The sequence below is a fragment of the Eptatretus burgeri genome, chromosome 1 (genome assembly GCF_056783735.1).
Source record: "Eptatretus burgeri isolate ZD-2024b chromosome 1, Ebu_testis_v1, whole genome shotgun sequence".
In the NCBI taxonomy this organism is placed as follows: Eukaryota; Metazoa; Chordata; class Myxini; order Myxiniformes; family Myxinidae; genus Eptatretus; species Eptatretus burgeri.
The window spans coordinates 98,746,035-98,818,123 of record NC_140961.1 but is presented as its reverse complement, the minus strand read 5'-3'; the positions used below and the strand labels follow the sequence as shown (position 1 = coordinate 98,818,123).

General features: G+C 43.3%; 1 protein-coding gene across 1 annotated transcript; it reads left to right on the top strand.

Annotated features, from left to right (window-relative positions):
- The first annotated feature begins 42,101 nt into the window (after positions 1 to 42,101).
- On the top strand, positions 42,102 to 68,509 carry LOC147035038 (uncharacterized). The gene is made up of 5 exons (XM_085861864.1): positions 42,102 to 42,358; positions 56,907 to 57,283; positions 62,159 to 62,436; positions 62,606 to 62,672; positions 67,582 to 68,509. Exons 1-5 carry the CDS (start codon positions 42,102 to 42,104, stop codon positions 67,695 to 67,697), a joined length of 1,095 nt encoding a protein of 364 aa, XP_085717990.1. The 3' UTR covers positions 67,698 to 68,509.
- The last annotated feature ends 3,580 nt before the right edge of the window (positions 68,510 to 72,089 follow it).

The window sequence follows — 72,089 nt, the reverse complement described above, 5'->3', positions numbered from 1 at the left end:
CTGGGCACGGATTCGGCAGGATCAGTCAAAAATGACACTCAAAGCATCCTATCATACCATAGTTCAGTTTTGTTTTTTATTTTATTGTTGATAGACTATATTTATCACCAATTATGTGAGTACGCGATTGTTGAGAAGATTTTGAAAGTTTTCCAGTTTTCAACTTCTCACACTTCAACATGAAAGATGGACGCACTTCAACACCAAAACAATTTGGAATATCGCCGGACGAACAAGTCAACTTTTAAAAAAGTCTCAAAGGACTTTTACAGGGTGAGATCCTGTACGACTGCGACATCATTTCAATCATGGTGCTGTCATTGAGTAAAACTCTTGGAAATCCCTTCCATGAAAAATTGGCAGAGCGGTTCCTTGACCTAGCGTGGCCCCTGTGTCTCCTAATTACGACCCCCAGGCAATGCTGCAAGCCACACGTGGAAACCATTTCTACACGCTTTTTTTTTTCCCTCGGCTACTCACTCTCTCGTTCATTCATTCATCGAGCTTTTCTCTGCCATTCGAACGCCGAACGCAATCCTCACCCATTCCCAGGTGGGGCGCCTTTTGATGCCCCCATTCCTCTTGTTCCCTGATACCCCGAACCACGTGAGCTCCTTCTCCCAAGACAACAAGGCGGGTGGCACAGACTATTAGGGGGTTCCACCTAGTATTGCCTTTGATTTCGTCGTGGATTTTGGGTGAGAGCCATGTTTTAACTCTGCAAAGGTCGGTCTCATGGGAAAGTTTCTTTTTTCATGCTCTTCGGTTGTTTTTATTCAAACTTGTGCCTTTTTATAAGATACATTCTGCTTTCGTGGAAAATAAATTCTGAACTCGGTTTTATCTCACCACATATCTATTTGTGGTGATGTGCAATCTCTTCTAGTATTACCACTTTTCCAAACAACACTTTAAACGCTGACACCCCATCCGAGTCCAACCGCAATTCAATTTGGGTTTTGACCCTGTCACACGAACGTCGTCATTCTTGTGGAAAGGCTACAGGGAGGGAACAAATTAAAAAAAAAAATCTATGGCTAAAGGATTGGGTGGGAAGAAATAATTTCTTCACTCTCTGTTTTTTGGGGGTTTTTTGAGTGGTGAGAAGTGCGGACGCAGGCCGATACTTTATGAGTTAATGGGACTTCTCATTGGTAGTCCCCATTACTGAGTTGTCGAACCTTGACTACTGTTCTGTGAAGACCCAACCATATCTGACTGTAAACTGCTGTTGTGGTGAGGCACGACCATTGCATTAAAATAAATTGTTTGGACTTCACATACTGTGGTGTTGTGATTTTTATTCTTCTGATTAATTATTATAAGATCGAATATTCCAAAATTTTGCTAAGATCAATATTCTGAAACTCTTCAACTATTTTCTTTATGATTAATTTGTTTGTTTGTTTTTTGCAAATTAAAGTGTGAATGAAAACTTGCTTGAACCTTGCATATTTTCCAAACATAACTAGCATTAAAAAGCAACTTTCAATCCTCATCATAAGCCCAATGACAACAGAGGTGTATTCCATAAGCAAGCGGCTTGCTATCGCTTACCAAGCAGCTTGCTTGATTCAAAGCCTCTTCAACTATTTTCTTTCTGATTAATTTGTTTGTTTGTATTTTGCAAATTAAAGTATGAATGAAAACTTACTTGAACCTTGCATCTTCTCCAAACATAACTAGCATTAAAAAGCAACTTTCAATCCTCATAAGCCCAATGACAGCAGAGGTGTGTTCCGTTAGCAAGCGGCTTGCTATCGCTTACCAAGCAGCTTGCTTGATTCAAAGCGCTCAAGCAAGTGCTCCAACGGAATGGAGTGCTCGGCACCGCTTCACAACGTTCCGGTCTCCTTGACAACTTTTCCATCGTGGTACTCGAACAAATGCTGTCCTGACCGTCGTTTTCAGGCTGACTCGATCATCTTGTGCCAACAACTTTCCCAAACGAATTGATTGTGTTTTCAGTGGCGAAAGAGAGTATTAGCCATTAGGAAGAGCAAAATAAAGAGAAACAAGAGCAAGAATTGATTATCTAAACTTAATTTAAAACTTAAACATCAACCAAGTCTAAGTTTATCTTTAAATTTGAGTTTTATATTTTACTCCTTACAATACATGTTCCATAATGAGAAATCCAAAACTTATAAATGATTACAGGAGTTACATGTAAAAACAAAAACAAAAACAAAAAAAACAACTTGCATTCATTAGGAAAACATGATTATTCTGCTTTAACTTTGCAAAAAAGAATGTGTTAGAATAAACAAATTTAAGGTTAAAATTACAAAACTTTCCTCCCATGGGAGAGGACATCGTCCTCCCAAACCCTCCCCCCCCCCCTTCAGTTGCTTTGCTCACTCGCACCACGGATCCTTTCCATCGAACCGCTTTTTCTTCTATCTCAATATTAGCAACTATATAATTGTGATAAGATGCTTCTCCTGAAACTTGCTCAGCTTCAAGACGCTGAAAAATCCCAGGCCTTATTAGTACCCTACCGGTTTCACCGGTGGAGACTATCGGTTTTCTCTCCATGTCTCTGTCTGTCTGTCTGTCTGTCTGTCTGTCCCACCTGTGGTTTCTTCCAGACTTTTTCCCGTACCCTCTAACATATTCAACTGAAACTTGGTACATGGCTTTATTTTGATAAGTTACAGAAGTAGTTCAAGTTTCATGGCATTTTGTCAATTTTTTATTTTTACAGAGTTATGGCCTTTTTGGACTTACAAAATACCACATCCATGGAAGATTTCTATTGGAAAGCAGTTCCCGCTCATGTTTTTTCCCTTAATCTCAATGTACACCCACATTTCCCGGGAAACTACACCCCTTGGCCATACTCAGAGTTGTGGGGATGGTGAGGAGGGTGGAGATCTCATTTAGCATGTTTGTATCCTGCCTTTAATATCTTAAGCAAAACACAATTAAAGAACAAATTAAAACAACAGCTCTTCGAGACTTGTTTTATAAACTTTTGCAAACCCACTTCAACACTGCACATAAATTCTCCTTTGGACATGGAGATTATTCTCATGCAGTCAACTTAACCTCTGTTCACAACATCCTCATAATTACAGGTTAACATGTCAGAGCCCGATTGTCCAAATTTTTAGACAAACTCTAATGTGATTGTTTTTTTCTCCTCAATCACTGATGACTAGAAATGTGTGCTGAAATGAAGTTGTAATGAAATCTGTGTGCGTATAAAATAACTCGTGAATCCTCATCGGGTAGGTAAGATCGCAATGTGGGAGACAGTGCTCTGAGCAAGTTTCCATCACACAACTTTCATCATTAGACAAAGGTGGGGTGACATGCCTCTGTCGGAGAAAGTGGAGCAAGATGTCCCCCCCCCCTTTCCTTCTCGGTTATATCTTCAGTATCCTGAATGACCGCACAAGAAAATTATCTGGCTGATGGTATAGCAGGAAATTTCAAGTGAAAAAAAATATTCAGTAGACGAAAACAAATGATCAAGAAGGGTGTGGGTGTGTGTGTGTGTATATATTACACTCACAAACACCTGGCTGGCACGATAGCTTCGAGATAGTGCACTCGTATCTGAGCTGTCGAGACTAAGTTTGAATCCTGATCCAGTTATAAACTGTCATCCTGGTGTTTCACAGGCAGGGTGATTCATCAGCGTGTGTGCCATCCCTTGGAGGCACGTTAAACTGGACATCCTGTCTGCCAGAATCAGTTGGTGGATGTTAAAAATCCTAGTGTCCTTTGCAAAGAGGAGATGAGCTATCGCCGGCACCATGGCCAAATTCCTACCGTGACTGCTGGGAAGGCCACCCAGCATGCCAAGAAACTGCTTGGACAGCAGCAATGCTCTGTAGAGCATGACAGATATCATCATACATACACATACACGCAAACGGGGAAATCTTACCCCCACCTTAATCGATAGTAGTTGATGTTGTGCTTCTGAAACGAGGGATTGGCTATTTGTGCATTCATCACAAAATCAGAACCACACTGATATTTATTCTCCAAAACTGACAAACTTGCTTGTGCTGATGTCCCTTCTGCTGATCGAAGGTGTAGAAATGCTTCTTTGTTGGTTGGCACCAGCCCAAACAATCACGACCTTCAAGGCAACCGGTACAGCGTGTTTCCCAACGTGGTTAAAATCATTCGGAAGAAGCCAATTTCCTCCGACAAGGATGCACGGAGCGCCACACATTTCGGAACACTCTCCAGCACCACCCGCTCATCCCAGGCAGATTGCCACAAGCTGGAATGGGTCGTCCTTTCTATCCGGGGCTCACCTGTGTCCTGTAAATCAATGGCTCGTTGCTCGAGCAGCACACTCTCAGTTGCTGTTTGCTTCACATCGGTTTAAACTATCATTGCTTTACTATTATTCCAATTGAGATGTCAAACATTCAAGCGTTCTGTGGATATAGTAGATTTATATACTTTGTTCCTCATTATCTACAGTGTTAGGGTTGTATGCTGACATAATGAAGAATAAAAAAAGTGTTGGCTTGGGGTTTATGCCTACTGTGAGTATCCCATTCATATAACGTTATGGATACTCCAGTTCAAACAACCTCTTAGCAGAACCCAATAGAATGGGTTTCAAGAACAGTAATCAAAATTATTACATTCGACACTGAAGGTGGGCAGAGGTTATGTTTTCACCACTGTTTGTTTGTGAATAGGATGTCTCAAAAAGTTATGGATCGATTCAGACGGAACTTGGTGGATTGTTCCGTGGAACTTAGTGGTGGAACTTGGGTGTGTGATGAGGACAAAATGTTTAGGTTTCGATGAAGATCCGGATCTGGGAATATTTTAAGTGATTCTTCCCCATTGAGAGATCGGGCCAAAAACGATATCACAAAATGTAAATGGATGGATTTGGATGAAATTTGGTGGATGAGTTGGTTCGGTGACAAGAACAAGCCAATTCGATTTTGGTTCAGTTCTGGATCCAGATCCACCCTATCAGCGGGATGTAAAACGTAAACTGTTCAGCCTGGCGGAGGTATGCGCTCCACCGTGTGCCGTTCTAGTAGCTGCTGTATTCTACCTGAAATGTATGTATTGGCAGCTTTGAGTCGATGTACACTCACTCTTATACATTCTGCATCACAGAAATGTGTACAAGATGATATTTCATAGCATCACATTTGACATTAATCTGTATCTCATAGTGCAGCATGTACATAAATCACATGGAGGACAAGACACGGACAAGCAATCAGTGTACTTTTACTTGAATTAAATGGGAAACAGAGACAGGAGGCAAAGAGTACATAGGAATATAAGAGATTGGGATTTCAGGTTGATACACCATTAGCCAAGGGATCAGATAGGATTATGTTAACAGGTTCACCCTCTTCAAATCCCAAAAAACACTAACAACAAAAAGAAAACTAGTGTTTTAATCCTCTTTCTCCTCCAATTGTAATGTTTATCATATTTAGTATTTGGTTCAGACAATTAGTGAAAGGTATGAAGCTTTGGTAAGCCATTAATCTACCTTTCCATCAGAGGATTGGTTTGTGTGTATGTTATCGAACAAGTTTGAGGAATCGGATCCCACTGAAATGTATCTAACAACACAGCTCTCTGCAGCCAGATGCTGCTGTCACAGCACAATAACAGAGAGTGATTATGGTGATGTTTCTGAGTGAAGGCTGCTAAATGCTCGACCAAAGAGTGTGTGTGTGTGTGTGTGTGTGTGTGTGTGTGTGTGTGTGTGTGTGTGTGTGTGTGTGTGTGTGTGTGTGTGTGTGTGTGTGTGTGTTCAAATTTATCAAAGACACAGTGGTAAAGGCTCCTTGAAAAACCACAATAAGCTTGCCTTGTCATTTGCCAAATCATCTGTTTTCTATTGCTCTCCTCAGTCAACCTGCAAGCTGATCACAAGGAACAGTCGGCTGATGAATGACCAGGCCTATGCTTTCCAGGCCTGCCAAAGTGAGAGGGTCAAGAGTGGGTCGTGCTCTCGACCGATGGTTGCGACCAAGGCATTTAAGGCACCTCCCATGCCGACTTTGGTTGTCCTGTCAGCAAACCCGATTGGGTATCCGGTCCCATCAAAGGCTGGAGTCCCGGTGCTCCGTTTGGCTTTCATTAAGACAAAACCAGGACAGAATTCGAATCCACCTTCTCTGGTTAATGTGGTTTGTAAAGCAATGAAGGATGGATTTCCCCTCCTGGTATGGATAGATCTCCTCACACCCACCAAATCAATTGGTGCTGAGCAAGAATGTATCAGAACTTCAAAGTTGTGATACTCTCATACTGAGATAACAATCAGAAATTTAGGGTTTGTAAATTTAAGACCATACATGTATGTTTATTAATTTTTTTTTTTTTTTTAACGTCCAAAAAAATTGTGGAATTCTGAATTCCCATCACCTTCCCCCATATGCCTCACACTTGTGCATCTTCCCTTCCTTACCCTCTTTATTCTCTACCTTCTCCTCCCACAATCCCTTGCTCTCCCTTCTTTTTCTTATGCAGTACTTAAACTTCCCTTCCATGTCTCAAATATTATTTTCTCAATTTCTCTCGTCCTCCCTTCTGTGAATGTCGCTTAATAAATAAATTTTGTCTGTCTGTCTGTATGTTCGTATTTTTTGCAAAGGCCGCTGGACCAACAACCACCACATTAGGCACACAGACCAAGTCCAACCCGGAGATTGTCCGAAGGGTATTTTCATCCACCACCTCAGCCTTTAGACTCCAAAGACCCTTGAAGACCCCAAATATCCCTAAGACCTGTAAGACCCCGAAAGACCCATTAAGATGTCAAAGTCCCTGTAAGATCTTGAAAGCCCTGAGGACACACAAGACCTCCGACCTTTGAGACCCCGAAGACCCTTATGACTCCATCTCTCCATGAAACCGTATGACTATATGTCCATTAATTACATACTGTTGGAACGTCAGTTGCACCCAGACTAAACGTACATCTATTAATTACATACTATTAGAATATGTACCTTTTAAACCTTTCGGCCCTAAGGACTGTTGAGACTCCTTAAACCTTTGATGGTTGAGACCATAAGACCTTTGAGACCCTTAAGACCCCTAAAGACCTAGAAGACCTCCAAACCCTAAAGACACCTAAGACCCTTTAAAACCTGAAGATCCTTAAGACCAACAAGATGCTGAAGACCATTTAGATCCTTTTGACCCTGAAGGCCCAAAACATCCCAAAGACCTTGGAGACCCTTTAAGACCTTGAATACCCTAAAGACCTGTAAGACCCTTTAAGGCCCTTCCAAATCCAGCCATATCTGATTTGAGCTGAACAGGACTCTGGCGGTGCAAGTGACTAATGCAGTTAACACTAAACAATGAACCAATTGTCCATCATATGGACGATGCAATTGTCAGGCCAGATCAGATCTGTGACTTGCTACAGATTCCATGGAAACCTGTACTAACCTGCTTCATGGTCAGGTTGTTAGCGACTAAACCCTCTCCCCCACCAGGTTTCTTGGTGAGGGGTGGATATAGACACCCATCAGGATAAAAAACAAAACCTGTCAAAGGGCGGAGGAGCTCCTTGTGAGGCAAAGGCCATCCATATCTGGTGCCCAACTGTGTCTGCAGACATTCTCCTGCAGTTGGGTACTTCTTTCTCGAAGGTTGGTGACAGCATTTTCACTCTGGCCACCATAAAACACTTCATTCCACAAAACACATAAAAAAACGCAAATACAACTGAAAACCCACTCCGTGGGAGTACCCCCTGTGCGGCTGCCCTTTGCACGGCAACTCACCAGATGACAGGATTGGGGCAAAGCCTTCGGGACCCCAATTCTTTGATGATAGGAGGAAAAGCACAGGGTAACCTTCCTGGGTCGGATTGCGGTGGTGTGTGTCAGGGTGGTGCTGAGGCATCGTCCACCAGACGGTGGTCTCCTCTGGTTAACCTGAGGTGGTCCCTTCGGGTGGGTGCCTGGAATGTCCTCACTCGAAGAGAGGATGATTACCTCTCTCTGTTATCAACTGAGCTCCAGTGCAGCATTTGAACTTCAGTATTGCAGCACTCTCTGAGGTTTGGATACTGGATTGTGGTGAGATCATGATGGGTGGTGACACCTACTACTTCCCTGGTTGCTCTGATGGTTACCATTCCCAAGGAGTTGCTGCAACTGTGTCCAATAAGATGACTCCCATGATGATTGAGATAACACTGGTCAACGAGCGTATTATGAGACTGAGGATTCATAACTCCTTGTGTGTCATTTCCCTGGTCTCTGTGTATGCGTCAACTGAGTCGAGTGATCTCGCTGTGAAGGAGGCATTCTATACCATGCTTGAGTCTGTCATTGATTCGTGCCCCAGGCAAGATACTCCTCTAATCTGGGGAATTTCACTGCATCAACTGGCACTGATAGGGTTGGTTATGAGGCATGTGTTGGTCTCCATGGGTCTGGAACAGTGAACCAGAATAGCACTAAGTTCCTTGACTTTGCAAGACGTCGTGGACTGAGGGTGGCTGGTTCATGGTTTAAGCGTCCACAGGCTCATTGCTGGACATGGTATCCTAACGCTGGTGGTGTGGCAAAGGAGATTGATGTGCTCATTGATGGTCGCTGGAGGATGCTCCAGAACTGCAGGGTCTATCGGAGTGTTCAGTTCCTCAATACCGACCACAGGCTTATTGAAGCAACTCTGAAGTTGCAGTTTAAATCCGGGAGAATGGTACCATCCCAGCCTTGCCTGGATGTTGGCAAACTCAAGGATAAGAGGGTAGCTGAGGAGTTTGGAAACAGACCGATTGTGGATTTGGGGGATCTCGGCATTTTGGCAGACCATTGTGGAGTTGTGGAGTGCCTTCAAGACTACCATTCTTGATGTTGCCAGTGGTTGTCTTGGAACCCACCATCAGGTGAAGAAGAACTTTGTTTCCCAAGGGACACCGGACACCATTGACCGGAATCGCAGGACCAGGCTTGTTGGTAGAGCTGAGCTGTTCAAGGAGCAAAGGTGTAAAACTGTACATGCGCTGAGGGCAGACAAGGAGGCCGATGTGCAAGGAATCTGTGAAGGAGTAGAGCATCACTTTTGTTCAAGTGATTCTCGTCATGCTTACAGAGGAATTCATGCATTGCCTTCCTCCAAGCCTGTCTCTCAATGTACTGCACTTAGAGCAGAGGGTGGTGGGCTCTTTATAGAGGAATCTGAACTGAAGGCCCGCTGGGCCAGTTACTGAGTGGCTGTATCAGGCTGACCCACCAGCTGTCGCGTTGGATGTCAGGGGTGTTACTATCCCCATTGCAGACCCTCCAATCAACTGTGAACCGCCTTTGTTTGTGAAAACACAGGCTGCGGAGAACCAGTTGAAAGGGGATAAAGCTCGTGGGATCTGCAGCATCCATGCTAAATTTCTCAAGGCTGGTGGAAATGCTGTACTCGTGTCATTGCATGCAATTCTGTGCTCTGTTTGAAGCATAGGCATCATCCCAACTGACTGGAAGAGAGGTCGTGTTGTCACTCTCTCGAAAGTGAAGGGTGATTGCCAGGACTGCAACAACTACCGAGGGGTGACGCTGCTCTCAGTGCCGGGCAAAGTTTTTGCTCGGATAATTCTTGATAGGGTTCGTTACAATCTGCTTGAGCACCAGCGCCCAGAGCAGTCAGGCTTTACACCAAAGAGGTCAATGATTGACGTATCCTTGCTCTTTGGGTCCTCACCACATGCAGGTGAGAGTTTCAACAGGGGCTGCTTGCAGCCTATGTTGATCTCCCCAAAACATTTGATTTGATGAATTAGAATGCTTTCTGGAGGAAAGTCAATCGGGACTTTGATTCAGTGAATCGGGATGGCAAAGCCATGCAGGAGTTCTGAATGCGAGGCAGGGCAATCATCCCAAAGAAGGATGTGAAACTCGCTTGCGTGGCAGGACTCAGTGGTCGGTAGTTCAATACCACTGCAAGACAATGGTTCTGTGGTCAGAGATTGAGAGAGGTGAAACTCAAGTTGCCTGCAGCAAATCAAAACCAAGCCTTCCCTCACGAATGCACAACCTTCTCCTCTCAGATCTCTCAACGTCTCCCTCTTTTATTGTTTTGACGCGTGCGTCCTTCTGTTTTCTTTCCCATTGATGGCAACCCAACTGATGGGTGAGGTGGCTTCACCGTACCAGGAATCATACCATGAACAACAGATCTTCCTCGTGCGTAACGGCTGGAACACGAGTGAGCCATCTGAGGTATTTCATGATGGCTCTGGTTGTTTTTCTCCCCACCAGCCTCGTGAATCAATGTTTGGTACCCGTTTTGAAAGAACATAGAGGACAAATAACAGAGGAAAGAACAGAAAACTTAATTTCACAGGGCTGAGTGGTCTAGACACAGACAATAGGAGAGAAGACGCACCATCTATCTATTACATACGCAATGCATATCCGTTGCACAAAAAGTACGTCACACGTATACTTAACAAATAACTAATGTTGTACTAATCAACTTTACCATACTCGGGCGATTTCCCCAACAATAGTTATTTATTTGAATGAACACCACTTACAAAAGCTGGACACTTTTAATACCTTGGTGTGAATTATTTTAAGCTATCGTAGAACAGCCAGCTGCAGAACCAAACCACATTAGCTTGCCCCATAATGACTTAACAGACACAATAATTAATGACTATGCATGAGTCATAGTTTCAAGAAGTAAGAATGGTTTCGCAATTTGGATACCAGAATGGTTCACAATAACGTACTCTTTTCACTCGACACGATGGGGTCTTTAATGCCCACAAGTAAACTCCAAAGGACGACATATCCTTGAATGCCACACCTTGCCTTAAAGCACCAGGATTACAATTTGTAAAACCCATCCCTCCTGGAAATCAAACACATGCTATAGACTTCCGAGGTAAGCGCCATCCTGTCAATCATGTTAAATTATTGGAGAAACATCACTCCACACTAATCGAGTCCTTTCCTCTCTTTTCCCCCTTCACTCTCACAACCCTCACCAACCCCTCCAACTCTCCTTTAAACTTTGTGACTCAGAGCATGTTTTTGGAAGACATTCTTCATGGCTCATAAGTAAGTTTTAACAATAAACAAAAGCAGTAAGAATCTCGATTTTAAAGCGCACAGTTCAATAATTGGAATTACAAACTGACAAAGTGGTTTGGACAACGTAACAGATGGGTTTGGTGCTTAGCTGCTACATAGAAAAGGATGCAGATGTTATTTATAAAATGAATACCAGCAAACAAGACTGAGATTCAACAGGGATGTGTTGTGTGTATAAGAAGGGGCAAAAGGGTGCAAAGTTGAACTGTATGTTTTCACAATAATAATAATAATAATAATAATAATAATAATAATAATAATAATAATAATAACTAGAAGGGCACTCAGAAGAGCGCATACCTCTGTCATCAAGAAAAAGATGCCTGATCCACGAGAACACATCGTGCCCCATTAATTTTTTGAAATATTATGCCATCTCTCAATGGTGAAGAATCATTTAAAAAATTCTCATATCCAGATTTAGATCTTCACCAAAATCGAATTGATTAGTCCTTGTCACACACCCAACCTGTCCACCAAGTTTCATTCAAATCCGTCCACAACTTTTTGAGATATCCTGCACACAAACAAACAAGAAAAAGATAATTATCGTGAAGAGCACGATACTTGCAAAATGCACCCCCCTCTCCAAAGGTTGCCATGGATACATCAAATTGTCCAATTCATTAAGATTAAAATTGACAATCTTCATCAAAGCTCAGGTCAATCGGATGAAAATTGATGATTTTAGAAGTTTGACCCTGAGTTGACCTTAGACCTTTTGATCTCAAAAATAGTTGGTTTCCCAATTCAGTGATGCAATATGCAAATCCTGTTCAAATTTCAAGTCAATTGGATGAAAAATGACGATTTTAGAAATCTGACCTCAAGATTACCTTTGACCATTGAACTCAAAATCAATAGGCTTCTCAGTTGAGACTGCCTCTACAACTCGGTAAAGTTTCATGGTGATCGGTTTGGAATTGTGACATGTAGGCGATAAACAGACAGACAAACAAGCATACAAACAAGCATACAAACAGGCACACAGACAGACAGAATAACAAAATCGACCAAGCAATATACTTGAACAATCTTCGATTTTGCAAGTAACAAACAAACAGACAAACAGGTGTGAAAACATAATAATCTCATTCTACCTTTGGTGGCAGAAGTAATAATAATAATAATATCGTGGATTTTGCCATGAGACACGAGGCACTGGTTCTACATATAATTATTTACAGAATATAAAGCAAATTTTCTGTAATTATATACCACATCAACAATGACACTTAATTTACATTATAATCATGCATTTATTTCCAAGTATTTAACCTCAATTATGTTCCCATAATGAATGCGACAGGCCAGAAAGGATCAAGATCAAGTGATGTTTTTCTTTCTTTACAATGAAACATGTAAGCAGATTATAACAACAGGATTGATGTCACCCCCCCCCCAAAAAAAAAAAAATACAGTGCACAGTATTCGTATAATGTAATTCCCTGCCTTCCAAATGGTAGGACTACAGATGATAGCTGCATCCAATTCCTTCAGAAAACCTCCCATTTGTCAAAACCCCCATTATGATCCCACTGAAGCCAATTGGCACGTGTGACTTGTACCTGATAACCCTTAGCTGCTTCCTGTGGCTGCAAAGACACGTAAAAATTTACATTTGTTTCTCATCAGCGACTTTGCAGAAATTTGGGCAAGGACATACTGTACAGAATTGAAATTATACAGAGGAAAAGCAGGGGAAAAAAGAAAATAAAAAAGTGTTTGAATCGCATCTCATCTGTAAAAACAAAATGCTCCCCATTATAGTCATGCGTTGAAAGAGTACACTGTGACTGGTTGTCATGCAAGCAATCAGTGCCTCAACTACAGAAGGCCTGTAGGTGCATATGCAGTAATATTATTGCAGTATGGTGAATTATACGTGTCCTGGGAAGAAAATATCAAATGAGAAGCAACATCTTGAAATCAACATCTTGGCTCATAAAGGCTACTCCATATGGCAGATTACAGCTCACCTCAATCTCTCAGGAGCTGTGTGTGGGACACTGAGGAGGGTACGCGGAACTGCAGGTACTGTTGATAACAGATGCGGCCGAGGAAGAAGGTAAAACTCTCCAAAAGTGATGAGAAGTAGCTTTGGGTATGTTCTCTATGTGATAGATGACTATTCAGTGGAGATTTTTCTGATAGTAAGGGTGTTGACGTTTCTTCAAGAACAGTGATATGTAGAGCAGTGCAAAGCGATATCAATGGATGTTTAGTTGATCAAGAACGAGTGCTTCCATACTCCACCCTGTTTATCTTCCCATTATATGGTTAATATGATCTCTAAATCAGAGCCAATAAGAAAGATGTTGATATAATAAGATCCAATGTCTGCATGTGTGTCAGTTTTATATCTCCCCCCAAATCACTGGTCCAACAAGGATGAAAATTGCACCATATTCATCACAAAGGACCTGTGCAGAGTAAAAAAAATATAAAAAAAACATTTGGACAAAAACATTTTTCACATCGATATCAACAAATACCCAGACAAAGCATGCATACACAATTGACACCTTTGCTTTTATTTCACCGATCAGACTGGTGTTAGCTTAACAGTTAAGGTGGCTGGCTTAAGATCTTAGTATCTTGAGTTTGAGCCCCTATTTTTCACCGTTAAAATAACACCAGGTGGGTTGACTCAGCCTGTCATCCTTCTGAAGCCGGCAAAATGAGAACCAGCTTACTGGTAACAAGGGTACCACATCAGTGGCACAACCTCACTTCCAGAAATGATGCAACCAGCAGACACAAACTGCATATGAAACAACAACATTTCACTGATGCAGTTAATTTTCTTTGCTAGTATAAAAGCATGTCAAAAATAATGGGTTGGAATTATTTTATTCAACATATTCAAGTAGACTGGAAGATATGTTTCGTAGCAAGTGTTATTTTTAAACACTACATGTTACGAAAATGTTACCTTATTTTCTTTATCTTCTGACACGTTTCATTTTGATGGTGCAGTACAGCCTCGTGAGCCTGCCAAAGTCTGAAGCCTCGGCCTATCGTCAGGTGTGCTTGTATCTTATTTATTAGACATCCTACGGATGTAAATGAACACTCGTTTTACTCTGCGCATGTTCCACATCATGTGCAGAGCATTCCACCTCCCTGTGCCTTGTAGTTATTTATTTATTTATTTATTTTTGAACGCTTCTGTACACCACCCTGGAGGCCCAATTTGCAAGTCACCATCTACATTTCCAACAAAAGAGACTTAATTATTCTTTCCTGAAAAATGTTTTTCGAGTTTTTGTTTTTATCCTGAAAAACAGACCACAGTGAACACAGTCGCATTAAAAGATTGGCCTTTAAAACCCTACTTGAATCGTCCTTATGGAGGGGGACAGACAAATACAGAGATACACACTATGTTTTATATAGGTGGATAATACTCATTCTTTTTCTGTGATCTGTACAACATGATTGACAACTTTCTCAATAAATTCTCTCCTCTCATTCATACTTGTGCCTATCAACTTGGAAACAATTTTCTCCAGTCTCCGTTTTCTAGCCACGCCACTTATTTGTCTCCTTGTCTTCATGAAAAACTGATTCCCAATTGGGCTTTGTCATCTCCAACAATCTGAACATTCATAATCTGAGACATTGTGTCGTTTAATAAAATTTGAATCAATGCTCACGCCCATTGATGTAGGTTACCTTGGAGTCTTATTATATTTCAATAACCATAAATTAGAAAATCCAGACAGGATCTAAAGAATTTGTGGTCTTTCCATAATCATATTTTTTTAGATCCATAAATTTATCCACGATTGTAAGTGTAAATATTATAGGGTTCTTATTTCCAATAAGGAGAACAAATTTCATTGCTTCAGACCCAATCACCAACCCAAATGTAAAACAATTGAGGACAGTACACTCGTGATTACCATACCTCTGGACTTACCACTTACAGAAAATGTCACATCGATATTGAAATGAAGATTGTTTTGTTATTGCAACTTTTGAAAGAGTCAAATAATTTTAAATCCAGGGAGATTTTGAAAAGACTGTCAGAAGTGTACTACTTTCTGAAAATGGAGAACATCATTATTCTTCACACAATGAAGACTCAAGACAATCCAAGACCCCATTGAACCATTAAACCGTGCCATTCTTCCTGGACACATCTTAAGGCAAGTATCCTGTGCTTGACCTCTTCATTTTATAAATGCAGAATTGATATTAATACTATATTTAAATCGAATATTCGTGTCAAACATCACATCTCCAAGTGGGAACATGAGACCATTACAACTCTTCATAATAACAACAATTACATAATAAAACCTGCAAGTAAAGGAAGTGCTGTCGTTGTTTGAGACAAGACTTGTAGGAACAGAAAACAATGTGTCAGCTTTCAGACAGGGTTTTATATTCCAAATGAATCTGATCCCACTCGAGAGTAGCATTATATTATCCCAACATGGTGAAAGACTTTATCCTGAATGGAAATTTGCCTTTTAATGTGAAACCTCATTCAAAATAACACCCAGTGTGCTAATTTTTATTTACTTCCCAAGATTCATAAACCTAATACCAGGTCAACCCCATGTATCCACTTGTAATTATCCTACAGAACTTGTCAGCATAAGTACTTTGATTGAATTCTGGTGTCATTTGTCACTTTGTTGGTCACTTACATGAACGATACTTCAGATGTTATTCATCTTTTCAGCAATTTCCGGTTTCAGTATGGAGAAAATAGACATCTTGTTTTCACCATAGATATTTCTTCATTACATAACAGCATTCCGACAAATGAGGGCTGGAGGCTCTTTAACATTTTTGGAGCATAATCCTTGTGACACCAGACCTAGTATCACCAGTCACCACCCTCTTAAGATTTGCTGAGTTGGTCTTCAAACTATCTTCTTTCAAGTTTGGGGACAAGTTTTACAAGCAAGAAAATGGAGTACCATGGGAACTAAAATGGGACCCTCATATGTGTCTCTTTGTCGGTTACATAGATTAAAAGATTATTGACAGCTACAACGGTTCAAAACCGATCCTGAAACGATATTTATATTATTGACGATGACACCGGGGTAACAACATCCTCCAGGAGTGAATTGGAAGATTAAAAAAACAAAACGATGTCAATAATTACCATCCATTTCTCAAGTACACTTGTGACATTTCATATAACAGTGGGAATTTCCTGAATATCTGTATCCCTTTCACAGCTGAGTGATTCAGCATGAATGTTCACCCTTTCACTGTCGATGGATTCACATTCATACTTGTCACATGATTCGACCAATCCTCCATCATGCAAAAAATTGATCCTGTAGTTTCAAGTTATTGTAACTACAACGTATGTGCAGCAATGATGATAATTTCCGTATGCAAGCTCAATAAAAAAGTGATTATTTCAGAAGAGGATATCTGATTACAATTATTAAATATATAGCATCTCAATATACAAATCTCATCAGTGTCCACTTTCTTCTAGAGGTAAACATGATGTAAACAGTTAAATATACTGTGTGTATATATATATATATATATATATATATATATATATATATATATACACACTAGTGTGTGTGTGTGTGTGTGTGTGTGTGTGTGTGTGTGTGTGTGTGTGTGTGTGTGTGTGTGTGTGTGTGTGTGTGTGTGTGTGTGTGTGTCTGTGTGCGCGCGCGTGCGCACGCGAGCCGACCTGCCTGTCTGGCCCTCGGAGCAGATAGGTGTCATTGGCCCTCGACAAATTGTGCCGTCATGGGCCTGCCCCTTCCAGGTGTGGTCCCACCCACCCCTCTTGGCCCTTCATTGCCCTAAGCTTAGGTATGCAGCTCTGATTACTTTGAAATGCTTATGTTGTGGAAGTTTATTCAGTTATGAAAAGTTTGAATAACTTTTAACCTTCCCACTGCAAAATGCAGTTGATTCATGTTTAAACCAAGACTTGAGCTTAAACCAATTTTGAGTTCGGTTGTCTGAAAACAAGAAGAAGAATTACAAATGGTTGCATGGAATTGCTAAATTTTGTAGTTCAGCGATGCTGTCCATAAGTTTCATGACTATTATTGGATGTGAAATCCTCCACAGACAACTGGTAGGTACTTTTTAGGTTTATAAGTTTATATTTTGGTTGTTTTTTTTTGGGGGGGGGGGGGCGGTGAGATTGTGTTGGAGTAAACCTACAAAGTGTCTGTGCCATCCCTCCGTCGGAAGTCTATCGATTTCCTGATATATATGAAACAAGTAAAAAAGACAAATTTCATAGTCCCTGTTGTATTGGTAATTTTGCTGTTAGGAGTTAAAGGGCTAACCCATATTTCTGTACAACTAAAACGGCCGCCAGTTTACCAGTCAGCCATCTTTGAGCAGATCACAAAATAAAGTGAGGTGCACGTGTATGCCGTCATGTACTGTACTTATACCAAGTTTGAACAAAATCGGACCATGCATGTCTGAGAAATGGTTTGGGGCACATTTAAGTAACAAAATGGATGCCAGTCGGCCATCTTGGATCTCATCTCGAAAAAAAAAAAGACTTGCATATATAAGCCATCATTCCTTATCGATGTGCAAAGTTTGAACATCGATGAATGCATTTCCGAGAAATGGTTGAGGACATGTTCAACATGTTTTTTGTTTTTTTTACAACAAAATGGCCACCAATCAGCCATATTGGATCTGATCACGAAAAATAAATGACATCCATATGTAAGCCATCATTTTTTTTATCTGTTTACCAAGTTTGAACAAGATCGGTAAATGCATGTCTGAGAAATAGTTGAGGACATGTTCGATACCAAGTTATTTGTTGTTTTTTACAACTAAAATAGCCACCAGTCGACCATCTTTTGTCAGCTCGCAAAACAAAGTGAAGTGCACATGTACGCCATCATCTACTGTGCTTTTGACAAGTTTAAACAAAATCGGACCATGTATGTCTGAGAAATGCTTGTGGACATATTTAAGTAACAAAATGACCGCCAGTCAGCCATCTTAGATCTGATCTCGAAAAAAAAAAGGAACATGCATATACAAGCTATTACTCCTGATCTGTGTGCCAAGTTTGAATAAGATCGGTAAATGCAACTCTGAGAAATGGTTGAGGACGCGTTTGACAGCGGGATTTTTTTTCAACTAAAATGGCCGCCTGTCGGCCATCTTTGATCGTATCGCGAAACAAAATGATGTGCATATGTACACCATAATGTGTTGTCTTTGTGCCAAGTACGAATAAAATCAGTCAATACATGTCCGAGATATGGTTGTGGACGTACGCACACGCACACACATGAAAATTGAGACCAAATTCATAAGCCCCCGTTTCAGACTAAGTCCAATGGGGGCCAATAAAGCCTTTTTTTTTTTTACTACCGACTGACTCACTCACACATATAAATGTTTAATCCTTTCTTAGTGAGGTAGAGAGCTGAAAATTGCATATTGATATAACTCAAAGCCAGGATTACAAGAAAAATCACAAAACTGTGAATGAAAATAGGTCAGCAAAAGTCGGCCAGTGCAGCTTTAAACCAGCTCCTGCTCATGGAGGATCACGTAACTATGACAATGGTACATCATTGTGATCTTGCACGGGCAGGATCGCTCCCTAATGGAGCTGGTGTTTCTTGGTTTTATGGCGCAATGATTAGGAGGGTGTCCAGGTTTTGTCATTTAGGTATGATGCACAGTGGTAGGAAGTCGTAAACATTTATTGTTTAAATATGATTTAGTGGTAAGTCTTACAATGCATATTGTTATGGCTGTGGAAATTCGCAGAACACCATAAAGGTCCGCAGTTCAGTTAGATCGATAAGTCTGTGTTCAGTTAGATTTCACCACCGTTGTTTAATGGGATTTATTCGTGTTCACCGGGCTGTGACCCTTTGAGGTAGGTTTTTCTTTTTCTATGGTTATTTTGAACCAACCACATCTCCACCACCATTGCAACAACCAACATCGCTCCCCTTAACCACAACACCAACCACAACCACACCTGCCTCTCAACAACCACGCCATCCTCACCACTCCGCCAGCAACCGTCAACATCTTCATGCCACAAACATCGCCTCACCTTCGTTCCCGAAACGACGCCATCTTTGCGCCAGCAGCGGCGGGATCCGATCAAATGGTATCGCTGCAGGGAGAGGCAAGGGTTCTCTCGCCGTGCAGCACAAGTCTGGTGATTTCTACCACGTCCACTTTGTGTGGAAGCTTCGCCTCGAAAAACGGATCACAGGAGAGAAAGGGGTGGGGCCTGTGGGGGTCGAAGGGTGTTGATTTCTCACCACGTCCACTTTGTGTGGAAGCTTCGTCTCGGAGATTCGGATCCAGAGGGTGGGTGATCTCTACCACGTCCGCTTTCCGCCCAGGGTCAAGGGTCAGAGAGCAAAGGCCAAATCTGGTCTCACCAACCCTATAAAAGGTCGAGCAGAACGGAGCTTCGAGGCAGTCAAGTCAGGTCTGGAGAGTGGCAGTCTGGAGGGGTCGGAGAGCCGAGTGGAGCCCAAAGTCTGGAGAGAGTCAGTCGGAGAAAGCCAAGGAGCTGCGTGGAGGCCACAGCCGGGGAGAGCTTGCCAGCACCAAGGCCGTCCGAGGTGATCGGACCTCGGCGCGGTTCGCGCATCGCTGAGGAATGGACGGGGTCTTGGAGCATTCGACTCTTATAGAGCATCAACTCTGACAGAGCACTAAAAGACCCGTTCGTTCCTCTCTACCGCGTTGCTGGCCGGGGCCCGGATCACCAAGCCTTGGCAAGGCTGCAATCAGGCACGGCTGTCCTGGTAGCCGTGGGGAGCAGATGTCGCGACCTGCACATCGTCGCACCACGAGGGTGTGGGTAAGCCGCATCGGTCTTGCGAGCCCATTCAGTCAACCAAGGCTCACGCACGAAAAGGTCCACGGATCCCGTGTGCCACTCTCGTCAATGAGAGTGGCCCTTTCCTTCCTTTTGAGTGAATCTTGTGGCGCGTGACCTGACAAGTAAAAACTGCCTAAGTGACTGTACATTCATGAATTATATTCGGTCGTAGTGCTTTTCCTTTGCATACGTCACGTGATTGCTTTTGTTTGCCTGCATGATTGACTGTATATGTGTACGTGTAAAATAAATGTGCTTTGTTTGAATGTATCCCGTTCGTAGCGTCCTCTTTCCCCTATTGAAAATGCCAGCTTGCATCGCAGAATAAATAGTGGGATTTCAAACACCCGTTAAATAGAATCGGATCCGGCAAGGTCAGCGATAATACCCGCTCGGTTATCACTGCAGAACGGAACGGACCGCTTAAGCGGTTCGAGTCCCAAGCCGACTTGCGTCGAGGTACGGCTGCTCGGTCGGCTCCCCGCGCAGGTACTTAGGTATATCAAATTTGGCGAGTGACCCTATCTTGCGTGGGTAGACAATTGGCACGGCCGTGGTGGGGTTGAAGACCCACCCATGACAGGGTTCTGGCGTTGCTCCGGAAGGTCACGACTGAATTGTCTGTCCGGTGGGTGGCGCGGTTGCTATTAGTGGAAAGTGGCCGATCGCACGCCGGCGGGCGCAAATTCGTAACAATATCTTAAGTATTGCACTTTTAAATATGATACAGTTCGACCTCTGTATCAGGCACCTTGGTTATGACAAACATTCAGAACATATTTTAGTCAAAGCATATTTCTCTGCATTCACGATGCATATTTCTTGAAAAACTGAATATAAAGATCGCATTGTTCCGGCAAGTTGAGCGCAGACACAAGGCCCTACATTAAAAACAGGACCTGTAGCTTATCTGGACCTTGGCCTAATGTTGGAACCCAAATTTGATAGCATTCTGACTGGTGGGAATGGAGATTTTTGAAGGGATTTACGTGATTTTCCCAAAAATTTACTATAGCTGTCATTTTGACACACTTCCGGTCACGTGATCGGCATGACCCCACAATTTAACATTAGGAAACTGTCCTCATGTTTTAACCCAAATGTGTTATCATTCTGACTGGTGGGTCTAGAGAAGAAGATTTTTGAAGGGATTTACGTGACCTCAGCATGTCCCATGATCAGCATGTCCTCCGCAATTTAGAGAACGACCCTGTCCTAATGTTGTAACCCAAATTTGACAGCATTCTGACTGGTGGGTCTGGAGAAGTAGATTTTTGAAAAAAAAATTACAAAGTCCACCATTTTGACCGACTTAAAGTCATGTGACCGGAACGAGCTTTGCAATCTCTGCTACCAGTCAGGAGTGGAACCTTGCTACCAAATTTCTGCTGGATCAGCCCAGCTGTTTGGCCGGAGAAGTCGAAATAGGAAATGGACGGATGGACTGAGAGACAATGCACGATGACAATCCCTTATCTGGAATTCAAATTGTAGATAAACTTGTGATCAAAATACAAAGGAGATTGCCAAAATTAATTCTCCAAAATATGAAAAGAAAAAAATAATTTTATTATTCCCTGCATTTTTGCATCGCCACTATGTACATACATGTTTAAACCAAGACTTGGTTTAAACATGTATGTACATAGTGGCCACAAAGTCCCAATGCACGCAGTTAGAATTTAGTTAGAATTTATCTGTATGCTTCCCTCCATTCTCCGCAGAAATTTAAATTTTTCTCCATGTTCTTCTGGACATCTTTTTCCATGTTGAGGGTTGGAGGTCATAAAAGCAGCCCCTGACAGCTGTTTTGAGGTCTTCAACTGTGGTTAGGCAGAGATGAGAAATTTCCTCTTTCACAATGCCTCAAAGCAAGTTGTCACATGTTGTTGAGTCTGGACTTCGAGGAGGCCGCACCATCTCAGATCCACGTCCAATCCATCATCCACTGAATTCGTCGTCGAGATATTCTCTAATGACGAGAGCATAATGGGCTGGTGCACCATCTTGTTGCAGGATAGCTGAAGATCGCAAGATAGCTGATTTTTGACAGTTGAAGACCTCAAAACAGCTGTCAGGGGCTGCTTTTATGACCGCCAACCTTCAACATGGAAGAAGATGTCCAGAAGAACATGGATAAAAATTCAAATTTGTGCGGAGAATGGAGAGAAGCACACAAATAAATTCTAATGGCGTGCATCAGAACTTTGTGGCCACTCTGGTACGCATGTATGTATGTATGTGTGTTGTCTTGGAACCTCCTTATCATTACTGATTAGTTAACATATCGAGTAGCGTTTTTACCACGTTTGGTTAACCCTCTGCGTACTGCATTGTTTACGGTCGCATGGTTCCCTGTTGCTTAATTTATTTTTGTCATAGGGCTGTGAATATCAAGTGGTATTTGCAAAAACAAAGAAACAACAAGGTGTGCGTTGCGATGTCCTTTTAGTTAGGTTATTACATCGACGGCCATCCAACAAACCATCCAACGAACCCTCCAACGATCATCCAACAGACCATCCAACAACCAACCACGGTACCTTCCAGCGCTTGCAACCCTCGCCTCGCTGGCCACAGCATACGGGGCAAAGAAAGCGTCCAGTCCGCAGTTCCTGTTCGGCTTCTCCAAGCGCTCCAATTCTTTGTCGAGTCCACACGCGTGGAATGGGCGGGCCTCGCTGGTGCCTGGCCAAGGCCCCACTCAGAAAAGGGCGGACCCATGGGAGCCCCGTCCAATCAGGGCGGACGGTGACGTCTGTTTCACCGAGCCCCCGCCCCGTTCGGGGAGGTCCATAAAAAGACGACACCATCCCCAGTGCAAGAGGAGTTCTGTGGAGAGGAGTCTCAAGAGTAAAAGTTTCTTTGGAGGAGTTGAGTTGGTTGGTGTGCGTCGTGTGGTTTTGGCTGGAGTTCTGCATTTGGCTGGCGTTCGTTGGAGTTTTCCTGGGTCCCGTCCGCGACCCTGATCTCTGCCCTGGGACTCCGACTACTCCGCTCGGGTTCCTCCACGGGCGCGAGTCCCACGCGTGTGTCTGTGGGCCGAGCCGCATGACCATTAGCAGGTTCTGCACCATGGAGCACCCCCCTCCCTTCAACGTGCAGGTACCCAAGCGAACTGTGACCCCCAGCTCGTCTCTCCCTCTCTGGCTGCGGGGGTCTTTTAATACATCGTCCGAGTGTGTGGGCCCGTCTTGTAAGTAGAAACTGTGTAAGTATTTTTGAACATTGTAAATTCTTGCTTGTATATTCTGCGATAAGTCTTGCCGTGTGTCTTCTTTATTGTAAATAAATTACTGTAGAAATGTTCCCAGTTCGTTTCCGTCCTTTCTTCCATTGGTCCAGCATGGTTCGGATCTGAGTTTAGCCGGGTTTTATACCCGATAATCTGCTCATCCTAGCCGGCACGGCTTTGGCAGTTCCGCTCGACTGCACCCGAACCGGAGTTGGTAGTCGGTAGTTGGAACTTTACCGCAGTCGGTAGAGTGACCCGGTTCGAGCAAGACGCGCCAGGGCATGGTTCCCCAATAGTCGAAATCTCGTAGTTAATTAGGTAAATTGGTTCTTGACAAAAAGACCCTACACTACGCGGTTGAGATATTGGCATCCACGGTCGATTAAGTGACCTGCCGCCTCACAGAGTTATCCGGAGCGACGGCCTACAATTCCGGGGAGTCTGGTGGGAGACGACGTAACCTCCCCCACCTCGTGGTCGTTCTCATTACCGACCCCCGGCACTCAACAATACAACAATACCCCCGGCACTCAATAATCACAAGAACAAAACCATGAAAATATAAAATGATGATATTAAATAGCTGAACTTAACCCTTGAAAATTTGAAAAATAATGCCTTTCAGTCATACTTAGAATGCAAAAATATAATTGAGAAAACTTAGACTGAAATATCCCATGTCAACTTTGTTTTCTATTTCAAATTTAGGATTACGACTGACTGATGTACCAGACTCTATGTTGGTTGGTTCCGCCAAAGCAGTTTCTCAGCAGGAGTCATGCTCATGCTAACCAGTTTGTTATCCCTCTCCCTGCAGCAGAGCAGGAATTTGGCTAAGGTGCCGGTGATAGCTCACTTACTCTTCACAAAAGACACCGTGGGATGTTTAACATCCACCAACTAATTAAATGCTGGCAGATGAGATGCTGGTTTAACGTCCGTCCGAGGGATGGTACACACATTAATGAATCACTCTGCATCTGAAACACCAGGATGACAATTTATAACTGGGTCAGGATTCAAATCCAGGCTAGACAGCCTAGAGGCAAGTATACACAGGCGAGACAGCTCAGAGGCAAGTGTGCGTACCACTTGCCCACCCTGTCCACCTTAAGTTTAAAAGTACCAATATTGGTTGACATACAAGTTGACAGTAGGAAATACTGTGGATTTTTAGTATTTTTTTTGGTGGGTATATCATGTTAGTTTTGGTGGAGAGCTCTTGTGGTGGAAAACCATCACTTTTGATATTGCAATGACACCATGGCATTTGTTTACAATCAAATGATGCCAAGTCAACCATTTCTATGGTTCTAGTTTGTAAGTAGTCAAACAAGTACATCATCTTGAAGTTTAATTTGAAACTTGTGGTTCTTTTATGGGATTGTACAACTTGTTTCATTGATTTCTGTGGATGTTGTCATAATACTTGCATCATTTCCTATTTTCCCTGGATCCTTTGGGGCAAAGTTATGTTATCAGGAAACTTCGGGGCAAACTGCCTTATGTTAACTTCGTGAACAACCCCAATGCTTATCCTGGAGCTACAGTGAGGCAAGTAGGTAGCAGGTCCTGTCCATATCCTGACTTTGTTTGGAACACTCACACAGCTGATTGCTTCATTTAAGCTTTACTGTAACCTTCGAGCAGTTCCAAAGGTGAAAAAAATATTCCCCACGAGCATGACTTCGATAGAACGCTTCCGACCATTAGCTGGAGGAAACGTCGGTGCTGGGTGGCTGCAGATGCCGTTCTGATGCTGCTCATGGGGCCCAGCCAGCCATATCTGCTCTTTGGGTGGAAACAAATTAAAAGCAGGTTACGATTTTAAGTCATGATAAAAATGCTCAACAGAGATCTGCGTTCGCAAATATTTCTTGGTGCATGCAGAGGTATCAATAATGGAAAATATTTCGCCCAAGTTGGCAGCAATACCAACCACAATGGTAAAAACAAGCAGTAGAATGCAAGACTCAAACAAGCCTTTGAGCCATTTTGAGGTTATTAACCCCTCTTGAAATGGCAACATTTTTATATTTAACTCATCCACAAGAGTTGAGTTGAAGTAGAAAAACTCCTCATGAAGACATAATATTATACTGCTGAAAATAAAGGGCTCAAGATGGCTAACCCATGGAAGGCAAGGTAGAAACAGTCCTCCGAAGAGCAAGACTGTTGGAAGTTTTCATAATTTTTTTTTTTTTTTTTTGCTGGCTCAGCCACCCTCACTCCACCGGTTGACAGTGATGAATCTTGCGTAATCCGAATCCAATTATCCAGCCCTGGTTCATTTTCATGCCATCGGCCCGGTAGCTCTTACCGTCTGCCCGCAGCCTCCATCCAGGCCAGATGAAACTTTAGCCAGGATTTGGTGGCTCTCGTAAACCTGCGTGTTGCAGCAACTTCTGGTTTTCATTTTCTCCATGTGCCCTCATTCCCAGCAGTCTCTCCGTCACGACCCTCCCTCCACCCACTGCGTTCTCGCAGAGCGATGACTTTGGCTGAAGCCGCCGTGAAGATGGAAACAGCTGGAGTTGCTTTAAAGTGGTTCTTTTTCATTTTTGCACTGCGACCTGCAGAGCTTCAAAAGTACACTCATCTTTTTATTGGTGAATTTCCTTGTAAGCCTTCCCCGAGTGATGGTAGCTCAATCTCCATCATTGCTGTAGCCTAAACCATTGTAGTTTCTCATTCACTCAGGAAAGTGAGCCGGTGTTGCGAAAGCCTCTGCCTTTCACGGTTTTTGTCTTTAAAACAATCGATAGGATTTCTTGAGCACCTTTGACTGGCTTCTGTTGCAGATATATTGGGTGCTGCATAAATATTGTACATTTAAAAAATATTCATATTTTAAAGATTTCTTGAGTTATTGTTTCATTTCATTGTGAGGGCTTTTTAATGCTCACAATTTTTGTTCATGTTGTCTAATAATTATCTCAGACATTTTCAATGATGTTCATTTCAAGAAAGATGATGGCTGATGACAAGTGGTAGGCTCATATTGAGAGGGTAGGAAGAGAAATCTTGCCAAAACTTGTCTGAACTTTCGGAATCTTCGATATATTTCTCCTGACTATGAATGCCACATTTTAAACCAAATATTCAGAGTGTTCTCTATTCCTGAACCTGCAGTGTTCCACATTGGTGATTAGATACACGAGTGTACGACAGCGGGTGTCGGTCATTTCCAAGAAATCGTTATAAGATCATCTTGTCCAATTTTCTCACCGTCCTGTATTGTTTTGATTGGGATAGAGATCACTCATGTTAAATGGATAGAAATTTCATTGCTTTACATTGAGATAATTTCTAGTTTAGCCAAAAAGCAATGAGTTTTGTGCACACTCATACCAAATGGTTTCACCTTTCTTTGTGATCAATTTCTTTGAGATTGTGTCACGATTATGCGAGTTATGGATTTGCTTTAACCAAAATGTAATTGTAACAATAAGTCTGCACCTGATGGATACGATATCAGGTAATACATACAAAATATATCGGGCATTCTTCTTCTTAAATGGCCACAATTATTCACACGTTCTTCTGGGGTTGACCAGGGGAAACCTTGGCCCAAGTCTTTCATAAACTGACTGCCCAGGCCTAACGTTCGGACAGGAATTTTTAGTTTGGTTCATGGTGGCCGCAATGGCTTGCCTACTTTTTGTGAAGGACACCGTGGGATCTTTATCGTCCACCAACTTATGCCGGCAAACAAGATTCCCGTTTAACGTCTATCTGAGGGGCGGCACACACACATTAATGAACCACCCTGCCTGTGAAACACTGGGATGACAATTTGTAGATGAGCTGAGATTTGAATCCAGGCGAGACAGATTAGAATTGAGTGTGCGTACCTCTCAGCCATCCTGCCAGCCAATATCAAGCATTCTATTTTTATGAAATATAAAAACTTGTAATCAAAATCAAATATATTTTGTACAATAAAAATAAAGTGAACAATTAGTTGATATCATGTATTACAATTTTGAATTGCGAAGCAATTCATATGACATACAAATGTAGTGATAGAATTTCAGACACAAGGAATTGTTTGCTCGTTTTTTTGGGGGGAGGGAAGGAATGGAGTTTGGAGGTGGACGGAGCAAAGGCATCAGGGAAAAAAATGCCGACTGCTGTGTCAGGCAGCGAAATAGAGCTTTGGTTGTCAAAAATATCTGGCATCCTGTTATTCCAACACCACATGATGAACAACAACACACATTATTGGAGAATGCTTGGCATTCATGCTAGCACGCAAGATGTGCCTCTGAAGAACCGATAGTGTGGTGGCAACTTTCTTCTCCAAATGCTCTGATTACGTGCCCAAAATGCCAAACGTTACTTACGTCCAATCTTTGACATCACCACTCTTCACAAAAGTTATTTGATCAATCATAAAATTTGATACGCATCATCTTACATCGTGTTCACATCAATTAACTTAAAATATGCCTCTCCTTTGCACTCTCAGGTCTTTGTCAACTCAACATCAGCCACTTTTCACTTCACCACAGCCCAACCTATTTTGTTGTTAAACATTTCCACTTTGTGCCCTTTCTTTCCACAACACTAACCTTCCTTTCTTCGTACTTTTATATCACTTTGTATTTGGAAAAGGTGGGAGAGGTCTATACCACTATGGTTTCACACTGTTCAACACTGTATTAACACCATACAGCACCTTTCCAAAAATACAACAAACATCACAACTTTGTTGAACCATTAGGCTATACTTTGCGCATGTACGAGTATTCCCCCTGCCCTATGGTGACATAAATTCCATAGCTTCCACTTTTCTCAGCACTTGTGGCCAAAGCTTGCAAGGTTATGGGGAAATCAGTCCCTTGACTCCCGTCTTCGTCACAGCTGCCTGCGTGGCACACCCTGCTTAGCCAACCTGAAGCTTCCTGTCATTGTTCTCCAGCAGCCTGGTCTGTACTGAGCATCACAGATAACCAGGCCTGCTGTGGAGTGCGACAGACTTGGGAACAGCTTTGGCCAGAGTTCTATGACCCATTCCTGATAAACAGGATGTGGCAGCTCTCCCAGCCATAGCTCAGGGCAGAGGGCAAAGGCTGTTGAAACGTATGCCAGCATCTCAACTGCTGAGAGAGAATTTTAAAACAATGATTTTGTAAACTGCAGGTGAATATATATATATATATATATATATATATATATATATATATATATATATATATATATATATATATATTATCATATAATGAATTCAGACTCCAAAAAATGCATCTGGACAAATGCTGGGAGGGCTTTGTTGTTGAGAAATTATAGTGCAACAACATCTGCTTTGTTTGACATAGCCTATAGGTCAATAAAGTTTTCAAGACTGTTCTGTCTACATTAACTATTTTTTTTCATCAACAAAAGCCTGGTAACCAAAATGCAAGTAGTTCAACATAGCACTTCAAGAATACCATTATATTGGAAAGGAAATCACACAAAGTTTTAAGGTCTTGCATCTGTTATGTGCTCAAGCACATAAGTTTGACCAATACAATCTGAGCTGCTACATGGATGGTGGCTACAGACAAAGGGAGCAAGACACCTCCAACCTACATGAGGCAGCCAGAATAATTGCTCTGGATATTTGTCTTGCCATGTGCTCGGCAGCTAGGTCATCGGCTGCTGAACTCCCTTCCTGGCTGCAAGCCCCAAGAGGAGGCCCTGCACACGGTGTGCATGCGTGTGCATTTCTGCTTTCTTGCTGGTCACTGCATGGATTTCTGTAAAGGTTTAATGTTAGAACACACCCAGCAACTGTTTCCTTGTTTTTGGAGATTTTTCTGTCAGCAGGTCATAGCAGGCATTGGGAAACATTGCCATGAACTGAAATGCATGGTCAGCACTATGTAAAGCCTCATGTGCACAGAGGAATGGCACAAAGTTAAAAGCAAAAAAAAAACTCTATTACATTATTTCCTATGTCTGGTACAGGCAAACATCACAGACAGACCCTCACACTAGCTTATCCTGGTGACAACCTACAATATTTCACCGACTACCAAAAGTGCCCCCATTGCATTGCACATTTATAGGGTTCCCCGTTTCACAGAAAGTGCTAGATCTTTCATACGAGCTTGACCTCCTCACCTTCATGCAACCCCCACACACCCTTAGTCCCTTGGCCTGGTTCAAATTTTCTCTGCTGCCCCACTAAGTATGCCAAGGTTGCTCTGCATCTCCCCCAGCGCCCAGCACCCCCGACAGCCATTCCCCATTTATGGGAAGGCGCAAGGGAGGAGTGGGCCTGCGGCTTGAGCAGCCAAAGTTTTTTTTCCAAACTGCCGCTGCCATACCGAACTTATTACAGGCAGGAAGTGAAACCTGACTTTAGTGACACTCTGCATACTCTAAGTATCCTGTCTGCAAGCTGGGATTAATAAAGCATCTAGATTTTGATGACAGTTATTGGGTTATTTATGAATTGAAGTGAAACGGAGCAAGACCACTGCTTGGCCCTTGGCACAGGGCATGAGACACAGCAGGCAGCTGGGAAAGAAAGCTGTTGGGTGCAGCCCAAACCCAGAAGCACCTGCCTCAGGAGTTCTGAGAATGCAAACTGACCAGGCTCTGAATCTACATGAGAGTACATTTGGCAGCCTTGGAAGAAGCATAAGCTCTCGACATTAGACAAGGCCAACTGAAAGCCATGGAATTATAAAAGTGGAATATAAACATCCCTGAAGCAAAAACTCACAGATTCAAATTCAGCTTGCCAACTTCAAGCCACACTACAGTCAAACATAACCAGAAAAGTAGAACAGGCATCGTCTCATCTCATCAGCATTGCATGACCGAACAGTAATGTCTTTTTTTTCTTTATATAAATAATTGACTCTTGGGGAGTATTTTCTGCTCCCTCTCAGCTGCAATATATCTCACTAATGTAAACACAAAATGTACATTTGTTTTTGTCAAATAATTTTAAGGTGTTTCTTGTTTTACACACATATATATATATATATATATATATATATATATATATATATATATATATATATATATATATATATATATATATATATATATATATATATATATATATATACATATATACACACATATATACATATATACACACATATATATATATATATATATATATATATATATATATATATATATATATATATTTGACAGCAAGTGCTGTTAAATATTTTGTTATTTTAAATACATCAAAATGCATGTCACAAATCATGTCCCTGATAAAGGTTAATAGTGTATGAAGGAAAGGGAAAGTGGATTTGACAAACTCCAAGTCTGTCCAAATTATATTGATGTAATGGCCAAACATCCTCTCTGTTAAAGATTAACAGCTGAAGATAAAAGTTTGAGAGAGAGAGAAGACAGAGAGAAGGTGGGGTATGGAAGATCTTTTCCAAGACCCAATATTTCAAAACCAGAAATACCACAAAGACTTTTTTTTTTAATCCAATATCTAACTTTTTGAATAGACTGATGTTACAAAATAATAAATTTATTTATTCAATCAAAACGAGTAAGTATCAAAACATACACTTCTGCACTTTAGAATGGCAATTAAATATCTTGGATATGCTCACACAATAGAATGGTCAATGCATAACTGTCCCATGGGTTTATCAAAAGTTTAAAAGAACACGAGTCTTGGATTGCCTTTTCAGATTTTTTTAATAGCTTTTGAGGGGAGCCCATTCAAGCCCAAAGAATAATCAGTTTTTTTACATTAAATAAATATATTGTTTAACTGATAGGGACAAGATACATAACCTTGTCTATCTGTGCAACATGCTGTATGCAGTGCATCAGTTGTGCCAAAGCATGTTCTCAGCTAGGGTTACAATCCTGAACTGATCGACACTCCGACAGAAGATACTCAACTGAGAGTGCAGGAATGTGGAACTTAGTCAGGATGCCGGCGATAGCTCGCCTCCTCTTCGTGAAGGCCAACGTGGGATCTTTAACATCCACAAATTAATGTGAGCAGACAGGACACCCAGCTTAAAACATCTAGCTTAAACCGAGGCACGGCACATACATTGATGGCCCAAGCTGCAAAACACTAGGATGATAGCTGATAGCTGAACTGAGATTCGAACCCAAGTTAGACAGCTCAGAAGTGAGTTTCCATACATCTAGGCTGTCCTGTTAGCCCACACAAAGCCTTGCTACAGACTAATTTAGTGTCAAATTTCAGGCATTTTATCAGATTGAAACAAAAAACAAAAACAAGACCACGCATCCTGAAGCTTACCTGGATCAGGGGCAACAGTTCCCTTGCAGACCCCCTTAAACCCTGACTTTTTTTTTAATTGCATGAACAAACTTTTCATCACAGGTGATGAAGGTGGTGGTCAAGCTTCATTGAAATTGTGTGTGTAGTTTCAGAGAAGAGAGCAAATACCTATTTTGGAGGGCCCAGGTGAGCTAAAAATGGATATCAACTTGGTCTCTCGCTTGTGTTGATATGTTAAGACGTTAATTCTGCCACCATCTCTCAGTCAATGTGGCAGGGCTCACAGGATGGTTTACAGATACGCACACTCGCCTCTCAGCTGTGTAGCCTGGGTTCGAATCCCGACCCTGCTACAAGCTGTCATCCTGGTAGTTAACAGGCAGGATGATTCATCAATATATATATATATATATCATCCCTTGGATGGACATTTTGTCTGCCAGCATTCGTTGGTGGATGTTAAAGATCACATGGTGTCCTTCAGGAAGAGTGGGCGAGCTATCGCCGGCGCCATGAACAAAGTACAAATTCCTGCCCGAACCAGCAGAGGGCATTACATCAGTGGCAAACCAGTGCTCTCAGCCAATGACACTACCCCACAGCCTTTTGCTGCATATGAACGAATAAGAAGTCAGTGTGGCCATCTTCAGCACACTCCTTTCAAGGCTAGTGAAAAAAGCAAGTCGATAAATGCTTCCGTCTCTTTGGGGCTTCTAACCATTGAAGCTTGTGTGGTTTAAACAGTGCTACTAACCTAAAATAAGAAAGCATCAACCTGGGAAGCTGGAAGTTACCATACCATTACAGGCTAAAAACAGTGTTGACAAGTAAATATGAAAAGAGACTCAGTGAGGGATTAAAAAAAAAAATTAAAAAAAGATATATAAAACTGGAAAAGGGAAAGGTAGTTCAAATTAAAATTAAGCTAAAAAATAGAGACTCGAAAAAGAGTAAAAAGTCACCCAAATGTATGTTTGTCAGGGCTAAATCCATGCCTCCAGTCACTGCTAAAGTTGATAAATGAACAATACGGAGGAGACTCGATCACAATGAATACCAAAAATTGGCAGGTGAGGCAGAATCAGAAAGAATATCAATAACATATATGAGATGATTCGTAAGCAGTAGCTAGAGGAGTAGCAAAAAGAAAAGGAGACAGGTGTAGAGTGAATTATTGTGAAAGAAAAAGACAATATTCCAAAGATAATTATAATGTTATGATTTTATAAAGGCAATGGTGGAGTTTCGGACCGGTTTGTAAGAGACAAGAGGTGCAAAATGCCAATACTTTGCAAGGTTCTGTTGGTTAGTGTAGGAGTTTGGAATTTAGGGTACAGATGTCCACCGGCGAGTACGACCAGACAGACACCGGGTTTCAATTTGCTCTGAAGAACAGGACACTTCCTGTTAAAACTACCCTGCCTGCAAGTACCAGGATGGCAGCAGAAAATCAGCTTATGCTTCAAACCCACATGAAACAGTTCAATGGCCTGTACAATTCCTCTGATATACACTACATGGCCAAAAGTATGTGGACACCTGCTCATCCAACATCTCATTCCAAAATCATGGGCATTAATATGGAGTTGGTCCCCTCTTTGCTGCTATAACAGCCTCCACTCCTCTGGGAAGGCTTTCCATGAGAAGTTGGACCATTGCTGTGGGGATTTGCTTCCATTCAAACACAAGAGCATTATTGAGGTTGGGCACTGATATTGGGCGATTTGGTCTAGCTCGCAGTCGGCGTTCCAATTCATCCCAAGGTGTTTGATGGGGTCGAGGTCAGGGCTCTGTGCAGGCCAGTCAAGTTCTTCCACACCGATCTCAACAAACAATTTCTGTATGGACCCCGCTTTGTGCACGGGGGAATTGTCATGCTGAAACAGGAAAGGGCCTTCCCCAAACCGTTGCCACAAAGTTGGAAGCACAGAATCGTCTAGAATGTCATTGTATGCTGTGGTGTCAAGACTTCCCTTCACTGGAACTGAGGAGCCCAGCCCGAACCATGAAAAACAGCCCCAGACCATTATTCCTCCTCCACCAAACTTTACAGTTGGCACTATGCATTCGGGCAGGTCAGGTTCTCCGAGCATCCGTCCAACGCAGATTCATGCGTCGGACTGCCAGATGGTGAAGCGTGATTCATTACTCCAGAGAACGTGTTTCCACTGCTCCAGAATCCAATGAGGGTGAGCTTTACATCACTTCAGCCAACACTTAGCATTGCTCATGGTGATCTTAGGCTTGTGTGCAGCTGCTCAGCCATGGAAACCCATTTCATGAAGCTCTTTAGAACAGTGTTTTTGCTGACGTTGCTTCTAGAGTCAGTTTGGAATTTGGTAGTCAGTGTTGAACCGACGACACGATTTTTCCACACTACGTGCTTCAGCACTCGGCAGTCCCGTTCTGTGAGCTTGTGTGGCCTACCACTTTGTGGCTGAGCTGTTGTTGTTCCTAGACATTTCCACTTCACAATAACAGCACTTAAGTTGACCGGGGCAACTCTATCAGGGCAGAAATTTGACGAACTGATTTGTTGGAAAGGTGGCATCCTTTGACGGTGCCACGTTGAAAGTCACTGAGCTCTTCAGTACGGCCCATTCTCCTGACAATATTTGTATATGGAGATTGCATGGCTGTATGCTTGATTTTATACACCTGTCAGCAATGGATGTGGCTGAAATAGCCGAATCCACTCATTTGAAGGGGTGTCCGCATACTTTTAGCCATGTAGTGTATGTTGGTATCCAGAATGACTAAGTGAAAAGAGCAAAATTAACCTCGACTGCACCAGATAGTTATTCACACTAAATGGTATATTTTTGTGAAAATGGAAAAAAAAATAAAAATAAAAAAAAAAAAAAAAAACTTGAAATGTCAGATCCGGATTCATATCTTCACCAACATTGAATCGATGAATCCTTAACGTTTAACCAACCTGTCCACCAAGTTTCGTCCGAATCAGTCCATAACCATTTGAGATATCCTGCTCACAGACAAACAGGTCAATACATAACCTCAGTCCATCTTTGGTAGCAAGGCTTTGCAATAAGGTTCAGTTGCAAGGCAAGAACTTCAAGCTGCGATTAGCGAAATTGAAGAAATTATCCAGAATTGCCGAGAATATTGAAATGGACCCAGCCTCCCGAATGGGCGGCATGAGACCACTTGAGACGAACTCCCAGGACATTGAGCTGATGGGTTCTGCACACACACATGGCTAGTCCACAGGTAGTGTGGTTGTGTTCTCTTAATTTAACCACGCAGCAGTTTCAGCATGTGTATGGTTTTACAAGGGATTTGATTACATGTGTGCGGAAGATGAGATTGTGGCTCAAAATACACAGCAAATGGTTTTAAAAGTGACAGTTTTGATAAATAATGGGGATGGGGGCACAGTAAGTGAAAATGAAACGAAATACAGAGAAAAACTGACAAAGCTGGCCTCCAAAGCCAGCTGCTGAATGGGCATCCTCCATCGTGCAAAGTCCTTCCTTGGCACACCTGAGCTTCTGACCACATGTAAAGCTTTCGTCCGCAGCCTAATGGAGTACTGCTCTCCCCTCTGGGCTGGTGCTCCCGCCTCTCACGCTGTGGAAACCAAGGCATTTAGGATCATTGGTATCTCCCGAGATGAGGCTGTCTTTGGGTCTCTCACTCTGTCAACGCAGGCAGGTTGGTGGTCTATCTGCCTTCTACAGTCTCCTCTCTGGCCTCACCCCCCCTGCTCTGTCCGAGATATGTCCCCCTCAAAATTTCCACAGGGCACTCAAGGACCGCCAACAACCCCCTTCTGGTAAAACTACCAAAATCAAGAACCACTGCTCACCTTCACTCTTTCATTCCTCTTTTTCCCCACCTTTAGAACAAACTCCCACACTCTCTTCAATTCCACTCTTTCCTTGAGGTTTTCAAAACAGCTGTTCACCACCATCTCTTATCTTCCCCCATCCAAAACCATGATCTTTTCTACCCCTGCTCTTCCACCCCAAACTCACCTTCTTTAAATACCCTGATTTCCTTCCTGAAGTCCCTGTAATGTCCATCTTGTTTATCCTGTGTAACCTGCCCCATCCCTCTCCCTTCCACAGATCTCCTCATGTCTCTGTTCCACGCTGTTTTTTCCTTCCCTCTCAGCACCCCACCCTCCCCCCCCCCACACTCTTGTCTCCTGCAACCCTTGTTACATGTTCTGTGTGTATTTGCTCTCATCCAAACCTTGACATTGTATACCACAAAAAAACCTCACTTAACGGGATGGTAACAATTTCGCAGCTATTCTTAGCACTAATGTAAAGGCGCTGTCACACTTTGACGTTTTAGCCAGCAACGGCAACGTATAAAAATGTATGTAAAACGTTGGTGTACGCTGAAGTTTTGAGGTTATTTTTAAAAGTTTTGGTCGTACTCATAACGTGTTGGTCGTATGCATAACATATTAGTAACGGGCGCAGAACGTTTCGTTTTCTTATACCAACGAATGCTTAGCCTGTTGGCGGCGTTCACAACCTATGCCCAATGATAGTTTAACTTAGGCATAGCGTGCTGCATGTATCGCCGACGAACTCATGGCGTTCTCTGTTAAAAACCTGCCGCACGCCGATTTAAATCACAACCGCCTGAAAATTGGAAGTGTCAACATCGCGGTCACACCTTGACGATTTAGCCAGCGTATGCCGACCTATGAAAAATGTGTCTAAAATGCTGGCACACGTCGAATACAGTATGGGTAAATTGTGTATACGTTAGGAGCATGCTGAAAAACGATGAAGTACGCTGTCATATTCCATGGTACGTCTAGTACGTCGTGAAATTTCAAGCATGCTGAAAATTTTACGACGTACTCAACGTATGGCTCACAAGTTCCGCATACGCCGGCATAAGTTCTCGGCACGCTCCGCGATCGTTGACACACGTTACTTGTAAGTCAAAACACGTCGAGGTAATGTTTAGCATACCCGAGCTTAATTTTTAACCTATGAGTAACGTGCTTTGAACCTACGAGTAGCGTATCTCAAACGCACATTGTCATGTGTAGATGAATTTGATTGACGTCTTTTGGACGACCACAGAACTTAAGGCCCGGTCACACCTTGACGTTTTAGCCAGCGATGGCAACGTGTTAAAATGTATGTAAAACGCTGGCTTACGTTGAACTTTTGATGTTTTTTTTTAAAGATTCGGACGTATTCATAGCGACTTGGTCTTATGTATAACGCATTGGTAACGGACACAGAACGTTTCGTTGTGTTATAGATAACTTATACCAACGAATGCTGAACCTGTTGTCGGCCTACACAACCGATGCCCAACGATAGTCTAACTTAGGCATAGCGCGTTGCACGCACCGCCGACGATGTCGTGACGTAGCCTATTAAAAGGCTGACGCACAACGATTCGAATCATAACTGCCGTAGAAATGGAAGTGTCAACATCGCGGTCACACCTTGGCGATCTTGCCAGCGTATGCCGACCTAAGAAAAATGTGTCTAAAACGTTGGGGCACGTCAAATACGGTATGAGTAAGTTTGGTATACGTGAGTAGAACGCTAAAGTACGCTATCATACGTCGTAGTAAGTAGAGTACGTCAAGAAATTTTAAACATGTTCAAAATTTTTGGACGTACTCGGCGTATGACACACGTTCCGCATGCGATGGGGATAAGTTTTACACACGATATGTGGACGCTTACACACGTCCACAAACGCTACTTATAAGCTACTCATAAGTCGAAACACGTCGCGGTAATGTCTTTTTTACGCGAAACTTATTTCTAACTTATGTTTGACGTGCTTTGAACCAATTCTTTACGTAGTCCCAACACACATCGACGTATGTAGACATATTCCAATGACGTCTTCCGGTCGACAAAAAAAATAAATGAACGTGTTTCTAGCTTACAACTGCTATATAAAGACGTGTTCCCAGCGGTTTTGGGAATTGGTATATAAAAATGGTGTTCATAAAAGGGGAACCCAACAGTGTTTTCGAGTCCTTTTTGAGTCGATGTCCATGTCAGCAGTAACAGTATTAGTAGTAGTATTAGTATTAGTTTGTTCATGTTGGCAGTAGTAGGTGAGTGTGAGGGGGAGGGTGTGGGTTATGATGGATCGTCCTTGCGTCCGCGTGTCCACGGGTAGGAGACATCTTTTCACCATTGTTCGAAGTTCTTCGCGGCTAATTTTTTATGGGGCTTTTTCAACAATGAGCTATAGCTTGTTTTTACAATTTAGGTCTATTCATAACGGGTTGGACAAATGCACAATGAACTAATAATGTGCATAGAGCGCTTTGATTACTTATAGATATGATATACCAACGAATAATTATCGTGAAGCCGGCGTTCACAAACTATGCCCAACGATAGCCTAACTTATCCATATCGTGCGGCAGTTTATCTTTGCCGGTGACGTGGGGTTTGCTATTCATAGGCTGCCACTCAACGATTTAAATGGCTGCATCTCCACTATTGAAAGTAGACGCTTGCGCTCAACAATTGGATTTTTTTTACGACTTTTACGAATCGGATTTTTTTACGAATTGGAACGACTTTTAAATGGTACCACTCAGCTATTTTCATTGTTTACAATGAACGATTTAAATTGCTGTCACTCGCCTTTGTTTTTTGACGCTGGGGTTTGGAAATTTGAAGCGTTTCTTCTGAACGTGTTAAAACGCTCAAACTCGACTATTTTAAATAGACGCTGCCGATGGACAATTGGAATCATAGCCAAGCTCGACATCGAAGTGTGAACATCCTCGTCATGCCGAAGAAAAGTTTGAAGAATGCTGCAAGTAAGTGTCCTGGCCGTGGCCGTGGACGCTGACGCAAGGACGATCCATTATACCGACGTCTTTCAGCCTATGAGTAACTTAAAAGTAACATCTGTCGATGTGTGGCAACGATCGCGTAACGTGCCAACAACACGTTAATCATAGGTTAGAAATAAGTTTCGGGTACGCTAAACACTACCTCGGCGTGTCTCAACTTATGATTAACTTACAAGTAGCATGTGTTGACGTCTGTCAACGATCGCAGACCGTGCATACAACTTGTGGCCAGCGTAGCGGAACGTGTGAGTCATACGCCGGCATACGTCGTGAAGTTTCAAGCATGAAAAAATTTGAGAACAACCAAAAAGTACGTTTAAAGCCAACGTACAACGACGTATGGCAGTGTTTTTCAGCGTGCTCTCAATGTTATCAAAACTTACCCATAACGTATTCAACGTGTGCCAGCGTTTTAGAAAAAAAATTCAAAAATCGGCATACGTTGGCTAAAACGTCAAGGTGTGACCGGGCCTTTACTGAACGTGTTTCTGACTTACATCTACCATATAATGGCGATTTGGCAGCGTTTAGGGGAATTGGTATATCCAAATGGGCTTCACAAGAGAAACCCGTCAGTGTTCCAGACTCCATGTTGAGTAGATGTCAATGTCAGTAGTATCAGTAGTAGTAGTATTAGGTGAGCGTGTCAGTAGTAGTAGTAATATTGGTAGTAGTAGTAGGTGAGCGTGATGGGGAGGGTGTGGGTGATGATGGATCCTCATTGCGTCCACGAATAGGAGACTACCTTGCACCATTGTTCGATGTTCTTTTCGGCTAATTTTTTTTTCTCATTCCCACGATGAACTATTTTTTTGTTTCAGTTTTTAAAGTATTCAAAACGACTTGGACAAACGCATAATGTACTAGTAATGAACACAGAACGCTTCGATAACTTATAGATAAGTTATACCAACGATTGATTGGCGTGTTTTAGGCGTCCACAACCTATGCCCAACGATAATGTAACGTATGCATAGTGTGGCAGCGTATCGTCGACGATTACGTGAGGTTTTCTATTCATAGGCTGCAACTTCACTTTTAATAAATGCCTGGCACTCGCCTATTGTTTTTGGACGCCGGTGCTCGGCAATTGAAATAGTTTCCATTGAACGAGTTAAATCGCTTCCACAGCACTGCAGTCACGGCACCAACAGCAGCAGGCTCAGTGCCAGCCTCATGCGGATCCTTGTAGAAGGTGTACTGCTTGGTTATCCTTGGACCCACTCTGGCTAGCAGCTCGTCGAACATCGCTGGGGGCATTCGCAGGAAGTTGATGAAGGATGCATGGTTCTTGTTCCGGAGTTCCACCATGAGCAGGTCATATATGCCGTAATGGCGGCGTCTCCCGATCCATGGTCTGACCCAGTTCCTTCTCCTCCGTTCAAGTCTTCTTCCCCCGGCTCTATTGGCACGCAACTGGTGCAGTGTCAACTCGATGAGGTCATGTTGATGTTGGAGGACAGGTAAGTATTGTCGTCTCAGCCTTGCCATATCCTCCGTCTCTCAGAATGACATGGACATGTACTCACCACGAAGTCTAAAAAAAAAAAAAAGACGGGTTCCTCCTGCGAAGCCCCTTTTTATATACCAATTCCCCTAATCGCTGCCAATACACCATTATACGGTATCTGCAAGTTAGAAACGCGTTCAGTAAGTTCTGTGGTCGTCCTGAAGACGTCAAATACGTCTACATACGTATTTGTGCGTAGGACATGCTTTACAAATAATTCCTAAGCACGTTACTCGTAGGTTATAAATAAGTCACGGGTACCCTAAACATTACTTTGAGGTGTTTTGACGTATGAGTAACTTTCAAGTAACGTGTTGCGAAGTGTGAACAACGTTCGTGTCGCGTGCTTACAAAACGTTACTCATAGGTTAGAAATAAGTTTCGGGTTCGCTAAACATTACCTCGACGTGTTTCGACTTATGAGTAACTTACAAGTAACGCGTGTCGACGTGTGTCAACGATCGCATAACGTGCATACAACTTATGGCCAGCGTAGCGGAACGTGCGAGTCATACGCCGGCATACGTCGCAAAAGTTCAAGCATGCAAAAATTTGAGGACAACCCAAAAGTACAACGTTTAAAGCCAGCGTACTACGACGTATGGCAGTGTTTTTCAGTGTGCTCTTAACGTATACAAAACGTACCCATAACGTATTCGACGTGTACCAGCGTTTTAGACAGATTTTTCATAAATCGGCATAAAATGGCTAAATCGTCAAGGTGTGACAGCGGCTTAAGGGCCCTGTCACGCCTTGACGTTTTAGCCAGCGTATGGCAACGTATCAAAATGTTTGTATAATGCTGGCATATGCTGAACTATTGATGTTTTTTTCAGTTTTGGGCGTATTCGTAACGAGTTGGACGTATGCATAACGTATTAGTAATGTACACAGAACGTTTTGATAACTTAAAGATAACTTATACCAACGAATGCTGAGCGTGTTGTCGGCGTTCACAACCTATGCCCAACGATAGTCTAACTTATGCATAGCGCGGCAGCGTATCGCCGACGATCACGTTGGGTAGCCTATTAATAGGCTGCCGCTCAATGATTTAAAGGCCCTGTCACACCTTGACGATTTAGGCAGCGTATGAAAAATTTGTCTAAAACGCTGGCACACGTCGAATACGTTATGGGCAAGTTTTGTATACATTAAGAGCACGCTGGCATACGCCGAGCTCGTCGACAAATTTTAACACTCAAAAATTTTCGACGTATGCCAGCGTATGACTCACACGTTCCGCATATGCTGGCCATAAATTATAGGCACATTATGCAATTGTTGACACACGTTACTTGTAAGTTACTCACAAGTCGAAACACGTCCAGGTAATGTTTAGCGGACCCGAAACTTATTTCTAACCTATGAGTAACGTGCTTTGAACCTATGTGTAACGCATCTCCAACGCATATTGACGTATGTAGACGTATTTGACGTCTTCCGGACGACCACAGAACTTGCTGAACGTGTTTTTAACTTACAGTTACCGTATAATGGCGTATTGGCAGTGTTTAGGGGAATTGGTATATAAAAATGGGCTTCACAGGAGGAACCCATCAGTGTTCCAGACTCCATGGTTTTTTTTTATTTATTTTTTTTTTTCCTTCGGCTTGACGGTGATGTTGACACTTCGATTTCTAGTGCGGTTACGATTTAAAACGTTGAGTGGCAGCCTTTTAATTATATTATATTATAACCACACTAGAAATCGAAGTGTCAACATCACTGTCATGCCGAAGAAAAAAAAAAAGCCATGGAGTCTGGAACACTGACGGGTTCCTCCTATGAACCCCATTTTTATATACCAATTCCCCTAAACGCTGCCAATACGCCATTATACGGTAGCCGTAAGTTAGAAACACGTTCAGTAAGTTCTGTGGTCGTCCGGAAGACGTCAAATACGTCTACATACGTTGGAGATACGTTACACATAGGTTCAAAGCACGTTACTCAGAGGTTAGAAATAAGTTTCGGGTACGCTAAACATTACCTCGATGCGTGTCGACTTATGAGTAACTTACAAGTAACGTGTGTCAACGATCGCATAACGTGCCTACAACTTATGGCCAGTGTATGCGGAAGGTGCGAGTCATACGCTGGCATACGTCGAAAAATTTGTCGACGAGCTCGGCGTACTACGACGTATGCCAGCATGCTTCAGCATGCTCTTAACGCATACAAAACTTACCCATAACGTATTCGACGTGTGCCAGCATTTTAGACAATTTTTTCATGCGTCGGCATACGCTGGCTAAATCGTCAAGGTGTGACAGGGCCTTTACCACAGGCAGATTCAGATGGAACAAAGGACACACAGGAGAATGCACAAAAGTGCAAGCATGATGTTGGTCTTTTCAAAATACCAGGAGGCATGGCACAGGCTAGTCTGGAGATACGAAGGCATGACACGGCTTCAGACCCCTCTCCCAGTGTGGCGTCACCCTTGGGTCTCCACAGCTCTGGTGAGGCTCTCTTCAGCTGGCTGTGTGGCTTGGTAGCTGTCAGGAAATCCCTGCTGGACTGTGCCTTTTTGGCACGCATCTGGCCAGCACCGTGCATGGCTCTCTCGGTGGCTTGGCATCCCGGGCTGTGTGAGGCACGACTCTTCTGTCTTGGGCAGACTCTCTGGTGAGATCATGGTTACCTTTTATCGGCAGTGCTTCTACCCCACCCCGGCAGCGCTGGTCTCGCACATGTGTTCTTGCAGTGCTGTAACTGCAACTAACTAATCAGGAGCACACATGTGAGAAGCCATTTGTAAAACCAGTGTGAGAGGCTCAATCAAACAAATTCAGACAGCCATATTCACACGGCATGCGTGTGGGAGGTGAAAAACGACAATGAGGGTAATTTAAGAAGAACCACAGAAGGAAGATGAGGAGACACAGACATAAGGGTGAGATGACAGGGAAGCTAATGAGACATCTGATTCTGGTCAATACTAATTTGGGTTTACAAACACTTACTAACACTCAATAGGATATGGGCCCATAGTCAGGGGTTCATACAATTTTTTTTAATTAGGTTCTCCAGTGAGTACCAAGAGAAATGGTTTGGGACTTCGAAAGAAAAGTTTTTTTTGTCTGTTTCGAGTGCGCTTATCTGTTTTCCCAAGCGCCTCTCAGCTTAGTATGCATCTTACTCCTCTGCAAGTGCTCTCTCAGAACGTCCACTCCAGACAAGACTTGCAAACCACTCTTTCTTCGTTCTGGAGGCTCTTGATCCTCTTCACTCATGCATTCTCCTTAGATCTAATTTCTTTTTTTCATCTTAAAAGTTTTAAACTTACAATATAGCTTATAAATTATATTGCCATAATTTATACATTTAATTTTGTACACTTAAATTTTGAAATCACAGTACTGTATATCAGAATTATCACAGAAGAATCTTCTACACTAGACGAGAAAACCTTCCATCAAAAGCCTTTGTTGTGGTAGTATGCCTCTGAGCTTTCAGAGCTTCTTTAAAGTAGTAATTTCGTTTTTTTTTTAAACCGTGCATGAGTACCTGTGTACCAGTTATGTGACCGGCTGCCTCTGGTCCTCCTCACTTCACAGTCCACAAAAGTACAGGATTTCCTGTTCACCTGTACCATGGGTTATCTACATTTTCTGTCGGCCTATAAAGAGAGGACATGGTGGGGAATATTGAGATTATAGAAAGTGACCAGATCGGAAGGAGGATAAAAGAGAAGTTAGGGGAGGTTGCAAAATGTGGGGAGAAAAGAAAGAGAAGGTTGGGAGGACATCAGATAAAGGACAGGCTCGGGAAGAGTAATGCAAAATGTGGGTTTGGGGAGAAAAGAAAATGAACAATTGCACTAATGTGAGTCAGTAAAATGCAGATTCCACATTAAAGTCAATACATATGGCTTCCTTATCAGAGAAGATATCCCGAGAAATTAGCTTTCCAAGACTCATAACTGCTCTCAAAAATCTGTCATTTATCGGAGAGAAGAAAATCTTCCAAAGAGGACACAATAACTGAATGAGTCTTATTCCAACACCACATCTACAAAACAGAAGTTCCGCTTTTCCTGGAATTATTGGCAAGCAAGCCAAAAAAAACAAAAAAACGTTTAGTGAACATTGCACAACGGTGGAACGAACGTATGCTTGCAGACTAACCACCACTAGTATAAAGCACATTACTCAACAAAACCAAGGATTACATTCTTTCTTTGGTAATAATGTGATTTTCAGTTTTCTCATCATGATCCCAACTAACCTTCTAATAACCCTGTTCTTACTCTGTGGTTATTTACCCCTCTGTCCCTCTCACACTCTAAATGAGATGGAAGAGAGAGGGCAGGGGAAGGAGGCAGCTTTGTGGATGTGAAGGGGAGCAACTTTGAGAAGGGGGAGTTAGGGGGGAGATTGGAGGGAGAAGGGTGAGAGTGGAGAGTTGAGGGAGAAGGGTGAGGGGGGGGGTTGTGAAAAGGTGAAAGGAAAGCTTGGAGGGGGAAAGAGTGTGAAGGTTGCTTTGAGAGGGAGGGGAGGCAATGACAGCAGGCACTGCCAAGAGGCAGGAGGGCGATGGGAGAGGTGGCGAGAGGGGAAGGATGAGACCTTCACTAACTCTATGGTTACCTTAACCCAAGACAAGCATCTCCAGGATGTTTCGGTGCGTTTTCAGACTATACGTTCATGAGAACCACCCCGTGAATCGAGACCCACAATGCTTTGCTTTTCAGTGGCCACATCTGCAGTACTGTCACGACATAGAAAATGGTGCCCATTGCTGAAGTTACAATTGACGTTTTTCTCTTGATGTTAAAGAATTTGCAACGAAGGTGTATATGGTCCAGCCAGGATAGATGACACTGTCCACTGCTTCGAAGATGAAAAAGATTTTGAGCACTTTTTGAAACTTTTGAAAGCCAGCAGCATCTTCTTTTTGTGTTTATATTATCCAAGGCTTTGGTGGACAACATACTACATGTCGACCAAGCGCCAGTAAACAATACTTTTGACCTTTGGCCACACACTATTATGTAAACCTTTACCCTGAAATTAAATAAACTCCCCTGATTTCACACTACATCTAATACCCCAGGGTACAGTGTTACCTCAGAGATAACCATGGTCCTGAGGATGGTTAAAATACCCTGGGGTATCGGCCCTAAAAAAAAATCCTTCCCCTGGGGGAAAGAAAAGTGTAATGTGGGAGATCCGAATTTGTGGAGATAGAGATGAGTAGAATTGGATATCTCCGAGATACCTCCGATATTTTGTAGTGTGAAAGGGGTATTACGTATTTTGCACTCTTTATGGTAGTTTCAGCTCTGAATGGCTCAGAATGGACATAGCTCTGTAAGCAATCAGCCAGCATCAAATGCCCATTTAGAGATGTGGTCCACCAAGACAGGTGGTGACATTGTGAAACCTGAGAAACTCCAGGCACTGCACCTCTTCAAGGGGTTGGACAGAAAAGCAAACTGGGGGGGTTCAAAAAATCTGATCCTTGTGAAGGAACAGAGTCGGAGCCTGGGATTTTCCTGTGTTCAAATGCATGTTCCTGGTAGCTTAATGACATTTTTTTTTCCAGATCTGAAAGAGGGATGCCTCAGTTGTCTGTTTCTCAGAAGTGTGTCATACCTTTCTACACACAGTGGAACCATCAGCAAAATGGAAGAGGTTTTTAGAGGAAAGCAGAGAGGTTATTTATGTTTAAAAAAAAAAAAAATCAGTCCTAAAATGCTGCCTTGTGAGATACCAGCCTCAAGAAGGAAATCATGAGACAAACTTCCACCAAGAGAAATTTGTTGTTCCTGCTCATAGAGAAGATTAGATAAGATTTCAAATAGGGCCCTGTAAATACCATATAGCAGACAGCTTGGGAAGTATGGCTGGGAGCCAGACCATGTCAAAATCTGGAGAGATGTCTGATCTCTTGTATTCAATTTTAGTGCATTTATCCATTGTTGGGCTAAAATAAACAACCTGCCTCTCGTAGAATAGCTTGAGCAGAAGCTGAATTTATAATCAGAAATGAGAAAGTTTGAGAAGACACAATGCTGCGGTCTGTAGCAATGATAGATTCCATCACATTGTTTATGATGCGGAGAAGGTTGACCGGTCTGTTGTTGAGTGGACGGGGTTACCTCCATTCATGTGTGGATCAGATTGGCAGCCATTCTTATGAATAGGGGTGCTGTTTTAAATTTTACAAGAGAAAGGCAGGAAGGAGTCCATCTTATAAAATCCTAAAGAAGAATGAGTAAAGAGGAGAGAGAAGAGGATTCCGGCTCAAAGCACATAACTTGAGACCACCCCACTTTTCAGTAATGACTTCCTTTTGCTACATTAATACTCTCTAGTACAGCAATGTACTGACCTGGAATTAGTCTAATCTTATAGTCCAGACTCTGAACATTCTTAAAATGTTTGGGTTGGAGGGTCTATCTTGTGAAACAAAAATTTTACAATGTCACGAATTTCCAAAACAAGTGGAAATTAGCACTTTTCATGGTGCATAGGCTACATTTGTATGATGTACAAAACTTTTTTTAGGTATTAGATGATCCAGTCTTTATGATTTTGAGGTATTCATGATTGAATACGATACCCAGTGAGAAATTTGAGCAATAGGGATAGCTTTGGTACGGAAAGTGAGCGTTTTTTGACGATTTATTTTAAAAACTGCAATTCCACGAGTCAGTTTTTGATATCCAATTTTCGCCTTCCTAGGGATTTGTATGGCTTATTACCCACAAATCGACTCGTATGTGAGTTTCACTGTAAGAATGTTGTCTATTCTTCAAGCAAAAAACATCACTTGAGCATATAATGATTATGATGTACAAAACTCTTTCGTAGTGGTCCGGAAATCGAGAATTTTTCTTCCGAGAGTACGTTGCGTTTTGCTTTTTGGTCTGCACAGGAATAATGGTCACCAGTATGAGGTCTCATTTTAATTCCTGTATTTTAACCATGCCGAGAGTAATTAAAAAATACTGGAACATTTGGTTCCATGCGATAGGATTTTTCAGGAGTTGCGACGAATACTTTTCCGAGAGTACGTTACGTTTTTCGGCGGATAGATTTATTGCGTTGTCAGACAAACAAAAGATATGTAAGCTATTGGCTTGTGTTAAATCACTTACCTGCAGGTATTTCTGCGTTTTACCATGGTCATAGTGTGCCTATGGCTCAAAAGAGGGCATCACCCGTAAGGTCAAGGTCATTTCCGTGGTTTTGGGGGGAAATTCAATTTTCAACTTTTTTCCTTAAAAATAACACTCTCAAGACCTGAAATTTCCTAGATTTTATTTTGAATATGATGATTTGGCATTATGTTGTTGTAGTTTATTGAGTGGAGTTGAAAAGCATAGTTTCTGGACTTGAAAATTGTTTATTTTCAAAATTTTCCTTGCGAAAGGGATTTAGTGATCGGTCTTGACGTAGGTCGTCTGACTCAGAAATGCGGACAATAATGTTTTCTTGTTCTGGATTTCCGAAATGTCGAGGCATTTAGGCATTTGCTGAGCATAAAATGAGCAAAACCCCAATGAGAGTGCTGATTTTTTTTCCAGGACCAAAATGTCATGAGAAACCACATTCCAGTTGCGTGTATGTTTGGCAGAACTGCTCAAAGATGATAACCAGGGGGGGGGGGGAACCCAAGACGGTACCAATAACACCTGCACAACATATGCAAAAAAAATGCGTCAGAAGAAGAGAGAAAGTATGACGGATGAACAGCATGAACTCTGGTACCAGAAAGAAACATTTAGAATGTTTCAAGTTTCGTTATATACCAAAAGTTGTTACTCAATTTTTTTGATATTTTGACTAGTTACTGTGATGGTTCGAGTTTGAAATAGACGCCAACTGTGGGGATCTTCCTTGGGCGCTCTCTATTTGTGGGGTCGTCCGAGGTTATCAGGCGGCCTATAGTCTTTACTCTGATACTACTATAACCTCGATGCCGACTACTCCACTGCTACTGTACCTGTGCCGAACTAATACCAACACCAGATTACTGTTTGTTCGAGAATGCTACAGTGTTTCTTCAAATAAAATGATTGATCAATAGCATTGCAAATCTACCATCTCTTTTAACACCTTTCCAGTGGCTTGACACAACCTTCAGAGACATCGTGACACACATGACCAGCATTTGTGCATTTTCCTGAGTATGTTATGTTATCACATATGGTTATTATATAGCCATTGTTGGAAAGGATCGATCATTTGAAACTTTTGTATGTTTAAGGGACCTAAAGCCTAACTTCTATGGTGTTTATTTACATCCTCAGCCATGCAGACTTGAAATGCTATGGTTTGACATCAATTTCAAATCTCTTTTATCGAAGATCAGGCAAAAAAATTCCTGATATCCATGGAACTATTCCAATTTTTGCCATCATATATCGTCTAAGGTATGATAGTATGACTTAGAATCAGCAATTAGCAGCTCATGGACCATGAAGAGGCCCTCAGCCCTGTATTACTGAGGATTGCTTGCCCTCGAGTTGTCATCCTGGAGGCCAAATGAGAATTTCTGAGTTCAACTTCAATGGCTGTAAAAAAAAATAACCGTTGCTCATTAAGATCTGAAACTTCACAGTTAACTCCGCTAATATACCTACATTTTGAGGAATAAGACAAATCAGCTCTTTAAAGAAGTTGTTTTTTCATCCTTCTTGCACCCAAGTGGTCTCGAGTTGCATGCTTTTCAGGGCCAAATCACAGTTCTGGAGGATTGCAGGGCCAACGTCGTTCGTTTCAGTTGTGGAGGACAAGATACCAACATTGACGAGTGAAAACCCAGGATATGGGGACACCGTAGAATAAAAAGAAAAATCAAGTCTTCCAAACAAACTTCCACTTAAAGGGGTCTTTAATATGATCTTTGTGAAAGGCATGTTCTGGGTAGCTTAAGGCCCGGTCACACCTTGACGTTTTAGCCAGCGATGGCAACGTATTAAAATGTATCTAAAACGCTGGCTGACGTTGAACTTTTGATGTTTTTTTTTAAAGATTCGGACGTATTCATAGCGACTTGGTCTTATGTATAACGCATTGGTAAAGGACACAGAACGTTTCGTTGTGTTATAGATAACTTATACCAACGAATGCTGAACCTGTTGTCGGCCTACACAACCGATGCCCAACGATAGTCTAACTTAGGCATAGCGCGTTGCACGCATCGCCGACGATGTCGTGACGTAGCCTATTAAAAGGCTGACGCACAACGATTCGAATCATAACTGCCGTAGAAATGGAAGTGACAACATCGCGGTCACACCTTGGCGATCTTGCCAGCGTATGACGACCTAAGAAAAATGTGTCCTATAACGTTGGGGCACGTCAAATACGGTATGAGTAAGTTTGGTATACGTGAGTACAACGCTAAAGTACGCTATCATACGTCGTAGTAAGTAGAGTACGTCAAGAAATTTTAAACATGTTCAAAATTTTACGACGTACTCGGCGTATGACACACGTTCCGCATGCGATGGGGATAAGTTTTACACACGATATGTGGACGCTTACACACGTCCACAAACGCTACTTATAAGCTACTCATAAGTCGAAACACGTCGCGATAATGTCTTTTTTACGCGAAACTTATTTCTAACTTATGTTTGACGTGCTTTGAACCAATTCTTTACGTAGTCCCAACACACATCGACGTATGTAGACGTATTCCAATGACGTCTTCAGGTCGACAAAAAAAAATAAATGAATGTGTTTCTAGCTTACAACTGCCATATAAAGACGTGTTCCCAGCGGTTTTGGGAATTGGTATATAAAAATGCTGCTCATAAAAGGGGAACCCAACAGTGTTTTCGAGTCCTTTTTGAGTCGATGTCCATGTCAGCAGTAACAGTATCAGTATTAATATTAGTATTAGTATTAGTAGTAGTTTGTTCATGTTGGCAGTAGTAGGTGAGTGTGAGGGGGAGGGTGTGGGTTATGATGGATCGTCCTTGCGTTTAACGATTTAAATGATAAACTCAACGATTTAAATGGCTGCATCTCCACTATTGAAAGTAGACGCTTGCGCTCAACAATTGGATTTTTTTTACACTCAACGACTTTTAAACGGTATCACTCAGCTATTTTCATTGTTTACAATGAACGATTTAAATTGCTGTCACTCGCCTTTGTTTTTTGACGCTGGGGTTTTGAAATTTGAAGCGTTTCTTCTGAACGTGTTAAAACGCTCAAACTCGACTATTTTAAATAGACGCTGCCGATGGACAATTGAAATCATAGCCAAGCTAGACATCGAAGTGTGAACATCCTCGTCATGCCAAAGAAAAGTTTGAAGAATGCTGCAAATAAGTGTCCTGGCCGTGGCCGTGGACGCTGACGCAAGGACGATCCATTATACCGACGTCTTTCAGCCTATGAGTAACTTAAAAGTAACGTCTGTCGATGTGTGGCAACGATCGCGTAACGTGCCAACAACACGTTAATCATAGGTTAGAAATAAGTTTCGGGTACGCGAAACATTACCTCGGCGTGTCTCAACTTATGATTAACTTACAAGTAGCATGTGTTGACGTGTGTCAACAATCGCAGACCGTGCATACAACTTGTGGCCAGCGTAGCGGAACGTGTGAGTCATACGCCGGCATACGTCGTGAAATTTCAAGCATGAAAAAATTGGAGGACAACCAAAAAGTACAACGTTTAAAGCCAACGTACAACGACGTATGGCAGTGTTTTTCAGCGTGCTCTCAATGTTATCAAAACTTACCCATAACGTATTCAACGTGTGCCAGCGTTTTAGAAAAAAAAATTCAAAAATTGGCATACGTTGGCTAAAACGTCAAGGTGTGACCGGGCCTTTAACGACATTTTGTCCAGATCTGCAAGAGAGATGCCACAGTTGTCTGTTTCTAAGCACACAAGTTGTCTGTTTCTTCATGTTGGTGCCTTGGCAGCTGTCAGAGACAAACACTTTATCAAGTGCATGACCAGAAATGCCAATAGGAACAGGAGTGTTCCTGTAAGAGCAATACAAATGCTTCAGTCACATATTCCAATGAATCTGAAATTATTGCATCAACACGAGGTTTATACTATTACAACAAAAGGGAGTTCTGTTTTCTTCACCAGGTTCGCTAGTACAGTGTAAATGTTACTATACATGACATTACTATATCTGACAATGTTTCTCACCAAACATTACCAATTACCATGAGTTTACTCCATTACTTATGTTAACCTTGAGATATACCACAGCACTTTTAGCTGCCAGATTGTTCAACTGCCACAGATGGATTCCAGATCCCTGCCAAGGGAGATGGCTCACTTGCTCTTTCATAGCAACAATGAATTGAAATTAATTTTGACAACAATTTCAATATGATAACTGAACGTAATTATAAAGTTACATCTCCATGCCTGATCATTATTAATCATCCTCAGCGTGTGTTGAAGATAATCCATCGATAATCATGACAAACAGCAAGAATTAGACAGACTCTGGATCAATAATACATGTAAAACCTACCCATTGATTGTACAGCAGAACAACCCTTCATCCACAGCTAATGTGGTTACCACAGTAGCTGTTTACCACTTCACAGGCATGACAGCTTCACCTGGAACATCACTCATCATTGTGGACACACTCAAATAGTTCAAAGGTCCATGCTCTCCAAAGACAGAAACACACTTATTTTTTTTTCTTTTTTATATACAATGTCATGGCTCGTATAAGAGCTCACACACAGAACGTATAACAAGGGGAGCAGGAGACTAGAGGGAAGCACAAAACAGGAATAGACACATGAGGAGATCTGTGGAAGGGAGAGGGATGGGATGGGGTACACGGGGTAAACAAGATAGACATTACAGGGACTTTCAGGAAAGAAAGCAGGGAATATGAAGGACATTGGTTTGGGGTGGAGTAATGGGGGTAGAAAAGATCATGGTTTTGGATGGTTTTGAATGAGCATGGAAGGTGAGAAGTAAAAAGAATATTAAAAAAAAGTTTGTTTGTTTTTGTCAAAGATTAGGTCAAGGATTAGAGGTTGAAGAAAAAAAACGTGAAGGTGCATGGTGAATATGGGCCAGCAAAAGTAGAAGGAAGATGGTAGATCAGCAGGAGGAAGTTGGCGTTGGTGAAGTGGAGAAAATAAGAACTTGTGGTAAAAAGGAGAAAATACAATAAACATGATCGTGCACACAAACGGGAAGAAGGGTAGGCCTCAAGGAAACCCGACGTGAAAAGACGTCGAAAACTCAACAATTATCACAGGTTTTAACACAAGACTGAACTGGGAGCACACAGGGATAACAAAATAACAGTAAAAACGTGAAAAAACGACCGTAAAACCTATCTTTGGGAAAGTCGGCAGAGACCCTGAAGAGGAACCACCCACCGTCACTCAAGAAGCGGAATGGTAAGCCAATGGTGGCTTTCTTGCCGAACCTCACAGGCGCCCCCAATATGTTGGGTAATTTGGCAGGAACATTTTATTAAATATCCACAAAATAAAACGGTTCATGCTCTCATCACATTACATTTTCTTGCAATGACAAAATAATCAATTACAGTTCTGATACAGTTCAGCCAATTCCTATTTTTCCTGGGAAAACTACAGTACTCGCATGACTAAAACAGTAACCCTGGATGCTATCTTACATATAACATCGCTCACACAAGAAACATCTGAACCTTTTAGAAGGAGAAAATTCCACCTGCTGCAGAGGGCCATCGATGATGAGGGAAATGGTGGGTAGGGTACGGGAGGCATTGGAGACCTTGGCCTTTTCAGTAAAGACATCAAGATACCTTTTCCAAGAGCAGTGTTCAACATGACTCCACCTTTGAGGAGTGAAGGGAAACAAGGGGACTGTACCACCAGAGACAGACTTCACCAATGCTGCCACCACACTTTGGAGGATGATAAATATGCTTGGAAGGTTTGACCGCATGTGATTTGGATGTTGGACTTTGGCTAAAGGACTGACACACTGATTGTCTTCCATTCTTGCTCTACGGATGTGAGACTTGGACTCTGATCAGGGATCTGAGACGGAGACTTAATTCCTTTGGTACCAGGTCTCTTCAGAGAATCCTTGGCCATCGCTGGTCTGACTTTGTGTCCAACGAGTGGTTGCTGAGAGAGACTCAAATGAGATTTGTTATCTGCATAGTCCGTGAGCATGCCTGGTGTTGGCTTAGTGGTTAGGGTGGCAGCTTGGGATCCCAGGGTCCTGAGTTCAAGCCCCGTTGGCTGCTGAATTAACACCAGGGGGTTGACTCAGCCTGTCATCCTTCTGAGGTTGGAGAAATGAGTACCAGTGTACTGGTCCCGGTGTATGCCCTGGTAAGAATAGGTGTACCATATCCCTGTGTGTCGTAAGAGGCGACCAGGGTTGGCGTCAGGAAGGGCATCCGGCCATAAAACATTGCCTCAAGAAAAAGGCAACTCCTGCACAGCAGGGAAAAATGGCTGTAAAAAAGGTCATTTTTATTATATATATATATATATATATATATATATATATATATATATATATATATATATATATATATATATATCTATAGTCCATGAGCATCAGCTGTATGGACATGTGGCTCATTTTCCTGACACTGATCCTGCTCACCAGATTCTCTCAGTGAGGGACCCTCATGAGTGGAGGAGGCCAATGAGCAGACCACGTGCCTTGTGGTTGATCAGCATCTCAAGGAGATGGGGATGGGCCAGGCATCTGCCTGAAGGATGGCCAGACGGAGGCCCCTGGAGTACCTGCGGAAAGTGGATGCAGCGATGCACTGCTCCATCACATGCTCCCATACCTGACCTGACACTGATTGTGGGCTATTCAGGGGGACCTTAGCTTCCCTTCAGTTGGGTTTCCCTTCCATGTGGCGAATGTGAGTTACTTTTTCATGAGTCGCTTGTCACGACTCAGTTTACGAGTGTCAGGATGTGGGAATGAGCTGGTGAAGTAGAAAAGGTGGTTTGTTGAGGAAGAAATGCCAGTAACTGATTATGTCAGGAACTGTTGATGTCAGGAGCTGATAAGATAATGGAGCAGTCTGTGAGGAGGGTAACAGATTTCAGACCAAACCGGTCTCCCTTGCCAGACTTCCATACATTTTGCTGCCTTGGCACCTGCATTCAGAAGACTGATAAGGAAACAAACACTTTATCAAGGACACTATCAGAAGAGCCAAGAGAAACAAAGAAGTAACAGGACAGGTTTTAGGGGTATTTTGACATAACCATACACATTGGGAGAGAGATGAGTAGACTCCAAACTCTCATTACGGTACTTTGAGTGCCTTGGCTGCACTGACTCTCTGACTGACTGACCCAGACTGTCACAGACCCACTTCACCTGAACTCTGACTTACCGAAGGCCCAACTTCCACTGCACTGGTCACACGCACCTTTGCGCTCCACAGAAAAATGGCCTCTTGAGCATGGCATTGCCACAACTTCCCATTGGTATACACACTCCAACATGTGATGAAGCTAAGGCAGTGTGAGCAGAAGGTCCATCCAGATATAACCACCATTCACACAAGTATGGAGTTAACCACCATCCAGATAGGTGTGGAAATAACCACCCTCTGGACATAACCACAGTCCAGATATGTCCAGAGACAGAGACAGAGAGAGGTGTGGGGTAGGGGAGTTAGCACAGAGAATATGTTCTGCTTCGTGAACACACACACACACACACACACACACAATCGGCAATTTTTCAGTAATCGGCTGATTGGAATCTGCAATTACCAACTACCGTGCATACTGTGTACAACCCGAAAACCTTGAGTGGCTTTCACCCTTGTTTTGGGGGAATTAAAAAAAACAAATTTAAAAACACTAGTGCGGGCCCGTAGGTGCGTGCCAGTATGTGCAGCTTCGTGCCTGCAGTATCAGGTCCCCAGCATCAATTGTGACATCATATCAAACGAAGAAGAAGAATTGACGCCCCCTCTCTCTTGCCCCCCTCCCCTCTCTTGCCCCCCTCTCACCCTCCCCTCTCTCCCTTCTCTTGCCCCCCTCTCACCCTTCTCTTTCCCCTCTCTTGCCCCCCTTTCACCTCTCTCTCTCTTTTCCTTCTCTCTCCCTCCCCTCTCTTGCCACCCCCTCACCTCTCTCGCCCCCACCCCCCTCTCTCGCCCTTCTCCTCTCTCGTCCCTCTCTCTGTAAATGTATTCACAAATGTCGACCAAGCACAACGATCAATTCCAACCTTGGGAAAAAACAGCTTTTAAACCCTTGGGAAATGGCTGTTTCCCTCAGGAAAATTCAAACCTTGGGATCAATTAATAATTTGAATAATAATCAAACCTTGGGAGTTTGGCACATTCCCAGGTCCCCAGTGTCGATTATGATGTCATACCAAACGAAGAAGAAGAAGAATTGTGACGTCAATCCTTCAAAAAAAATTAATTCATGAAATAAACATTAATTGTGACGTCATTCGTGACGTCATAGTACCGTGTCCTGTCATTGGTTCACAGATACATGGCCATAACTTGGGAACCGCTCGTCCGATCGATATCAAACCTCGAAAAAGGCACATCCGCGGGTCCCCGGCAATATTCCTGGCAAGTTTAAATCCTATCGAACCGGTGGTCGTCCGGTTATTAATCATTTGGGAAAAGAATTGCAAGATAAGGTGAGAAGGTGGAACGACACCTTCAACTGCCATATATACACCTTTTCAACACTGAAAAAGCAGTAAAATTACCGTAACTTGGGAACCGCTCGTCCGATCGATATCAAACCTCGAAAAGGCACATCCGCGGGTTCCCGGCAATATTCTTGGCAAGTTTCAATGAGATCGGACCAGCGGTCGTCGAGAAACGGCGGTCGCAGACAGACAAACAGACAGACACACAAACAGAGAATAGATAGATTGCATTAGAGACGTTTCAAGGAGATATGCATAAACATTATTCTTTAAAAAAAAAACTGCCAACCGTTGTGTGACGGGTGGAAAAAAATTTGGCACTGTAATTTAGAAATGACGGTCGTTCGGCAAACAGCTTGAAAAATCGGGTGTTAACAAATATATTTTGCTTTGAGACTCACAAAGAGAAACCACATAACCTCTCCAAAGCACACCCGGTTCATATATTATATATATATGTTGTGCGTCTTTCGGCTGCTCCCGTTAGGAGTCGCCAAAGCGGATCATCCGTTATGATCCACATACTGATTTGGCACAGGTTTTATGCCAGATGCCCTTCCTGATGCAACCCTGGTCGCCTCTTACGACACAGGGATAAGGATTGGGTTTTGCCATGACTCCAGGCTGCCCTACACCCTCTCATAGCGGGGCCCAGTGCAGAGCACCGGTCCTCAAGCGATCCTCCAACCCAAGCCTCCGAGTAGCCGGATGATAGGCGCACGCCACTCCGCCCGGCTATATATATATTTATATATATATATATATACATACATACATATATATATATATATATATATATATATATATATATTTATATATATATATATATACATACATACATATTGTAATTGATTTCCGCCCGCGGGCGTGCGGACAGCCGCTTTTAGCCAAATCGCGGCCGTACCCCCACCAGACGAGCAATCCAGTCTCAGCCTTCCGGATCAAATGCCCGAATCCAGCTACGGGGTGTGCTTTTAATGCACACCACAGCCTTGTCAGTACTCTACCCGCACGCTACAGGGTCCGATCGCCGAACTGTCTATTTACCTAATTATTCGTGCGGGAAGGCTACAGAGAGGTTGTACCTCAACGGGAGCTGCTTGGAAACGCGCCACGTACGCAGTTCGCTCTGTTCTGCGGATACCGAGCGGTGTACGTATTTATCGCGCAGCCCCGTTGGACCCGATCACTTTATCGGCTATTAAACAGCCAGCTATTATTCCGAACTTAATGATGGCAGTTTAATTAAGGAAAGGGACGCAACGACCAGGTACATTGAGACAGGCACATTTATTTCCACACACGACGCAAGCAATGAAGAAGCATACAAGCAGTATGCAAGGAATGAATGGGGGGATGGGACAGCACACCAGCCGAAAGACCTGTAGCCGTATCTATTTATTATTCACATGCACTTATACGGGTTTACTTATAGACGGCGCCACAAACACACACACACACCCAGAAAGGAATAAAAAGGAAAAACATGACCGTGTGGTGAGCTCCCCGAGCTCGTGTCCTCCACGATCCGGCTTCGCACACGATCCAAGGTGGCTCCGTCACGACCACCGACCCAGCCAGAGCGCCTTCGGTCCGGAGCACCACCTCGCTCACGATCCGCCTCAGCTCACAAAGCTCCCCCTCCTTCTCGCGATTCTCCTCAGCACAAGCTCCCCTGCGCTCGCGTTCCGCCTCTTTATCACCAAGCCCCGCCCCCTTTTCACCTCCCGCCCCTTTTTCCAGCACGCGCGGGAAACTTCTCGAAGGAAGCGTTTTCCCACCAAATCGGGGACGTTCCCTCGCCGCTGTATTTGTCTTTTTCCACTCGCAGGGTGGAATCTCTCGTGTTGGTCGCGGAGACGCCATTTGTTCGGGGGAGGGGGGGCAGGGTCGTCTGCCTGCTTTCCCTCGACGAACCAGGCTTCTGGTAACTATTGCTGAGGTGGAAACGCGGTGGTGTGGTTGTGAAGGTTGTGGTTAACGATTTTGGTGTTCTGTTCTGTGACCTATATGGTGTTCTGTGAATTTCCACAACCGTAACAAGCTGTTATATATAACATATAATATATATATATATAACAGTATATATGTTATACACATATATACTGTTACGTTTGAGGGGGGGTATGCATTCAAAGGGTAATTAGGATGTTTAATTAGGTATGCCATGCTGTTCGAGTTGTACCAGGATCTCGATGTAATAAGTAGCAATTCAGTGGTGATAAGTTGTCTAGTAAATGTTCATTTCTTCAAGGGGGGAAATGATAATTGTCACGTAATTAGATAGGGACACGGGATAGGGTAAGTGTGTCTGCGTAAACCCCTTTTGGTATTCTCTGGAGACTGGCCGTGACGTCACAGGACAGTGCAGCGGATGGCTCCGCCCCGTGATCACGATTGGTGGAAGGCGATGGCGGTGGACGGCTCGATTGGAAGTGACGAGGACCAAGGATAAAAAGGTTCTGTTCGGGGTCGAAAAGGAAGAGGAAGAAGATTACAACCAAAAAGATCGTGTTTTTTTGGTGGGGAGGCTGTTGCGCGGGGAGCATCCTTGTTGTTGTGTGCTGATTCGATCGTGTTCTTGATCGTGTCTTGGAGCCTTGCTGAGCTTCGTGCCTCACCTTGGTTGGCTCTGGGGTTCTGCTGACTCGGAGTACGGGGTCGAACGGCGGGCGGACTTGCCTCCCTCTCCTGCTCGCAACTTGGCGCCAGAACTGGTTCCCTGGCGGCTGTGAGCGGACTTGGGCCAAGACCAGGTCGACAGCACCACGGTTTCTCCTGCCCCCCTGACGAGAGCAAGGCCAGCTCGGCCGACGCCGATCCAGGGACAGTTGCGTCCACACCACGGTCCAGCCTGACCACCAGAAATAGCTACGTTTTGTGTGTGTGTGTGTGTGTGTGTGTGTGTGTGTGTGTGTGTGTGTGTGTGTGTGTGTGTGTGTGTGTGTGTGTGTGTGTGTGTGTGTGTGTGTGTGTGTGTGTGTGTGTGTGTGTGTGTGTGTGTGTGTGTGTGTGTGCTTGGCGCCTTAGAGGGATTGAGAACTGTATATTCATTGGAATTGTCTGTGTTTTTCCCCACGCCCGATCCCACACCATCCAGTCGAATCGCCCGGATCCCTCTTCTTGCCGAGTCTTGTTATTTCTGGTAATAATAAAAACAAATAAACATCATCAACTCAGTGAAAAGTGACTCGTGCCACCTTCCTCGTCCCGTTTGCGGTAGAGCGATTAGAACCGCCATGTTTGGGTTATAAATAAATAAACCGCCTCCATCGTTTTGGCTCATTCTACGTTGGCGGGACTGTTCAAGTCCCGTGGACGTCACAATACATACAACCAATTGCTTTAGAAACAGCCGCGAGGACAAAGGACAGGATGACGCTACTGAGGTTAAAAGTTGAAACCACAACCACCACGATGGGCATCATGGGCACCATGGGCCTGGATGAGTTCGGTCCAAGCACCCACGAGTCCTGCACACCACACACACGTAACTGAGAATGCAGGCGTGCACACGCACGCGCGCGCGCACACACGCACGCGCACACACGCACGCGCACACGCGCACGCGCACACACACACACACACACACACACACACACACACACACACACACACACACACACACACAGTCTCTTTACAAATCCAAAGCTACCCATTTATACCACGTCCATGTGTTGTCTCCATACCTCTTCGTGCTTGGAGAAAACTGACTTCTGGATAGGGGAACAAACTGTGTGCGTAATTCTGCTATCGACTGCGGGGTGCTCACTACGTCGCTTAAGCACTCAAGTAAGCACTGCAACGAAACGGTTGATAAGGAACGGCTGGCTTGGCAAGCGATAACAAGCCGATTGGTAATGGGACATACCTGCAAAAACTAAGTAAACATCGCTGATTTCTTTTCATTTTCAGATTTCATGCAAGATTTCAAGTTGTTTAGTCCACATGACCAGATCCTCAAAACAGAAATTGTATTTCTACCATATGCTTGAATGAGTCCGTGAGAGGAGATCATGGAAAATCGCATCATATAATGCATGAAATCGCACCAAATTCCTAACTTGAAAACTATAGTATTTACAAAAGCGATGTAAACAGCGATTTGTAGGTGTGAAGATCAGGTATTCGATGATATGAGTGAGGAAAGTGGAAAAAACATTTGAGTGCTTTATCGTTAAGATACCATTGCGGCCTTTTCCAAGTCAAGGCATTGTTGAGCAGAACAAAAAAATGGTGAATTAAGACCCCAGCGAGGGAGAGCGAAGTGACCAAGGATAACGCCTTGATCAAGGATAATTAAATAAGGCCGTTAATTATCTTGAAAAGGGGTGTTTCAATTAACCCAAACACCTAGTTTTCATTCATGCACTCCCTTGGAGTTCCCTTCGTGTGCTTGCAAAGTTTCAGGTCATGAGGTTTCATGGTTTTGGAGTTATGGAGGACACACATACACACACACACACACACACACACACACACACACACACACACACACACACACATTTATTAGTATAGATGCACATAGTATGCACACAAGTTGTTGCTTACAGTGTGCAAGCATACCCCAATAGTTGTGGGCCCGAATAGGACGTTGTCACCTCTTGGGTGAGTAAAATAACATCCATGTAAGGTTAGAGTCAGTTATATGTTAGTATTTTGTTTGGCATTTAAGTTCGATCATATACATGGGGATAAATATGTGTTGCAAGTGTGAGTTAGCATAAGTTCATGCCCTTTCATCCTCTCTATCTTCTCTCATCAACACCTTGCAACCAATGCACTACCACACACTTTTCCGATCTCCAAGTGCCTCACTCCTCCATGAAAGAGCAAACGTGGAAAAACAAGGACAGTGTGCCAAGGAACAACAGCAAAGAGCCAAACCCCTCCTCCGGTTCCGTTCATTGCCCTTCCAATGCGACCACAGCAGGAGTGGCAAAGCCTACGACGGTCCGACCAATGTTGGGAATGCCCTATACCAGTCTAAGTGTTGGGGAGGGGAAAAAGTGAATGAAAGGAGAGACGTGCAGCAGATCATTTCAGTTTGTTTGTGGAGTTTGTTTGTCTTTGCCTAAGCAGTTCGTCTGTGCAGTCTGCTTATGTCTAACATATGCAGAGGCCTTTTGCCCTTTCAGTCGCTTCTTCTTTCATTTGCTTCACCCTTCGCTATGTTCCTTGACGCGTTACACTTCTCCACTCGCTTTATTTCCACACATGCACTTTCACACGGCCGACTGTTACGAATCTGGAAACCATTTGCCTTCACACATACAGTTGACCCAAAGTTTAGTGATTTCGTTAAGTATATGTGGATAGTTTGAATCTCTCCCCTATGTCTAATGGGAATTTCATGTGTGCGCTGCGAGTTTCTTTCTAGTTAGTCTTCTGCATTAAATCCCCTTCGACTCCTTCAGCGCCATTACGCACGTGTTCGAGGCCACGGAAATAGGTGGGGGTGAGATCACCTCAGGGCCGACCCCGCCCAAGCAAGATGGAATGTTCCCCTCGTCCAATCGGGGGTGAGATCGCCTCAGGGCTGACTCCGCCCCAACAAGATGGAATGTTTCCCTCGTCCAATTGGGGGTGAGATAATCTCATAGCCGACCCTGCCCCAGTGAGATGGAATGTTCCCCTCATCCAATCGGGGGTGAGATCTCCTCAGAGCCGACCCCACCCAGCCAGATGGAATGTTCTCCTTGTCCAATGAGGGGAGAACACCGATCGCCCGATGCCCCCCGACCAATCAGGAGGCGAGTTACCTCAGAGGGGGAGGGATAAGAAGAGTGGCGAGCTGTCTCAGCAGGGTCTGCGGTCTTTTTTGGGGTTCCTTGGTGGTCGGTGGTCGTGTTGGTGCTTGTGGTGGTGGTGGTGGTGGTGGTGGTCATGGCGGAGGTGTTTCATAATGCTCATGTCGTCAATCATCGGTCATGGCTGGCCAGGTCGTTCATAGGATCCGAAACTGTGGTTCGTGTGTTTGAGTCCCACCGTGGTGGTTTGCGTTGGAGCTGGGATCCCCATTCCCGTCCACGGACTCTGAGCTCCACAAGTGCGAGTCGGTAAAACCGCACGAGGCGGCTAGGTACCCGACCAGACTCTGACCATCAGCTCGCCTTCCATCCCGAGCTGAAGGGCCGAATAAAGACCCACAAGGTCCATTTATTTTTGGGTGAGTGTGTCTGTCTGTGGCCAGTCTGATAAGTAGAAATCGTTTAAGTGATTGCTATTGTACATTTGCCTACATCTATATTCGTGATTAAGTCTGCTCTGTGTTTCCCTCCCTATTACCTTGTAAATAAATAACTGTGAAATGTTCTAGTTCGTTGCCTGTGCTTTCTTTCATTGACCCAGTATGGTTCGGGCTTGAGAATTAGGGAGGCCGATTGTGCCGTAAGTTGTCATTTGGGCCGGCGTGGCTTTGGTAATTCCTGCTCGGTTACGCCGTATCCGAGTCGGTAATAGCGACTCAGTTCGGATAAAGCCGGCCAAGGGTGTGGTTTCCCTGGAAGCTAGACCGCACGGCTAATTCGGTAAATTGGAATCAGACAAAGACCCTAACCGCGCGGCCGAAATATTGGCGTCCACGGTCCATTAAGCGACCCGTCGACTTCGGAATTATCCAGAGTGACGACCTTCAATTCCGGTGTTCGGTGGGAGACGGCCCAACTGCTCCATCTAGCGGTCGTCCTCGCAACTGAACCCCGGCACTACAACACTACAACGCCTCTTCTTATTCTTCATTTTTCTCTTTCGTTCTTTCATGCTTTTTAACTTTCTTTTCCTTTCCTCTATATTTCTGTAGCTTTTACATACACTGATACACCTACGGATGCCTTCTCCGCACCACGTTCATTGCCACGCTACCTCGAAAAGGCCGCCTGCCCTCGCATGATGGAACAAGAATTTCAAAAGTCGCACAAGTCATCGCGTTGGACGTACGGACTTCCCACAGCCTCCCCATATGACCAAGAGCTGCCGCAGGAGGGAGGAAGGGACTGCGAGGAAGGAAGGGTGTCTGGATCCATTCGTGTAAAGGTGCTAAGTCATTGTCCTAAGGCACCAGAGGGCGGGAATATTCACGTAAGGTACAAGAGGAAATGTACACATGCTGTAAAATATTCTCCACGAGTATAAAAGCCCATCAAAAATGGCGGGTTGGAGTTATTTTATGAAACTGGAAGATATGATGTTTTGTAGCAATAAACTTTATTTTAAAACATAGAAATGTGACGATTTTGTTTATCTTCAGGGACATTTCATTTTGACTATGGATCCTCGTGAGCATGTCAAAGTCGGAAGCTTCAGCCTTGCATCAGGTGTGCTTATATCTTCTTTGTTTATTTGGCATCCTATGGCGTAAATGAACACTCGTTCCAGTCTGCATGCATTGCACATCACATACAGTGAATTTCACCCCCCTGCGCCTTGTATTTATTATTTTTCTAAAACACTTCTGGACACCGCCCTTGAGGCTGTTTCTAAGTCACCGCCTACAATTTCAATAGAATAGACGTAATTACTCTTTTAATGAAAATGTTTTTCGAGTTTATTTTATCCTTAAAAATAAACCATTAGTGGGGCGGCTGAGCCCAAGTATTCAAAAGAATTGTGTATTTTGTGATACAAGCACCAAATTTGGCACAAATGTACATTAATATGTTGCGAACATTTTCAGATATTGGGCCACTTGAAATTCTCTCTATGTCCGCCATATTGGATTTAAAAATGTCCGCCACTTGAAATCTACATTTGCTATTATCTCTGGACGTAATGCTGCTATTGACTTGATTCTGGTATCTAAATGTATGTTTTTGCGGGCAAGGAATCCAATGGTACCATTTTCAACTTAATATTATCTATCACAGTCTGTTCTATAATTTTATTTGGAAATTATCTTGGCAAATATTGGATTCAACACAATACTTTGAAAAGAATGTCTTAGTTGTGTAAATATAAATAAATTAAAAAACTATACTAAATCACTAGTAACAACTCAGACAAGCTCATATATACTGGCAGTCTAAAATATAAATTCACATCAAGTGACTGCAGCAGCACTGTACATACTGCAACACCGTGCCTACAACCACTACTGTCTGGGAGAAACCAGGGATGCAGAGGACCTTCCGGAATTTGAAGACTGATGTTGCCAGAGGAGAAGACATCCCCCAGTTTCACTACTGGGCAACCGTGCTGGAACTAGAACTGTTGGTTCTAGTGTATGTGCGTTCTCTCAGGCAGGGATCGTTAATGATGTACCTCGATGCTCTGACAGAGCTGGTCCCCTGGTTCCATGCACTGGATCACACCCACTATGCTAGGTGGATACCAGTGCACCTGAAGGACATGGCCGAACTCACCATCAAACACCCAGATGTGGCCAGGAAATTCAGGGAAAGCCACTTCACCGTTCAGAAAACACAGAGGGTGTTCTTTTCAATCCCGATTGACCAGGCACATGAGCAGAATAATGCCTGCATCAAAGGAGGCGGTGGAGCAGTTGGGCTCACTGACAACCCTAGTGCTCTACGTCGCTGGATGGTTGCGGGACCAGAAGTTGCCAGGGTGATCAAAGAATTCCAGGATGGGAACCAACACTGGAGATGGCAAACAGCAGACACACGTCATCATGATCAGACGCCAAGTGTACAGGCCTCATTTGTGAAAGATGTTCGCTCTCTCGTCGGTGTCATAGAGGAGATAGGCAACCCATTCGAGGAGGAAAGTCAGGATGGAGTCAAACTGGACACAAAGGAGATCGCAGATCCTGCTGCTGTGGAGACCGTGATGAATGCCAAGAGGATTGGCCAAGAGCAGTTCGAGGCTTTCACCAGAGAGTGTCTGTTGGACAGAACAAAGGCAGTGGACGGACCCATTCCTCATAACAAGCTGAAGGTGTTCAGCACTTCCACTCCAAGAAGCCAGAGCATAGGTCAGCAACAGCTCGCCTCCATCAAGAATGACCGTGAACTCTTCGCACGCCTGTACATTGGCTGCCAGACGAGGGATGGAAACCTTGAGGAGTTCTTTTGTCACGAGAATCAGGCATGTCCTCCTGCATTGTCGGATGGTGGAAGCCTCTGCACTGGTATTAAGAGTGATCTCCTCACATGCTTGGAAGAAGTCTCCGACGCAAAGGCAGAGACTCCTGTCACGACCTGTATTGTGCTTGATGGAGCAGCCATCGTCCAGATGCTGAAGCCGGCTGCATCAAAGACCTTTGAAGAGTATGCACAACAGATCTTCATCCCATATATGTCCACGAAGCTGCAAACAGTGTCACGCCTGGATCTGGTCTGGGATACTTACCTTGCTGATTCACTGAAAGGTAGTACACGTGCAAAGCGGGGACAAGGTGTGCAGAGACGTGTGGTGGCTGCCGCAGCCATACCAGGAAACTGTCAGAACTTCCTACGAGTGGACAGCAACAAGACCGAGCTGTTCAGGTTCCTCTCAGCAGCTCTCCTGGAATGGTTTGACCAGGAGGACAAGCAACTCATCATTACTGATGGAGAGGCAGTGCTCAGCAAGCCACTACTGCCAGATCTGACCTCACTCGCCCCATGTAACCATGAAGAAGCTGACAGTCGGATGTTGCTGCATGCATCTCACGCAGTCCAGCATGGACACCATGCAATACTCATCCGGACTGTAGACACCGATGTTGTGGTGCTGGCAGTATCCCTGGCACAGGAGTTGCAACCAGAAGACAAACTGTGGCTGGCATTCGGAACAGGCCAGAGTTTCCGATACCTAGCAGCACACGAAATAGCAGCTGGATTGGGACGAGAGAACGCTCGTGCACTGCCAATGTTCCATGCTCTAACTGGATGCGACACTGTGTCTAGTTTTCATAGACATGGCAAGAAGACTGCGTGGGCAGTCTGGACGGTACTACCAGAACTCACTGAGGCGCTGCTGCTGCTGTCCTCTGCACCTCGTGACATACCAGACGATGCAATGCGCATCATCGAGAGGTTCGTGATCCTGTTGTATGATCGAACCAGCAAATGCACAGACATTGACAAGGCCAGGAGGAAACTCTTCGCAAGGAAGAACAATGTGCAGCTCATCCCTCCAACGAAGGCAGCTCTAGAGGAACATGTCAAGAGGGCAGTGTATAAAGGTGGACATGTGTGGGGTCAGATACTTCTGCCAGCACCAGAGCTACCTCCACCAACCAACTGGGGTTGGTCAAGGACTGGAGAAGGACAGTACACACCTTACTGGACCAGGCTAACTGAGGCAGCTCACAGCTGCATTGAGCTGGTTTCTTGCAAGTGCAAGAAAGGGTGTGTGAGGCGCTGTAAGTGCAAAAAGGCTGCCCTTCAGTGCACAGCCCTCTGTGTGTGTGAAGGGGACTGCACATGACGATGAGTCAACAACATACATGTACTTGTGGCAATGCTGAACTTGTTAACATGACACTGTTTATGTACACGTATCTTCAGTACCGGTATATACCTAGCCTCAGATACCAGTACACCTAGCCTCAAATACTAGACCATGTAGCATGTCAGTATTATACCTAAGACATTTACAGAACTAAGACATTCTTTTCAAAGTATTGTGTTGAATCCAATATTTGCCGAGATAATTTCCAAATAAAATTATATAACAGACTGTGATAGATATTATTAAGTTGAAAATGGTACCATTGGATTCCTTGCCCCAAAAAACATACATTTAGATACCAGAATCAAGTCAATAGCTGCATTACGTCCAGATAAGAGATAACAGCAAATGTAGATTTCAAGTGGCAGCCATTTTGAAATCCAATAGGGCGGACATAAAGAGAGAATTTCAAGTGGCCCAAAATCTGAAAATGTTCGCAACATATTAATGTACATTTGTGCCAAATTTGGTGCTTGTATCACAAAATGCACAACAGGTTTGCTCTGCTGCTACACTAATAGTGAGCACACAGTTGAGTTAAAATATGGGCCTTTAAAACCCAACTTAAATCGTCCTTATGAAGGGGGACAGACAAATACACAGATATACACTATGTTTTATATAGGTAGATGCTTTGCTTTGCCCCCCTTTGAATTCTCCAACTATTTTCCTGTTTAAATTCCCCAACTATCATCCTTCCTGCCATTTTCCCATTTGAATTCTACCAACTGCCATTCTTCCCATCATTTTCCACTCAATTGGTTGTGTTGTTATAAAGTACATGGAAGTTTCATACAATGTCTTGACTTATCCTGCTTGGGTTTGATCTGGGATTGTGCTCCTGGGATGATTGGTCCAAACACATAATTGTAATGGTAGCCCAAAGAATGCGGCCTGTGGCGTTGGTTTGCTTGGCCAATTAAGTCGCTGCCACATAGTCGCTGGCACGGTTCCCCATCTGCTTCATCCATCTCACAGTTATGGTAAACTGACCCTGGGCATAAAGATCCAGTCAGAGTTGTGTTGTCAAGAGCATCCATGGTCTTTTTATAGACATGACAAGTTTTATAATGTTAGTTTATGCATGTATAAATATATGTTCTAGTACTCGTTATTGCTTACAATGCATAAGCATACCCCACTAGTACAGAAATGTGTATGTATGTATGTATATATATATATATATATATATATATATATATATATATATATATATATATATATATATATATATATATATATATATATATATATATATATATATATTCCCCATCCCTTCTGAGCTTTGAAGGAATGCCATTTGAGTCCTTGCAAAAAGGAGGGTGGCCAATTTTAATGATGTCCTCAACTTCCATTAAGAAAGCCAACCAAACTCAAACACAAGCTTTCCAAATTGTGAACCACGGAAAGATAGCTACCTCCTCTGGTTATTTTGGCAGCCTGAAGACATGTGCAATATTATCTTTCCCTAGTTTCCTGAAATGTTCAATCGATCGCACAGCATAGGGATGCAGGACTTCCCAATCTCGTGCAAGTGCCAGATGCCTGAGCAACACCTGTTAGAATCGTGTTCACGTGTGAAAATAAAAACGTGCTTTGTCTGCTGGCCCGAATGGCAGACTGCCGAAATAACCAAGATTCTTGCGGTTATTTCGTGATGTAAAAGACGCTGGAAAGTCTGCCTCTGTCTCATGCAACGCGAGGCAGCAAATCATAATGTGCTTATGGAGCCAGTTAATGTTCTATAATAGCTTGTTTACCAATCTTCCAACCGTATTTGTATCTTAATTCTTATTCGTTTATTGAAACATGTAAACGTTGTTTGAACAGACCAGCGAGGCAGACTTGGCGGGGCTAATCCATTGCCTTTTCCAGATGGAGCAGCTGATAATGAGACCCCCACCAGGAACCATCAATGCAGCCGAGTAGTGAGTTGTTCTGCTTGAGAACCCTGTAAACAGCAGTCAGATATCCTTAACACATGTGTTTACTGCTTCAGCTAATACCAGATAAAATGAACATGTATCACTCTATATCCATTAGCATCGAACTTACAGATACACCTATGGAGTCAGTCAGACTGCTCGGATGCAGGTTGAGTATATATTTCATCATTCAATACCTAGGGAACTTGGTTAGACTGCCATTTTCATCCAGTGCCCTCAGCCTAGCCACCGTTATGTTCCCGGTCACCATAGCTCAAGGTCAGACGTCTCTGCCTTTTTTGGAAGGAGTTGAACCTAGGGTTGAGTTGATGTTGAAGGATAGCCTGGAACATCCGCCAGACTTTCCCATGGCAAGTCCCAAGGAAAGCACCAATCAACCTGAGAGCTGTGTCCCAAGCACGGCAATCGTCAGTCACATCAGCAATTATAGCAATAATCGTGCCACGCGGTTTGCTTTCTGTTAAAACAGGGTGGTCCCACTGGCGATCAAGCACATTCCAAACACTAAGATCCTTCTTTTAATCTCACACTGGCAAAGCAACTCGGAGCAGATATAATCATGAGACACTCGCACGCTGCTGCCCTGCACAGAAATCTTCATGTTAGACAAATTGTACAATACTCGATACATGTCTGTAGTTCAACATAATTCATGCTCTTTACCAATACCTGTTTATCGCTGAATTTGCAATTGATTTTATAAGTTTTTAAAAGAGCAATGAGCAACACTGCTGTACAAAACAATTGCACGATTAGAGCTTTAAGTGTTCTCGATACATGTCTCCTTATTCAAAATATGGGGCCATGACCATCTCGGCATGACCATCTCAACGTCTCGGTATACGTTTCATACATTCCGCTTTGTTTCCACTTCTCTCCTTCAACTGTATTTATAACTTTTATTCTCATTTCTCCCCAATCATTCCCATTTTCAATTCCTTTAATGTACTTTTTTTTCAATACACCCGCACTGCATCAGTAATAGGCGACCTTTCATCGCGTGTAGCACAGGTTAACTGAAATGGGTTTACTCAAAGCTAAATAATCCCGCAAGAATGCACTTTACCTGATCAATCAAAGGTAACACACAAATCACATCCCAAACCTCAAGCAGCATCCAACTTTGATTTTTGCTGCCATCGTGTGGAAGAAAAGCTTCACTCCTTGGGGCCTTATTCTCATAAAACCCACAAAGATGAAGGCTCGATTATAAAACATTAAATATCACTATTCGATTCTCATTCACCGGAATGTCGACTCACATCTGGCCTCCCAGCGCATGAAGATTTCCACTTCACCTGGCCATTCTGTTTTTCATTCATTCACACATCGTGATCTGCCCAATGACAGATCTTCGGCTCTGCTTTCCATCGAAGATGATCTTCTCCTCTTCTCCCTCTCAGCCCATGACCCTTTAGTTAATCAAGCTTCCCTTTTTCTGCGCTTTAGTTTTCCAAGATGACTCTTAATAGCTCTCCTCTCACAATATTACCAATGCAGTTATATGTGGAACAGTCCAATCAGGCTTCTCTTCTCATGATTGAATATCATATATTCAAGGAATATATTGGTACACAAGGAACTTTGACTCAGTAAGAGTCCATTTGGCCCATCATCAACACATTTATTCAACCTATCAGTTTATCAACTCAATTGTTTTTAGAGGTGGGTGGGGGGTGGGGGAGTAGTTAGAACAGGGGCACAGAAAAAAGGAACATCACCAGGATTTGTTTTCTTTCTTCAGGGGGATGGAGAAAGATATTGGGTGAGAAATGAACAAACAAACACCAACAGCACATTTGCAGTACCTTTTGGCAAGACCCTTTCACAGAAAACACGATCACTACACAGGTATCCATTCACTGATCTAGTGTCTCAGTTAACTATCATTCCTGTCAATATCCACACACCCTCTATTCTCGATGCTTCGAGGTACCTATCAAAATTCAATCTAAAGTTCTAAACCAATCTATTGGTTCTGCTGCTAAAACCTTTCAGTGAGACCATTCAATTTAGTAACTCGAACGGCACTGGAAAGAGCACATACTGTTGTGGAGCCGGGTGTCGGTGGCGAGCACGACTGCTAGGTGGAGCAGTAGAGTCAGCTCCCCCGAACACCCGGAATTTAGATCGTGCTCCTCGGAGAACTTCGAAAGGCACGGGTCCCTTACAGGACCGTAAATCGCCAATAACACTGAACAACAAAAATTTTTTACTGGAGATGTGTAAAGTGATTTAGACTAATTTGGGTACGCTGATTTCAAAAATCATAACCGTTTTGCTGTATCACGTCAGGATTTTCAGGAACAGAAATATTCCCATTGCCAAGAAGTCAGGATTTCAATGAAATTTACAAAAATTCATTTATTCATTTATTTCATCATGAATGCTTCAAAATTATAGAAATTACAGAAAAACTCCACTAGAATGTAATTAAAAATGCTTTAGGCATTTGGCTTTGCGTTTGTGCTGCTCTGTGTCAGTTTCACGATGCAGGAACCAGCAGAAATCGCCCATCATGTTCGGGTTGTGCCGCCCTTGGTAACGCGGCTCCATGAGTGAAATCTCTTGGTGGAATCGCTCGCCGTGCTCGTCCGAGACTGCTCCCAAGTTGTCAGGGAAGAAGTTCAGGTGCTGGTGTAGGAAATGGATTTTCAGGGACATCCTGGAGCCAAGTTTCCTGAAGGACTCCAGCAGCTGCTGCACTATTTCTTCATAGTTGTCCGCGCGCTCGTTCCCCAAGAAGTTGTCCGTCACAGCTTTGAAGCTCCTCCACACTGCCAGCTCTTTGGGGTTTAGAGTTGTCGGAAAAGTTTCGTCCTTCATAATCTGTCGGATTTGCGGTCCAACAAAGACACCAGCCTTGATCTTGGCCTCCGACAAGGTGTTGCCAAACTTTTCCTTGAGGTATAAAAACCCACGCCCATTCAGATCCATTGCCCGTACAAAACTTTTCATCAAGCCGAGCTTTATGTGGAGTGGTGGAAGGAAAACCTTGGCTGGGTCGACAAGGGCGACATGCTTCACGTTGTGTCGACCAGGTACATGCTCTTTTCGCTCTTCCCAATCTTTCTTCGTCCAGTGATTCTTGTCGTCTCTGCTATCCCAGAGACAAAGGAAGCACATGTATTTCGTGTAGCCTGACTGCAGCCCTAACAACAGCGCCACCACTTTCAAGTCTCCGCAGATGTGCCAGTTGAAGTCATTGTACTTGATGGAATCAAGCAGCTGCCGCATAGTCTCATAGGTCTCTGTCATGCCGAACGCGTGAGCCAGTGGGACTGATGGTTTCTCGTTGCCATTGTGGAGCAAAACAGCCTTCAAGCTGTTCTTCCCCGAGTCGATGAAGAGGCGCCAGTCTGCAGGATCGTGATCACACCCAAGTTCTTTCAACAGACCGTTGATGTCACTGCAGAATGTCATCGTGTCTTCCATCTCAAAGAACTCAGCCATGTCTCTGTGACGTGCTCTGAACAAGGATATCTTGGTGTTAGGTTCAAGTAGATTCCACTGCTGCAGCCTTGATCCAAGCAGCTCTGCCTTCGCCTTTGACAGCGAGAGATCTCTTACAAGATCATTTAAGTCTCCCTGGTTCAGAAGGTGTGATTCTTGAGTGTCGGGTTCAAAAGGTTCATCATCACCATCCTCTTCACCACTGCTTACAGCTATGTTCTGATCAGCTGGAGGTGTTGGAACGGGGTTCTCGTCATCATGAGGCACAGGTTTACGAGCAGAGACGCAGTCAGCGTACTTGATGTGACCTTTATTCTTCTTGTTGAAGCCGGCGATGCTTGTGCAGCAGAAATAACAATCATCATGATGATTCTGCGGCTCACGCCATATCATGGGCACGGCAAATGGCATGCTCGCGCGCTTGCCCACCAACCACTGAGTCAAGGTTGTGTGACAGCTTGTGCAGCAGATGTGTGGTGCCCAGCTCTGTTCTTGGTCCCCCACCTTACACCCGAAGTAGTGAAAGTAGGCGGCCTTCATTTTCACTGCTGTAGATATACTTCGCTGTTGATCTTTTTGGTATACCGACCACAGACATAACAGAAGTTGTCAGGATGATTGGTACAGGAACGCCTACTCATCTTTATCTGAAAGAAAGAAATATAACACAAGTTAACAACAATTGTACGAAATAGACATGTTAAAGACATATGTAAATTTCATTGAAATCCTGACTTCTAGGCAATGGGAATATTTCTGTTCCTGAAAATCCTGACGTGATACAGCAAAACGGTTATGATTTTTGAAATCAGCGTACCCAAATTAGTCTTAATCACTTTACACATCTCCAGTAAAAAAAAAATTTTGAAATTTGTTGTTCAGTGTAATTCGGCCGTGTGGAATAGGGTTAATTGCCAACTTCAATATACCTAAGTATCC

What these genes read in the sequence shown, in the direction of transcription:
- LOC147035038 (XM_085861864.1), top strand. Translation starts at nt 42,102, where the DNA reads ATGGCACAGGCTAGTCTGGAGATACGAAGGCATGACACGGCTTCAGAC. An exon ending in CAGAGGGCGGGAATATTCAC is followed by an intron (nt 62,437 to 62,605) that starts GTAAGGTACAAG and finishes GTTTATCTTCAG; the next exon opens with GGACATTTCATTTTGACTAT. An exon ending in AAGCTTCAGCCTTGCATCAG is followed by an intron (nt 62,673 to 67,581) that starts GTGTGCTTATAT and finishes TTGTTTGAACAG; the next exon opens with ACCAGCGAGGCAGACTTGGC.